At 32.4% G+C, this 72,089-nt stretch overlaps 2 protein-coding genes and 1 long non-coding RNA gene across 5 annotated transcripts in view; 2 read left to right on the top strand and 1 right to left on the bottom strand.

The window, feature by feature from the left end:
• Window positions 1-36,801, top strand: part of ckn (CRK like proto-oncogene, adaptor protein) — a 52,408-nt gene extending 15,607 nt beyond the window's left edge. For both annotated transcript variants that reach the window (XM_015333931.2, XM_015333927.2), the window contains exons 2-7: window positions 30,489-30,776; window positions 30,918-31,241; window positions 31,344-31,681; window positions 31,960-32,346; window positions 32,479-32,949; window positions 33,051-36,801. In XM_015333931.2, coding sequence (XP_015189417.1) covers window positions 30,497-30,776; window positions 30,918-31,241; window positions 31,344-31,681; window positions 31,960-32,346; window positions 32,479-32,949; window positions 33,051-33,329 — 2,079 coding nt within the window. In that variant the 5' untranslated portion in view covers window positions 30,489-30,496 and the 3' untranslated portion in view covers window positions 33,330-36,801. The remainder of the gene's footprint in view (window positions 1-30,488; window positions 30,777-30,917; window positions 31,242-31,343; window positions 31,682-31,959; window positions 32,347-32,478; window positions 32,950-33,050) is intronic.
• Window positions 36,802-39,563: 2,762 nt separating this feature from the next.
• LOC107073313 (uncharacterized) lies at window positions 39,564-70,968 on the top strand. 2 transcript variants are annotated; one of them, XM_089171156.1, is made up of 6 exons: window positions 39,564-39,894; window positions 46,242-46,518; window positions 52,938-53,446; window positions 55,596-55,759; window positions 65,112-65,296; window positions 66,237-70,968. In XM_089171156.1, the coding sequence occupies exons 2-6, from the start codon at window positions 46,420-46,422 to the stop codon at window positions 66,567-66,569; spliced, it is 1,290 nt and encodes a 429-aa protein (XP_089027282.1). In that variant the 5' UTR covers window positions 39,564-39,894; window positions 46,242-46,419; the 3' UTR covers window positions 66,570-70,968. The 2 variants fall into 2 exon arrangements, with proteins under 2 accessions (XP_089027282.1, XP_089027281.1); XM_089171155.1 differs by having other exon boundaries at window positions 46,031-46,518.
• Window positions 49,073-51,890, bottom strand: LOC149033022 (uncharacterized). Its single transcript, XR_016176116.1, has 2 exons — window positions 50,276-51,890; window positions 49,073-49,745 (listed from the first exon to the last, which is right to left on the bottom strand). It is a non-coding gene; the product is annotated as an uncharacterized LOC149033022 (long non-coding RNA).
• Window positions 70,969-72,089: the final 1,121 nt, after the last annotated feature.

The following is a 72,089-nucleotide window of genomic DNA, read 5'->3' as shown; positions in this document are numbered from 1 at the left end:
TAAATTACAATTTTTTATTCATTCAAATGAATTTTTATTCACATTATGATAGGAAATTATAATTATGATCATGTTATTAATAAACCATTGTAAAACGTTAGATAAGTATTATTGATTTAAGCTCTTATTACCGTTTTTCTCCATTGTTTATTATGGTCGTATTTTAAATCCTTCCTCCCCATTAGTTATGGGAAGGGAAGAGGGGCAGAAAAAGCAAATTCGTACGATTTTATTGAAAGGGTTTCAATTTGAATGTACAATAATAGCCAGAGATTGTGTATCTCGAAACATAAACCACGCTTTTAGCCAAGAGACGTGTTTAACATTGATTCGAAAAATTTCAAAATGGAAACTGTTGACATACACATTGTACAATTCTGACAACAATAATTTATAAGGACTATCATTTAAATTAATCCACTTGAAACAATTCAAGAAGGTTGTGGGAATAAATTGTGAAAATCATTTATTATTTAAAACCATGTATAATTGAAAAATCTATAATTATTTTAACATCAATTTAAATATTTACACAAGACAGCATGTAAATCTATTTGTTTTTTTTTTTATTAGATAATATCTTATAAAAGTCTTAAGATATTTCTTTTTATACGAAGATGGATTAGGATCAAATGATAGGTATGCAAAGCGTTAAGGGTGTCAACTTTCATTCTGCAAGATAATTTGCGCCGTGTACTACTCAGAGGCTCAAAAGGAAACGATCGATTTGATGTAATTGAATAACTCATACTTTAGGTGTGCTTGTTTATGACGCACATGTATGCTAAAGTAGCTGGTTAGTCGTTTAAAGCAATTCGTAGTCTTACGCTTTTCGAGATCGGTTCACGGGTGTCCAGTTACAACCCCACACAACCCCTTTTCCTACTTGATGAATGTTACTCATGTTAGTGGTGGTGTGAGAACACATTTTGCTGTATTAGCTACTTTCTGATCACGCGAACTTTATTTTCTTATCTTATTGTTAGCAGAATATCCGTTGTTGGAATCTAACAGTAAGTCTATCATAAAACAATCGAAAAAGAAGAAGCTTACCTTAGCGTGTAAAGTAAAATTGAGCTACGCCATTGGTGTGTTCTTCCATCAGCATCGATAGAGAAGTAGTAGTAGTAGTAGTACCGCAATGGTCGCCATCGATGCTGATAGACGGTGGTTTGGTGAACGGTTACAACACGTAGAATATAATAGTAGTAACACGACTAGGGTGGTAGGATTCGTAACGCCATTGGGCTTCGGTAGGGTTTATTATTCTTCTTCTTATACTCTTTTACCTATCCTTTTTTGAGAAATTCGTTGAGAAAGAAATTCTATGGAAAAAACTCACACCTATATAGCGGAAGCGAAATACCAATGTCAGCACAACAGTAAAACACTAACAACAACAACAACAACGACAACAACAACAACAACAACAACAACAACAACAACAACAACAACAACAACAACAACAACAACAACAACAACAACAACAACAACAACAACAACAACAACAACAACAACAACAACAACAAAAATAACAACAACAACAACAACAACAACAAAAATAACAACAACAATAACAACAACAATAACAACAACAACAAAAATAATAACAACAACAACAAAAATAACAACAACAACAAAAACAACAACAACACGATAAAAAGAAAGAAAGAAAGAAAGATGAAAAGAGAGGGAAAAAAATAGCCGGATGGGTGGGTGGTGCATGGAGGGGGACAGGAGTTTAGCGTGGGTTGGTCCAGGTAATCCGAGAATTCGCCACGTTACCCGAAACGTGTTCGCGACGTTGCCACGTTCTCTCTTGTTTACACGAAAGCCGGTCCGCGTGAGTGGCAACGTTGAACTTCCCTCTCGACCTCGCCCTCCGCCCTTCCTTCCATTCCTCCTCGTCCTCCTCTTCTTCCTCGTTACACCCTCCGCCCTTCGTCTCGTTTAGCTCGAGGCTACAAACCGTTCGAAGAGCGTTGCCCCTCTTACCTCTTCTCTTTCCCCCTAATCCTCCCACCTACCACCACCCTTCGTGTATTTCCCTCCCCTCACTCGACCCTATCCCCACCACCCTTTTTCTACGCCTGTACTACGCGTTCCTTCTCTTTATCCACGTGTCTCTCTGCGTCTACCCCCTTCACCCTCTCACCTCTCTAAGCTGACTCCTTTCCCACTGTGGGGCGAATAAAGAAATGGCCGACGAAAAAAGATAAGACGTTGACTCTCTTTGCTTACTACGATTACTACTATTACTACTACTAATATTACTACGAAGTAGTAGTCAATTTTTTTAGTTATGTTCTTTTCTGTTTCACAGTCACTGAATCAACTTATATATATTTTATGAATCACATTGGGGTTGGAGGAGGAGGGTTCATCCTAAAAACTTTAACAACGATTTATTATTTTATATATTTGATTTAATAGATTTTTTTCTCTTTATAATTCAACACGTATATTTTAAATTACAAATTAATTGTAATTAATGTGTTAATTCATGGCTAAATATTTGTTAAAATTTTAACAACGTTTAATTGAAATTATATTCATCCTTAACTTTGTTCGTTGTTATTTTGGTATGTTATTTTTTGCCTTGTTGTTTTTCAAATTCAACCTGTTTCGAACAGTGGAGGAGGTGGAGGTTGTTAGACTTGAAAAGAATCGACGCATCGTTTTTAGAGATAACAGACAGCAAAATCCTGTATAATAATGCAGCTTCCGAGGATTTCGTGGCTCAGGTAGAAGAAGAAGAAAAAAAGATTTTCTTCCTTTTCGTAGAATCTAGATTCTATTTCTATCTCTCTCTTATTTTTTTTTCTCAGGTATATATTTCGAAAGACTTGACCAACCGAAGGAATGAACGGCCGTTCTTCTTGGGAGATTGAATCGGCCGAGTAACAGCCAGCGCACGTTCCCCCGTTTTGTTTTATTGTCGATAGCGAATCATTGCGAATGGCGGCGGAAGGATAGTAATTAAGCGTCGCCGCTACTCTAGTGGCCGTTAATTAGTTGTTTGATGGACCCTCTCTTTTTCTTTCTCTTTCTCTTTCTCTCGAGTAAATGTGGATTAGTAATTAAGAGGGCTGATTAACGCGAATTATTTGTTGTTGATGTTCCTTGATAAGTTTGCATTTTGCACACGAGCTTTTTCCTTACTCATAGGATAGATAATTAAGAATTATCATATAGTATGCAAGATTTAAATAAAAATAAAAACGATTAACGGATACACTTAATTAATCCTTACGGTTTAAATTCTTTAAAAAGGATTTCTTATAAATTTGTAAATTATTTTATTTATATACACTTTGAATATGAACTGTTGTTCAAAAATTTGATATCACTTATTTTAAATAAAAATTTATAAAGGAAACAGAATGAATACACCTTATCCTAAAAATTACCTGAGTTAAATATTTTTTGATCCTTTTATTGAAGAAACGAATATTTATCTACGAATTATTTTTTCATTTATAAGAAAACCTAGCATTAATTTTTAACAACAGTTTAACTTATTTAAAATCTCAATAACAATTAATTTTACGTTGTATTTTTAATTAAATATTTTTTGTTATATTTACAAAACGCATTGAAAAATGAACTTTTATTTTATTTTAATTTTAATTCCTTAAAATTATTTCCAGATATTTTCAATCATTCTCTATATATATTTACATACACACGTAAGTAAAATATTTACGCGCAATAGCTAGATGATAATAATAATAATAATAATAATAATAATAATAATAATAATAATAATAATAATAATAATAATAATAATAATAATAATAATAGTAATTATCGGAGATTAAACTTGTTATTGTTAATCATATCTTCACGTATATAAATAAGAAGATATAAAATCGATGTGTCTAATTACGATGTCACCGCTAGATTTTACCTCGTATACTCGAGATGTTTAATAGTTGCCATGGAACACGTTAAAGGGATAGAAAGAGAGAAAAAGAAAGAAAAAAAGAAAGAAAAAGAGAAAGAGAGAAGGCGGTGTCATATTTCTCTCACGCCACCGTAGTCTTTCGCGGGTTAAAACGCATCGCATAGAGTAAAGAGAAGCTCGGCAAATTATTCCTTCAAGCGGCTTCCTTCTTTTCGACTAAACTGGTCAATTAAATGCATATATACTTATATATATATATTGAAAGTGTTAAGGGGTTAAAACTTAGACTCGCAATAAAATTCTTTAGGTTCGTTCGATGTAAAGAAACTTATCGTTAATTAAAGTTTTTCTCTTTCATCCGTTAGGAAAAGAAGAAGAGATATTTAGTAAGATATCCATTAGCGTGATTATCTTCTCTCTCTCTCTCTCTCTCTCTCTCTCTCTCTCTCTCTCTCTCTCTCTAGAAAAATTTTCTCTTTATAGTGGAATCGAAACGTCGTTCATGCCGATAAGCGTCGATGCATCTCCTCGTCTCTGACGTAATCGCTCGATGTATTTCCAACGTTGCTGTTATCGAGAAGGTGAGGATACGAATGAGTGAAACAGAAATAGACAGAGAAAGAGAGAGAGAGAAAGAGAGAGAGAGAGAGAGAGAGAGGGAGGAGAGATAGAGGCTAATCCGTCGATCCGTTGAAAGATTCGCGTGGCAGTAATTCTCTCGCCATTGTGCTCGTTCGTCATGGTTCATTTTCTGCAGTATACCGAGCAAAGCCAAGGGATATGCCAGTAATATGTATAGCTATCATCCAGCTTGCCATAGAGAGAATATGCACGCTTGCCAATGCCAGCTGTGCACCAATAGATATATCGATTTTCACGTTGGCCCAACGTTTCTCCACCTATTCCCTTTCCTTCCTTCTCCTCCTACGTGTATTTGTAATATTTACGTTTTTTTTCCATTCCTAATTACACGGAAATATTTTGTCTACCATTCCGTATATTATGGATTTTTCTGATTAGAAATGGTAAACGTCTTCTATTTTTTTTTATTGGTTTGGTATTATTTATCTATTATGGAGGGGGACCAAAAAGTAATCAAAATTTTTCTTTACTGGTGAAAAGCATTTATTTATTAAAGAAATTTTAAATGTTAATCAAGACAAAATTTGTTCATCATTTTGTAATATTTTTTACCTTAACGTAAAGGAAATTGTTTAATTGCCTTTTTAACCCTTAGAGTACTATGGACGTATATTTGCGTTTGATAAAAATTACCAGAGTGGTCTATCGACGCATATACGTGTTTGTTAATATTATTAATATAAAATAATGTAATTTTTATATTAATTAATTAAATTATATTCAGAAAAAAAACTTTAATTATTAAATATAATTTATTATTAGAATCTAATTAATAATAAATTATTCTGTTCTTACAAAACATTTTAGTTAAAAGTATTCAGCACTCAAAGGATTAAAAAGTCCTTCGATTTTTCATCGACACAAACTTATTTACTTATTTATATTATAAAACTATTTTACAATGATTTAAATTGATGATTTGCATATGAGAAATATTTTGTTCTATATAGAACGTGTATATAGATAGATCTATAATTGAGATTTTTCATTATTATTAATAGAAATTATTATAAACTGATATTATTAGGCAATTTTGTTAGGATTTTACCTGACGATGAAAATGTATGATTTGTGAGAACATTTTCTTTCTTTATTTCTTTCGATATAGATATGAACGAATGATGATAAATCGATGGTTCGTGTAAACGACCGTTCAATTCCTACGCTTGTCGTGCCTCTTGTCGTCGCCTGTGTCGATAAAAATCAGATCAGAGTGCAATACGAGCTTTTTCTCTAAAGCGTGTACGATCGGTTTAACGCAATCACGATGAAGGTGACGAGTTAACAACTGATATACTTTATTTTTTTTATTTCTTTTTCCTTACGTCTCGTTTAAAAGTCTTTCCCTTTGCGTTAAGTTTTACGTTTAGTTAAAGCAAGGCCGTCATTCTTTTCAATTATTTTTTCTTTCTCTCCGTTACTAACGATCTTTATGAGGTTATCGTTATTTCTTATGTTTAAAAATTGAAATATGATGCATCACGGAGTTGCTCACCTTCCAATTCCACGTGGAACACAATTACATTTTTTTTTATTGGTAATCGTATATTTAAATATTTGAGATTGTTAACGTAGTTTCAAAAGTTGTTATCATTTTAAAATCAACACCTAAATGTATATTTAATTTGGATTGATTTATAATTATTCCGTTATTATTATTATTGATGATAATAATCTCTAATTCAATGTATTTTTAAATATTTTTATTAACACGATATAAAATCTTGTCACGTTACAAGAAGGGTTGTATTTAGTTATTAGAATCTGCTGACTGAGATGTCAGTGGTAGCTACCATTTAAGAGCCAGGTCCTTCAAGGTTGTTGTCAATCGGCTCATCGAACGGAACCTAAACCGGAAACCGAAAAAAACGAAATTCCTTCTCGAGCTGGACCTCGAACCGGTTTTCTGCAATAATGCAAAAGCCGGACTCTTGCCGATATTATTATTGTGCTCGTTATACGGTCACTGCGACGAATCGACTGGATTACTCTATTATTCGGTTAATTATCGTAATCGTTGAATTGAATTAAGAAATAAAACTGCATATATATAAACGAGAGAGAAAAAAAAGAGATCATGATCTTATCTGTTACATCAAAGAGCAAATCTAAATATCTTTAATCCAAGGTTGTTGTTTCAAACCAACGATGCAAATGCAACTCAATATAAATTGTAAAAGAAATACATAATTATTGTATAAATTAAATTTCCTAATTTTTGTAAAGTAAGAATAATCATAAAATTAAATTAATGTTTGTCAAATGTTGCCTGAGAGACATAATGTTTCTTTATCAAATATTATATCCCTAAAGGAATCTCTGAAGAAGTTGAGAATCCCTGCTTCACTTTATAGGCATGTGCAAAATTAATTTATCGTATCAAAAATATTTAGTATAGTTTGCTAGTACGAGTTAAATCTTTGGTAATCTGTTAACCGTGAAGACTTTTGCTTCCCAGAGGAAGGAAGGGTGGATGAAAGGGGGAAGAGGAGTGGAGAGGAGAAGGGAAGGGAAATTATCGATCATAATTGCAGAGGAGAAGGATAGGAGAGAAGAGAAGAGGAGTAGAGAAGAAGGAGGAGAAAGAGGAGAAGAAGCAGAGAGGGGAAGTAAATTCTCGTGGTTCGTCCTTGACGAGGATCTACCTCGACGATCGTCCACCCCGATGCATTATGCAAATTTCTCTGGTCCGGCTCCGAGAGAGCTCCGTTTCTCTTCTTTTTGTTTTGATTTTTTTTTTCTTATTCTTTGCTTCACCGAGAGAACCAACCGTAGTCGTCTTTTTCGTAGTTGGTTAGTGTAGTTGCTCACCTCTACCACAAGAAGGGACTGCTGCAGCAGTTTTAAAAACAAAAACCCCGTATACCCACTTCTCACGAGGGCACGTGCTCATCCCTCATTTTCTATCTCTTTTTTTCTGTCTGTCTGTCTGTAAGTCTGTTTGTTTGTTTATCTGTATCTCTGTCTGTTGTGTGTGTGTTTCTTTTCTAAACAAAAACACAGCTTCTTTCTCACTCTTTCATATCTTTACCAGGTTTATTACCTTTCTGTTTCTAATCCACCCACATCCAGTAGTATACAAGAGTCATTAAAAAATTAGAATTCAGGATTTTTATTTGTTAATCAATATTAATTCTATATTAATCAATTTTATTATTAAATTTACAGCTGGGGCTTTTTAATGAATGAAGATTGATTTTTAGGAATTTGTTGACCTTTTATTTATATTACAATATAATAATAATTATAATAATATAATATCGTAATATATTTATATATAATAACATTATAAATTAATATTATTTATAATAATAATTTATTTATATTTATATTTAATAAAATAAAATAAAAAATATTACATTAATATTATTTATAATAAATTAATATTATTATAAAGTATATATATATATATATATATATATATATATATATATATATATATATATATTAGTTTATATGAAATTATATGAAATTATATAAAATTTATATAATTTATATAATTTTATATAAATACAATAATAATAATAATATAATATCAAAATATGATTCTTCCTTTCGTTTTGGTTTCACTGTTATAATATATCGGTCAACATTCGTACAAATTTCATATTTTCATGGTAAAATTTCTTTTAACTAGAAGAGTGGGAAGTTCGAAATATCATAAAAAGAAAAAAAAGAAAATAATAATAAAAATATAATATATAACTCGAAAAACTTTCGACGCTTTACTTTATTTAGTAACACCAACGGAGAACAAGGTTTCGAACGTTTTGTCGAATAAATTGCTTGGGCGTATCAAGGTTTGGTTTTACATGTTCTCCGAGTGCACAGACAGAGGTTCTTCTTCTTCTTCTTCCTCCTCGTTGCTCCTTGTAAACGAGTTTCTCAAAGCGTCGTCGTTGAGGACGTAGACGTCGTAGACGTCGTTGGGCGTCGTAGGCGTTCGATTTTCTCTTCTTCATCGTGTATTAGTATTACATGTGTAACAAGGAAGAACATATATATATATATATATATATAAAATACGTTCCGCATGAACGCGGTTAACAGAATTTCTGATAGTTTCAAGTTGGAATAATTATTTTCTTCCTTTCTTTTTCTTTTCTCCTTTCGATTGTAAATTATACCTTTTATTTGATTTTGCAATGAATTTTGAGAAACAATTTAAAGAAGATGGAGTATAGTAAGATGAAGGTGTATGTTAAGGTATATGTTAAAGGTTCACGTACACGTGAATATTAACTTAAAGCAAAGTGCTCAACGTGAACGATATTCCAACATTTTGATTCGCCTATACCACGAATTTCATTATACAAATTTCACGCGTCACTTCCTCCCTTCATCCTTTTCTTCTTCTTCTTTTTTCTTCTTTCTTCTTCATCCTGGTGCAATCTCACGATGACAAAATTAATAACGACGGCGTTCTTATTATTATTAACTGACTATTACCTTTTCTCTTCTTTTTGATCAATTTCACGTTTCGTAAGATATTTATCGTACTTTATATATTTAAAGTAATCGTAGCAAGTGTTAAATTTGTCATTTTTCTTGACACCGTTGGGTAAAGGAAGAGATAGGAAAGTTAAAGATTAATAGACACGCGATTTCCACATGGATAGAAAACCATTGAAAGTTTACTATAATTAAAAAAAAAAAAAATACAACGTAAAGATAATTATTCTTGGTCATTTTGAAAAGACGAACTAACGACAAGGTATACAGGTACATCAATGAGGAGAGGCGGAAGAGGTAGGTGGACACACAAGAAGAAGGAACTTAGAGTAGTTTGCGTGAACGCGATAATGGAAAATAATTTCGAAGAAAAGAAAAGAAATGAAAGAAAAAAGGGGGCTGTAGGGATGAGGTGAGGGTGGTGGGTGGTAGAAGGAAGTCCTTGGAAAAAAGGAAAAAAAGGGAATGGGGTAAAAAGCAGCATATGCGATATTTAACTCTAGCAAGCAATAAGAGTGCATGAGTGTACGTAAACTATGATTGACTTCATTCTCTCTCTCTCTCTCTCTCTCTTTCTTTCTTTTACACAGGTTTTTTTTCTCCCTCAATTTTTGCCGCAAACAGAATTCAACCATCATTTACATAAGAGACTCGTAGTCAGAAAAGAGTGGAGGTTAAAGATAGTCTCGTATCGTGACGGTTTATATATTTATTTTTTAATTTTATTTTATCTTGGTACTTTCTTTCTTTCTTTATCAAAAAACGAAGTAAACCTGTTGTTTTTTCTCTTTTATTTGGTAATAATTTTTCACGAAGTTTGGTATCACGATTAACCCTTTGGGTACATTTGACGAGTGAGACTCGTCATTTGAATAATTTAAGAAGCTTATATAAAAATATAAATATTTGTATTTCGTTTAATTCATATATTTATATTTTATATTTTGTTGCAAAATTTTTATATTGAAATTGTTTTATATTGAAATTTATAATTATAATTATATATAATATATTATTTAGAATTATAATTGTATTTATATTGAAATGTTGTTGCAAAAATATATTTATATCACCAATATAAATATATTCCAAATAAAATGTATTACATTTACATATTAATCCATATGGCAACAAATTAAATCTGTTATATATGTATATATATGCATAAAAATTATTCAAATAATTCAATACTCAAAGGGTTAACAAAGTAATTCGTTATTTTATACATATAACGATTGGTTATCAAAAAACGTCAGGGTGTTGTCGTCATAGTCATCGGGTCGAAGGTTTGTTTTACGATTTGGTCGATTTAAAAATACATATATATATATATATATATATATATATATACACGTATGATAGGGAACGAATAAACGTTTCGACGAATGGAAAAGTAAATTGCAAGAGAGAGAGAAAGAGAAAGAGAAAGAGATGCAGGCAATTGAATCGGCCTCGTGTACGTAGAAATAGAAAAAGAAAAAAAAGTAGAAAAAGTGATTCAAAGAATAAAAGAGAAAAAGGGATAGACTTAAAGCAGACATAGAGAAAATGAAAGATGGAGAGACAGAGATAAAAAGATAGATAGATAGATAAAGAAAGAAAGAAAGAAAGAGAGAGATATAAAAAAAGAAGGACTGTAACTGGTTGGAAAAAGTTCATTTAAAAAGAAGATGATAGCTCGTGCTAATTTCTTCGATACGACGAATCGTTCTAATTCTCCACTTAGCTTCTTCTTCTTCCTTTGCCAACTTTTTTCTTCATTTTATTTCTTCTTCTTCTTCTGCTTCTTCTCAGACCCTAACCTTTTCTGAAGGATCATAAAGTCGATGATGTTAACTTCTCGCGTAATGAGGAGGATGATCGCGCGGTGTGCTTTAATTGGCCAAGCAAAGTTCGTTCTCATTCTCGCATTTTCCTTGCTTATCATACCTGTACCAAGAGTGTCGCCTTAGGGCTATTTTGTTGTTGTTTTTTTTTCTTTTTCTTTCAGAACATCCTACACTCTTTTCCCCTCTACCCCTTTTAACCTCGACTAGCGATCTTATCTTCTCTCACCTTGTGCGCATATTTTTCATTCTTTTTCTTTTTTCTTCTTGTTTGTCCCTTTTTTTCTTTTCTTTTCTTTCGCAACCGTGACAAAGGCCACGTGAGACAATAATACGGGAAAAATGCCTGAAGGGCCCGCAGGGCCTACCATCTCTCTCTCTCTCTCTCTCTCTCTCTCTCTCTCTTTTCTTTCTTTCTCTTTCTCTTTTGACTATAATTCTTAACAAACTCTTAAACGGGCGTATTTCTTCTTCCTACATTCTCTTTTTATCTTCTTTTTTCTTTTTCTCTCTCGATGATAAGGAAAAATAGCGAAAGAGAGTAATAGTAGTAGTAAAAGGGGGATGGAAAACAGCAGTCCACTCGACTTACACAGTTTCTTTCTTTCTATCTGTCTGTTTTTTATTTTCTTTTTATCTTGTTATCCGTTTCAGTATACCGGCGAAACAATTATAAGCACCCGCAGAGGGTAGATTCAAATTTAATGAACATTTTAAAACCTTTGAACTATGATGTCATCTCCAAAACTATTTTTTTTTCTTAAAAATCCTGGAACGAAAAGATTCGTACGAAATGGTTTCATTTAACAAATGCATATATGACACTTATTTTTCATAGTACTATTCAATGTAATTAAAAATAGTATCGTATTTAAAAAAAAAATAATAATAAAGTAAATATTATAATTTTGATATGAGATATCAAAACTAAAAAAAATATTAATTTTCTTTAAATTAAAAATTAATTATAATATAATATAATTAATATATATAATAAATGATAATATAATATATGAAATATATTATTTATTCATATAATATTATATTATTTATATATATAATATATTATATAATATAATAACTTTTTATATAATATTTATAATATATTATATAATATATTTATTATAAAATATATTATATTGTTATATAATTAATATAATATAATAATAAAAATATTAATAATAATAATTAATTTAAATATTAAATAATATTATATAATTATATAATAATATAATAATATAATTATATTAATATAATAATATAATAAAATATATATTATATAATATAATTTATCTATATATTATATATAGATATAGATATAATTATTATAATGTAGTGAAAAAAATAATTGTAATATAATCAGATAATGTCCTATAAATTAATTCACATCGTTAATATTAATTTTACCTATTAATAAATACCAGACAATTTCTCGTATTTTAATTAATTCGAACTAACGATCGTACCTATATTTTTAACATAATATTATTAATAATTTCTGATAGAATTTAAACACAAACAGCAAATGATGATGAATAAACGTGAATCATTATAACATGAATAAATGAAATGAAATGAAATATGATAAATGTTATAGAAAATATGACAAATTATCTATTCATTGTAAGATAATAGGAATAAATAAGATAATATTGTAATTAAGCATTAGGAAGTGTTTTATACGCATTCACGTATACATTTATAGATCAGGTTCGCGGTATTGAGTCAAAGTATATTTGAAAAAGGAAGTAGTATTAAAAGGATTGCATTGTTAATTGACGATATGCAACATCTCGGACAATTAATCAAAGGAAAAGCATCGAAACCATTTCACGAACGTGCTTTATTATGATTGGTCACGCATGTTCTCTATATTAGTCCGGATTAACATTTGCATCGCGTAATTGTCTTACAAGCGTGACGCGCTTCTTGGACGAATAATACATAGATAATATATATACCGGGTGATTCGACATTTATCACAAACCTTTACGTTTTTATTTTTTGACAAATTCAATATAGTAACATTTGTATAAATATTATAGAAATAAAAATTATACTTTAACGAAATTAAACGAACGTTTCTATGAAATTATTTGATATCTTAATTTAAAACTGTATTTCATTTTGAAACATTCTTAAAGTATATTACGTGGGTAAATATTTCATCTCGTAGGTTAACGATTCTCTCGCGAATAAGGAAATAGAATATTTCATGAGATTCTCTACAAAAACGTAGGTAAAAAGCGAAGAAAATAGAATTTTCCATTTATAACGTCTAACCAAATTTTTCTACTAGATCAAAGAAAGGAAAAATAATTAAAAAAAAAAAAAAAGAACTGGTATTATAATTCTTTCATCTCTTTCACATTTAAATATTTATTATATTTTAATATATTATGGTTAATATGTCTTTAACGTGTATGACTTATATTAAAATTTGCGAAATATATTACGTAATATACTCTTTTTTTAGCTTTAAAATCGTAGGTATACTTTCGCACGGTTTGTCAAACGCGCATCGTGGGAAAGTGAAAAAGAAGTAGTAATAGTCGTAGTAGGTAGTAGTAGTAGTAGTAGTAAAGTTCCCCCCCCCCCCAATGTTGGATGTTACACGCTAAGAAAATTTGTAGCATCAGCAATAGCAGCAGCAACGTTAAACGAGTACCGAGTGATCTCTGCACTCAGGAAGATAAAACGGAAAAGTCTTTGCCTAAGAGTAGTAAAGAAGAAAGAGAAAAAATAGCAAGCGAGAAAGAAAGGAAGAAAGCGTCAAAACTATATGTCGTTCTTTGTCCGTGTCCGTATTCGTTCGATATGGGAAGTCACCGCAGAGAAGTCGCATCCGCGAAAGAGAGAGAGAAAGAGAGAGAAAGAGCAGAGCTTACAAGGTAATTTCGTGTTTTAGCGCAGGGACAAAGGCTCTGCAGGTCGTAATAATGCAGAAATAGCCGCGGGTGTCTCTCTCGCGTGTAACTCTTAACGAACGTACGTGTGTCACGAGCAAGCAAGCAAGCAAGCAACCAACCAACCAACCAACCAACCAACCAACCAAGAGAGAGAGAGAGAGTAAGAAAATGTGCGAAAGAGTCAGAAAGTGAAAGATAGAAAGAAAGAAAGAGAGAGAAAGCATATGTACGATGCTTAGGTGTAGATACACATGTACTTATACACACACATATGTAATACCTACGATACCGCGTGCCCTCGTGTACGAGATCGTTACTGCTTCGTTCCGCGAGAATCCTAGCTGGCAGAGAGAGACTCTGCTTGCTTTAGCTTGTGTGTACGTGCGTGCGAGGGCGGAGGTGAAAGCAGGAGGGCAAGAGGAAGAATGAAAAGAGAGAGAGAGAAGAGAGGAGAGGGCTAGGCAGTTGGAAGAGAGAGGAGGAGTGGAAACTGAAAAGGGGGACAGGGCAGACAATGCATATCGAGCGGGAACATCCCTTGGCAGACTAATCCCCCGTTCCCCCTTTTCCCTCCCATTCCCCATGCATCTCCTCCCTTTACCTTTCTTCGCTCCTCTCCTTTCCTCTTCTCTTCTCTCTCATCGTTTTCTACCAGATTCTTCTTTCCTTTATTCGTAGCCGCGTTGCGTTTCTTTATTTCTTCTTCTTCTTCTTCTTCTTCTTTTTCGTTCTTTTCTCTTTGATTCCTCGCGAAAGAGAGAGAGAACTCTCTTTTCGATTTTTTTTACTTTTTTTTTTTTAAAGAGACCCTACCCATACATACACGCATACATATATACATACACGTTGTCCTAGCCCTACATACTCGTCGTAGTTTTATTTGTGACCCTCTCCTCATCCAACTTTCTCTCTTCTTCTTCTTCTTTTTTTATATCTTTTTTTTATTGGCAACTTGCTTATTCGCGAGGCAAAAGTTCTTTCCATGAATTTCTTTCGTTTAGGACGGAAATTGAACCGAGCTACGACTTCAGTTTGGAATGGTTGTGAGATGATGGTCTTTAGAGACGTCGTCGAGGATCTACGGATAGCCTGCGGAGAATGAAATTCTTACAATACACGAGATCTCGCGAATATTTCAGAAACACAATACCGTATTCGATATAGATATTTGTATGTATGTATATGTGTGTGGGGGAGGGAGGAAGGGGTATTATTGGGGAGGAGACGTTCCTCTTCTTGTAGCTCTCAACCGGTTAGCTTCTACCGCCCATAGCCTTTGGAAATGGGAACGAGAGACTCTTCAAATTGGAGAATAGTATTAATCGAGACTAGTCCCTTTTTCCTCTCTCTTTCTCTTTCTTCCTCTCTCCTTTTATATGTATGAAAGCAGCAAGAAAGAACATAGTACTTGGATGAAAATCCTACCTATTCTTTCTTTCTTTTTTTTCCAAAGTCGTCCTCGATCTTTTGTAAATTAGCGTGATAAAGCCATCAGGTAAAATACTCTGAATAGTAAATTTTAATCCTTTCTTTTATTATTACCGTAATGTTAATTAATAATCCTTACGTCATTCGAAAAAATAGGAGATTGAAATTAATTCGAGATTATTACATTATCCTTTTATTTTTATTACTTATCGAAGATTTAGAATAAAACAAAAAAATACCCTAGTAGCACAAAATATTGAATACATGTGTATTTAATATTAAAAAGAGATTTAATGTCTTTTTAATATTAAATACACATTTATTGAATATTTTTCAATATTTTATGCTACTAGGATAAGTGGACTTATGTCATTAAAAAAAAAAATAAAAAAAATATTACTCGAATATAGAAAGTAAATATGAATTAGCAAAGAGAGCAATACGATGATGAAAAAACAAGAAGAGAAAGAAAAAAATAACTTCAACGACGTGAAAATATATACATATATAATATATTCGTAACGTTTAACAACGTATGAACGCGAGAATGATCGTTTAACATATTCGAGTAAACATGTGCGCCACCAGCGAAGTGTGTGTGTGTGCGTGCGTGCGTGCGTGCGTGCGTGCGTGCGTGCTGGCAATGTAGAAAGGAGGCGCTTAAATCGTATCGATGACCTTTATTTAAAATGACGAAAACGTCAGGGCAGTTTTCTATATAAACGACTTTCTTGCGAAATCGTTGAACACCATTATATATACTCGTTCCGATCAATGAAATCTCGTCGTCTGGACTTTTCCTGCTACATAACGTTCTCTCTCTTTCTTTCACTTTTTCCCCATTCCTCTTTGGGGCCCGCCTTTTTCCGTCCTCTTCTCTTCTCGATATTTTTATACGTTGTTGTTGCTGTTACTCCTGCTGCTGTTGCTGTTACTACTGCTGTTGCTGTTACTATACTGCGAGAGAGTTTCGATTCACATGTCGCGCTTTTTGAAACCCACGCGACCAAATGCAGGGGCGGCCCACGCCACCGGTCTCTGTCCGGGAACTCGTTCACCCACCTTCGACCTCGCCCCTTTGCATTCGCCACCACTATCACCACCGCCATTACCTCTTTCTCCATCACTTGGTTTAAAACCTCGAATAGAACGAGAAAGAGAGAGAAATCTGAAAGGAAGAAAGAAAGAAAAGAAAAAAGAGAGAGAGAGATAGTTGTGGCTATTCGGCGAACATTTCTGACAGTCTTTTCTTATCCGTTTACCAGAAACGTTTCCAAAGATTCGTGCAAAAGTTTCTCTTTCACGATCTATTGAAAAAAAAAAAAAAGAAAGTGTTCTTATAGAAGTATCGTTACGTTTTTGTAATATATTTTTCGTCAGATCTCACGTTTAGATATTTAATCAAGAACGGAACTTGGCAGTGAGCGTGAATTTCTGGTGTATTCGTGAATCATTAGCGATGACTTCATCCTCCTAACCTAAGACTTCTTCTGCTACTACTATTATACGATCTATCTTTGTACGGTGATTTAGTATACAGAAGAAAGTACTATGCATTACATCTGTTACTTGCGGATAACTTATACAATATTTTTCGATTCTCACGAGTTAAATCTTTTAAAAGGTGTTAAAAGTTACGGAGTATTAAATCTTATGTATATAAGGTTGTGTGCATCTGTTAAAGATTTTTGTTTCTTCTTCTTCTTCCTCTTTTTCTTCCGTATGCCTCTCGGAAACTGGTTGGTGAATCATTAGGTGTCGCGTTAACTGCTGCATCGGCCAATAATAAACTTAAACTCCCTTAAGTCGTCCCAGTGGCAGCTACGGGTAAAGAGAAACTTATTGACTCTTGGAAGTTAGCCTTTGAGATTGTATCACGCAAGGATAGACAGGTTTCCGGTCTATCTTGCTGATAGTGCTTTGCAAAGATTTCCTTGTCTCCCTTAGAAGGAGATTGCTGTGTTTAATCAGGAAATGACGTACAAAGACGATCAATTCATCTGCTCATTATCGAACTGATTAACTCAAGATCATTACAAAAAAGTGCTGTAATAAAATTACAAAAAATAAATAAATTTGAAATATGGCGATAACAGCGGTTACCAGTTGTCTTGGTCCACCGCCTTTGCCGCCTGGCAAACGTTTTCTTCAAAAATCATCAAAAAAACTTTCATCGACCTATCGTAGTTTTCGCGATCCAGCTATGGAATCTTGGTTACCAAACGGAATAATTGAAAAATCTGAAACTAAATTGTATCCGTGTGAATCTCGAACACCCACGATTGGAACGTTCATTCCTAGCGGTACACTCTTCAGGAGTCGTTCCGAAGGGAATCTTGGTACGCGTAAAACCGGCACAAATCTGTTCGCTGCTACTCCACTCGACAAGTGCATCAAAGCGATTTATGGCAGCTGGCGGAACCTCATGCACCGTAAGTGTCTCTCTCTCTCTCTCTCTCTCTACCTCATGTCTCCTTTTTTCTTAGGAATAAGTAAGTAAGTAAGTAAGTAAGTAAGTAAGTAAGCAAGTAAGTACTTACTTACATATGGCACGTGTCTAGTGATCTTGGTAAAATCAAAGCCTAGTTGGTTGGCTAGCTGTAGAATATCCGTTTGCTTGACTCGAGATCGATGGAAAGCTGTTCGACGAGAGCCTGTTTATGGTTATGGTAAGAGAAGAGATGACGAACCCTGACCCGCCTTGTCCCGATAGCTGTCTCGATACGCAATACACTCAAAGAACGTTCAACGAATTAAAAACGACAGACGGAGATGGATAGTCGGTTCTTTATTATTTTCCTTTGCGCGACTAATTGCTCACTGTTCGTTGGTCTATCGTCGATAAAAGAGTACTCACTTACTCTTACGACCTAAGAGAAAGATTATGCTTTCTTTGTGGAACCCCTCCTTCAAGTGGTAGAGAATGAAATATTAGGAAAAAAAAGATAAAATATTAAAAGAAAGTGAATATTTTTTTTTGCTTTTATTCAATACTTCCGGATACACGAGAGTGGGTTGAAAAGTATTGAAATTCGAGAAATAAAACCTGAGTATTTTTTGTTTTAACTAAAAGTGAGTTTTACCTGAAAAAGAATTGTTTCTACGTTAGGCTCAGAACTTTTCAACCTATGTAATAGGTCGAAATTTGCTTTTTAGTAAAATCCTCAAAAATATAAAAAATAAAAAATGTTAGAACTAGCTTATATTTGCATGAATAAAATTCTACATATATTCGATTCTTTTATTATTATATTTGTCTAGAACGTTAATGTATTTGTCGGTATCAAAGTTCTGTTATAAAATTGCAAAAAAAAAAAAAGAAGAAAGGAATGGGAAACTGATCAAAGTAAAATAATCAAGGTCGCATTTGACGTTACATACCATACTGTGTGTCGTGTTTTAACAAGAGAGAAATTGTTTCGATCGAAAACCGTATCAGCGTATTGGTTGATCGTGCTTCGTCATTCGTCGATAAACCATTAAAACATGTTATTCAAAATATATACATTTATAACATGTATGCATATTTCTGATTTGCGTACATACTACCAAAGCGAGAGTAGGCAAAAGCTGAAAGGTTGCGTTTAACGGCTTTTACAGAATGGGGAAATAAAAATATGAATTGGCGACTCGGGGTAAAGACTCGCTTTTAATCGACGGGAAAAACGGCCAGGGGAGTTGGGGTAGGGGGAGTATAGGTAATAGCGAAAACAGATAATAATCCTCGAGGTCTTCGTACGAATCGATGTTCGTTTTATCGGGCTATCCTTTTTCATTTATCGTCACATTTTATGCATCGTTCAACGTCGAAGAGTAGTAGTACGACGGTGGGCGTCGACGAGGAACGCGATTGCGCTCTCTCTCTCTCTCTCTCTCTCTCTCTTTCTCTCTTTCTCTCTTTCTCTCTTGTGACCGTATATATCTCGCGGTACACGTATGCATGTATGTATATACGCGCGAACGGAACGGAACGGAACCTGAACTCTCTGCTGATCGAAAGAGAATGAGAAAGAGAAAGAGAAAAGGATAGCCAATGAAAAGGCAGAACGAGGAGGGCATCGTTACGTCGTCGAGAGGACGGCGTTACTTGCCGGCAGCGGCTTCCAAGCTGGCTTTGCTTGGTTACTTGCTTGCTAGCTGGTTGCTCTCGGTGGCATTACTCGATAAGGCGCATTTTCTCGCGAACCTTATACCACATATTTACACATACACATATATATGGATATGTATATATGTATTGGTAAAGGCAGCTGCCTGCCAGCGGGAGAGACAGGCCTGAGTTAACTTAGATCAACCGATGACTATGACGATGACGACGAGGATGAGGATGAGGATGTTGGATGAGGATGATGACAACAACGTGATGAAAACAGACACTTGAGTTCTGTTCTCTACGAGGAGGGATGTAAAACGACTTTGTCGATTATCATTCGATCCAATTCATTTTTCCTAACAACGTTTAAAGATCGGAGAGAAGTTGGTAGAGGAAAGTTAAATATCTTAAGTGTAGAGAGTAAAAAAAGAGGAGTTAGGGAAGATTATTTATTTATTTTTTTTTATTTTTGTTAGGTATCGGAGTTCTAGAAAATTATTGACACGATCTCTAAACAATTTCACGGTAAAAAAAAAGTAAAAGATATAGGGAAAGTTTATTTATGGTAATAAAATAATCATGTTTTGTATATTATAATATAAAAAAGTAAAATTATTGATACCATTCGAAATCACGCTAAAAAAAGAGAGTGTATGCGTGTATGAGAGAAAGATCATATATCGTAATAAAATATATCGACATTTCTACACGTATTAGAAAATTATTAATAGAGAGAGAGAGAGAGAAAGAGAGAGAGAAAGAATCTATTTTATATTATTATTTATATGAAGAAATTAAGATAATATTTTTCATATATATAAATATCACTTAAATGTTAGAAAATGACTGTAATATTCTAACATTCCATTAGTTAAGAGTTTAACAACTTTTAGTTTTCTATTCTTTACGAAGGAGAATATTTTAGTAGGTATTTGTTCTGCATTATACCGAGATAACCAAGAAAGAAAACAAAAATGTAAGAGATAATAAGAGAGAGAGAGAGAGAGAGAGAGAGTAATAAAGGCGGAGGAGGAGAGTTGAAGTAGGAGGAAGAGGAAGAGGAAAAGGAAAAAGATGGTGAGAAGGAGGGGAAGGGAAGGGTGGTCAAGGGGTGGGGAAGAAAGATGGAGAAGTAATGAAATCGGCCGACTTTGGTTAGCGAAACGACGACAACGATGACGATCATTTTCTCCGAGTCCGTTCGAATCGAGTTTACGAACTCGTTCCAAGTGCAGTCCCTTCTCTATTCGTGCCACCTCCTCCCCCTCCCCCTCTTCCTTCACCTCCTTCTCCGCCTTCGCTTGTTCGTCCTTCTCTCTTCGACTCTCTTCTTGCATTACCTTCTTTTCAGATTTCGTAACCGAGCTTGACCGATCTCAACGACGAACGAAACGAGAGCGTCCTCCTCTCCCATCGTCACCCTCTCCTCAATCCTTCTTCTGATCTTTTTCTTCCTCCTCCTCATTCAGCACCTCCTTTTACTTCTTCTTCTTTTTTTTTTTTTCATTACTTCGTTCACCATTTTTGGATCGCAAGATATCCGATTGCGGAAAATCGATCTACCATATATAGGTTGTTTCATTTCGATTGATCCATTTAAAACGTAATCGTTAAACGAATGCTCGTTAATTTAATGCAAGAAAGATAGTCGAGGTCACGGACATGTGAGTATTTAAGTATATGTGTATAGATACCATTACTACTTGTCAAGAATTCGGAATTTTATACGTTAGTTATTAGATTGTCCCAAAAATATCTTCCTTTTTTTTGGTGATAAATTGCATAATATTGTATGCGTAATATTTTTTATGTTAATTTATTAAATAATTTCACAATTCTAACTTTATATTACCTTTTTTTTACTGTGTATTATTCAACATAAAAAATATTGTGCATATAAAATTATATTATAATTTAAATATATAATATAAATATATAATATAAATATATAATATAAAATTATATTTAAAATATATATTAAATATTAAATAATAAAATTAAAAAATATAAAATTATATTATATATAAAATTATTTAAAAAAAGAAAAAGAAGAGAAACTTTTGGAGCGACCTAATTTAAAAAAATTTATTAAAAAATATTATAAATTAAACCAAGATTAGATTTATATTTTAAATACAATTTACGAGTGGTATGTGTATGTGTGTGTAAAAATTAATTAAGACTAATCGGTATTTATTTTTGTTAGTTTTTCTTTGCTTGCTATGATAATTGAATAATGTTCTAGTTGATAGGAAAGCTCTCGTGTAAAACAACGATGAATCGTATCAAAATTTATCAATATACCTATTATTAACGATAAGCTGTATTAAACTTTTTAGTTTGTAGCTGTTTTCTTTCTAAGTTTTTTTTTCTTTCTATTCTTTGTAGAGAGAAGTAGGAAGTACCTTATGGTTCCTCTCTCGCAACGTGTGTCCGAGTACAGTACCAGCATGTCCTTTTTCTTCATTCTTGCTCAAGCTCGTCTGCCCAATTCTAAGAATCGAGAGAAACCCGTTCGTTCGAGCTATGTCGGTTTTATCGTTTCTTTTCTATACACAAACACACACACGTATACATTGGTTATGTACGTACGATAAAAGGAGGAAGAAAATTGCATAAAATAAGAGAAATAAAGAAAGAGTTAAAATGTTGGTTAGAAAAAGGAACGAGAAGTCCCTTCGTTACTGTTATATATATATATATATATATCTTTCTTTGTCTCTCTTTTTTATTTTGTCTTTTTCTATCCACTCTTCTTCGATAATAATAGGGAGCAATATCCGTCCGGAGTTACACTAAACTGGCATGGCTGGGCCGAGTGTGTTCCTGTTGCAGAACACCGGCTGTTGTTTCTCTCGCTAAATTGACATTCAAGTAGTATATTGGTTCTTATCGTGGTTAATGACGTTTGCCATGACTCGATCGACTGACCACTACTATTACACTAAATAACAATAACAACAACTCTTATTATTCAAAGTAGCCTGGCTGCATTTTGCCATTTATTCGATTATGAATTTATTTCGTTTATATTTTTCCTCCCCCCTCTATAACGCGTATGAACATCGTTCATACGATTTTTTTTCTTCAACGATTATCTCTCCCCGAATTAATTAGCGAGTGAGTCGGAGAAAGTTCTTAGAAAAGGGTCGATCAAAGCCAACTTGTGTTATACATATCTTTCTTTGTGTATAATACGTGCACGAGCGCGCGTATGTATATATATATATATATATATATATATATATATATATATTTGTGTGTGTGTGTGTGTGTGTGTGTGTGTGCGCGTGTGTGTGCGTATCGTATAATAATTATCGTATGTTTTATTTTAAATAAACTGGGCATCGTAATTTAGATAAAAAGCTAAGGCTTTAGATAAGCAACTTATTACGATTATCTATCGGACGTATTATTATCTATCTTCTATTAATATCTGTATAAAATATATTGATCTAAGCGTTGATAGGATATACGAAAAAAGAAAAGAGAAAAAAAAGGTAGTATGTTCCTTCTATCTTTTTCTCTATCTCTTTTTCTCTCATGTTCTTTTTATTCGTGTTAATTAAACGGTGTGTGGTGCACTCCCCACACGTCATGTTGTTTGTTACACGCGTTAGGACTGCGAACGCGATAAAAAGTCATGTCTTGTGTGTATGTGTGTTGTATCAAAGTGACGTATATACGATGTATCGAACTAGGAATGACACATGTGTCACGTTGACACGTGCTAACACGCCTACGCCGTAATTCTCTAATGATAGCTTTTGAATTGTCATAATAACTATTTCCAGTTGGCGTTTTACCGTCTTTGACCGTTCTTCTTCCATCTAACTCGAACTAAGAAAAGAAATGAAAAGAAAGAAAAGGAAAAAAATGATGATTATGATTATGATGATGATGAAGAAAAAGAAGAAGAAGAAAGAAAATAGACGATTCAATATTTGAAGTAGAGCCTAGTCATTTGCATGACGACTTTAACTCTTCAACGACATCGTTAGTTCGATATTAATTTATGAAAAGTGACTTAAGAAGAGTATAGTACTTTTCTGTTCTTAAAGAATTCTTTTCTGTATTGTATTTTCTTCAAAAAGTTTGAGATAGAAAGTATATTGGTACGGGTAAGCATACACAGTGAGTAATTTTTTTTATTCTTGAATGTTAAACAATTTTTATTTTGTGTGTGAACAAATGATGTAATAAATATTTATTTATATATTATTTTAATTTATTTATTAATTAATTTATTTATATATTTTATACTTATATATTATCTAAGGTATAATTTATTCAGTTACTAATCAATATTCAAATCACGCCAATTTAAAATTTTCTATAATATTATTTAATCATTAAAAAATGTTTAAAAATAAAATTGTAAACTATTATCAAATTAAATACAATGCCACTAAATTTTACAATTTTTTTCTTGATGAAAAAAATTAAAGTCGATCATTGTATAAGAATTGAGAAAAGGAACTTGCTGTACAACAAATTCCAGTTGACTATAAAAGAGACGAATGAACAATTTAATTTGGTTTTATCGAGATCAATCGTTTTCTTATTTTCTTCTTCTTCTCCTTCTAAAAAAAATTAAACACAAAAGGAAAAAAAAAGAATCGTGTCGCAATCGATTCTAATCGTTTTCGTTTAGAAACTAGTCGGGTCCAATTGGTGGGAAGAAACGTCGTCTTCGTCCTCGTCGTGAAGTAAAGTAAAGTAAAGTGAAACGCAGGATCGAAATAACGAGAAAAGAGAGACTTTCGTTCTCGATCGATCGATCGTACATACCCGTCGTACGTTCTTTCCGTACCGTAATTCCGCGTCCCTAGCTAAGGTTGTGCTCGTAAATTACCCTCGGTCCATCGGCCGAGCATCGCAAGGAAGAAAAGAAGCAAAGCTGATCGTTCGTTGGCCAGGCAGGCACACACAGTACGTGCATTGTAAGTAAGCCTTCGTTAAGTTGTGTGCCACGTATCATCGATATATACACACTCACACGTGTCCTTGCATACGTGTGCATACGTTTGCATATGTATATGTATATACAACCAGTGAATATAGGTGCACACCCGTGTGTTTACGCGTAGAGTATAGGTATATGTTGTGTTTACGTATTTTTATGCGAATACCGGGTGTGTACGGGTGTATTTGATGGTGATGGTAATGGTGATGGCAATGGTGTAGTGTCTATGTGAAGTTTGTAGAAGGTAGGATATGTGAGCTCACGTAAGCAGTAGCAAGGAGGGACCTTCGCAGAAACGATCTGGAAACTGGCACGTTCGATGCCGAGCGTACGAGGACTCGAATGAACTTTGTGAACTAGATCGTACGTTGCACACCACACCACCCCCTCCTTCCTCCCTCGTCGCGTATCCCATCGTAAACGGAGAGGCAGAATATAAACCAAGCGACTTTTCGATTAACTTTCAAGTCTCTAAGTATATTGCTTTTAGGGGGAGTTACCTTTAACTTTGCTTATAGACTATCGAAGAAATAAAACTAATTCTCACATAGTCGTTTGAACTTTTCTAATTGTAAGTTTATTCGTTTCTTTTTTTTCTTTTCTTCTTTTTCCCTAGAGAAATAGAAAAAGAATATCTTGAAAAAAAGTATTTATTGAGTTATTAGTTTTGTTAATCGATTCTAAGTTCTATTGTTTTTTCAACAGGAGGGAAGAGGATAAGATGGTAATTTTTTTTTGAAGATTGTCGAAGAAATAAAATTAATTCCTATGCTAATTTAAACTTTCCCAAGTTTTTTCATTCGTTTTAATTAGAGAGAGAGAGAGAGAGAGAGAGAGAGAGAGAATATGAATGTGTGTGTATACGTGTTAAACGAAAAAGTATTTAATGTTTTTAGTTTAGTTTCGATCGTACTGATTGGCATTCATTTCAATAGTTTATTTATGCAAAAGTTATTTGGGGAAAGTAAAATAAATGGGCAGAAGAAAGAAAGAAAAGAGAGGTGTTGATAAAAATAAAAAAAGAAAAAAAATGCAACAACCAAAAAACCTTTGGAAAGTTTGGATTCAACTTACTCCCTGGTATACTTTAATTAGCAAGTTTATTTTCGAGGAATAGTAATCATCATCATCATCATCGTTCGAGGAAGTTCGAGAAGGATGATGATGTGTACGTGTGGAATTATTTACGAACACTTATCGTATTTCTTCTTAAAGTAAGTCGAGCAGAGATCTATACACCGCGTATCTATATTTACGTGCCTTAAGGATCTTCTCTCAATGTGGATACAAAACGTGCTGCTGTCTTTAAAAGCCTTTTCAAAATAACATTTCAACGTTCCTATCTTATATATACGTATTTAGTTACGTGGGCGTGTATACACGCGTCTTGCATACAGTAATAAATAAAATTATATTTACACTAATTCAATTTTATTATTTATCAAACAACATTCTTGATATGCATCATCCGGTTCTTCGTTTATTTTTTTCTTATTAAATATAAGGTGGTGTTTCATATTACAGTGGAACATTACAATAACCTATTTTCAAAAATTTGTAATAATTAAATTATAATTAAATACAATTACAAAATAATAATTTAACCTGTTTACAATAACCTATCATTTTCTTATTACTCATACATATTTGCAAAAACTAAATATATTTTTCCTCCACCCAAAAATTATTAATTATACAAATATTATATATTTGCAAAATCTAAATATATTTTTGTCCCACCCAAAAATTATTAAATTACAATTTGATTTATTTATATTATATTTTGGGTTGTATGGGGTGGAAGTAGGTGTAGAAGGAAATATTTCTTGGATACTTTTGTTAGGTACTGTATCGTTATGGTGAAGATAGCATAATAGTATTTACGGAAGGACCATATCGAAAACACATGACACATTTTAAAATTCTAAAGTAAAAAGAATATAGTTTATGTACGCGTTAGAAGAACGTAGTTGTTAAGACTTTTGGAAGATGATCTTTCATCCAAAGATTCCAAAGACTCCAAAGACGATGGACGACGAAAAGTCCAACAGAGTAATACATTAAAAGACATAAGAGGAGCATGTCGAAACGAGCGCGGTTTCTCTATCCTACTTTTGTAAACGCTCATGTTCGTACTTACCTCGACAACGACGACAACGACGAACGATCCGTTCTTCACGTTCGACTTTGTACGTAAGCATACACCGTACACACTTACTCACGTGTGTATACTAAAGGTATCTTGCATTTAGCGAGAATATGTGCTTCGACTTCAACTTTATCTTACTTTCGAGTCTTCGTTCGAGTTTCTTTTCTCCCCCGTCCGTCCGCCATCCGCCCCCTCTTTTTTATTTTTTTTATTTTTTTTTATCAAGGTTATTTTTTTATTTGAAATATATATATATGAATATTTTTCATTCATTTATTAACACCTGGAATCTATAATAATAATAACCATGTCGATAAGGTTGTTTATTTATCGGTATTTTTTAAATATTTTTCATTTTTTTTCTTTAATATTTATAATAAAGAGTTTTTTGTTATAAGTGTGTTTGGTATTTTATTAATATATAAAATTAATATTAAAACATCAACGAGAAAGCAACCTTATCGTCATCTTATACCTATTATAATATATATATATATACTGATGATCTATTTAAAATGCTATATAATGTTATTATTTATAACAATTATAATATTTATATTTTTCTATTAATAATTAATTTTTTATAAAAGAAAATGTTTCAAGATACTGAACTTTAACAGATTACAAAAAAATGTTATAATAATAATAATGATAATAATTATAAATTGTATCGCGTTCTTTATGTAGAATAAACATTCCAGTAAACCGGCAAGATCGTTAAGAAGAAATAAAGCGCGCTAGAAGATTAATGCAATTTTGCAAGAGATGCACGAGTTAGATGTGGGTCGTGTTCTCTCTTTCTCTCTCTCTCTCTCTCTCTCACACACACACACACAATGCAACGAAGTACATAGCACGCCCATCATCGTCTCGCATACCACGTCTATTTATGCCAAAGATAGTACGACTGCTCGGATTTTATTTCGTTTTGTTTCTACGTTCTAACTATATCAAACGTGCTTAGTGGACATTTTAAAAAAGAATCTACTTTTTAGATCTCTTTTTTATCTTTGCCTTTGTCGTCACATTTGATAAAAAAAATAAAAAAAACTATTGTATCATCCGTTAATTGAGTCGCATATGATAATCTTTTCGATAAGAATAAAAAAAAAGAAAAATAATTTAAAAAAAATATGATTCCTTAACGATTTGTCAGGAAATGTAACCCATCGTCATTTGACAAGGTAAAATTAAAAAAAGGAAAAAGAAAATACAAAAGGAATAGAAAGGATGGTGGTAGTGGGTCGAACTGCCATTTCCAGTCGAGTTCTTTCAATCCCCATCAAAAGAGGACACGATGTCGGAAGAGAAGTGCGAAGTAAAGAAGAAGTAGAAGAAGTAAAAGTTGAAGTAGAAGTAGAAGATTCTTTTTCAAGAGACACAAGAGGCAAAGTATTTAAATTTTGTAAGCAAGCTCAGTGGTTCCTTGGGGTGTCCCCAAAGTCCTCTATCTTTTTCTTCCTTCTCTCTATCATCATCATTCTAGTCTCTTCTTCATTATTCCGCTACGTAGCAGCTATACTCAGCGAGATAGATATAAAAAAAGAAAAAGATAGTTCTCGGAAAGAAGAGTACCAAAGAGACACGAGATGACGACTCCTCCTTGTCTCTTTGTCCCGTCGAAAGACATCAGTTTTTCTGTGTTTGCGCAACCAATTGACACAGCCCGTTGACTTTGACCTCCTCCTCCTCTTCTTCTTCTTCTTCTTCTTTTTTCTTCTTTAACTCCACCTTCTACTCCTTCTACTTCTTCTTCCTTGTCCTATATATCCCCTCAAGTCGCGTCAAGTTCTCCTCTCTCTCCTTTCGCACCTACGCCAGATAAAGGAAACCTTCCTCGTCCACCTACGAGCATTGAAATCTTGTGAAAGAATAATGTTAATTATCACGTGTCAAGTAGTCAAAAAAGCTACTACTACCTTTTCTTACTTTTCACAAAACTCGCTTTTATTGTCGGATCATTTCTTTTCTTTTTGTTTATTATTTCATTCAACTAACTATTGGATTGTCCTGAAAGTTCATGCCGATTTTGACGGAAGATTAAAATGCAACGCATTTAAGTTTCTTCTTTTTTGGTATATATTTATTAAATTATATATAAGTGTCATTCTGTTTTACAACCTTTCTAGGGGGGGGGGGGTAACATACAAATTTTCTCCCTCCAGAACTTTTTAGGTTTTTCAGCAAAAAGAACTTTATGCCACCTATCGAAAATCAGCACGAACTTTCCGAACAACCCAATACTTAACATTGATTTATATTTCTGTATTTCTAACTATTTTCTAATAATACTTTTGAAGAATGAAATAAAATAAAGATGAAGAAGAAAAAGAAAATGGTCTTGTTTGATCTTGCAAAATATTTTTTTGACTTTTACACCATTTCTTTTCCTTTCTTTCTCACGTTTCTCAGAAAGATGAAGAAAGGTCCGTGGGGGATATTTGGCATTGTAAACTTTTACGTCGTCTTTCCGTTCGTTCTCTTATCGTGAGTGACGTAAGGCAACGAGTTTGGTCAGCCAAGAAACGCTTGGGGCAATAAACCTTCGAGTTTCCGGAATATACTTTCAGGTTGAGAGTAGTAGTAGAGAAATAGAAAGAAAGAATGAAAGAAAGAGAGAGAGAGGAAGAAACAAGTCTGAATTTAGACGCTGTCGGTGGTGCTTTAGCATCTTTCTTTTTCTCTTTTTTTTCTTCCTTTTATTTTTTCCCCTTCTTCTTTCTTTTTTTGTACAAAACCACCCTCAACATCATCCTCGTCTTTGGAGAAACGAGAAAGGTAGTCATTGTCGTTGAGTAGAACCCGCGACTGTTGTAGGTTATATATCCGCGAAAAGAAATGATTAGGGGAAAGAGAAAAAAGAGAGAGTGAGAGAGATATATATGAAGTGTGCGTGTTGGTAGTGTTCGTTCATACTTCGGTCTCTTTCGTCGTCGGCACGGCGACGAACGACGACTACTACATTCTGGTATTGAGATAATTAGAACGGCTGGTGTCGTCCTCCTCGTCATAGTCATCATAGTTGTCGTCGTCGTCGTCAACGTTGCGTTACATCAAGAGTGACGTAAAGGAGAGAAAAGAAGAGAAAAAGAGTGAAAGGGGGAGAAAGAGAGAAAAAAAAGGGGGAGCCTGTTGTAACGATTCAAAGAGGCGAAATATTTTCTTGACGCTTTCTGCTGCTACTGCTGTTACTATACTTGAGGATACAACACTGTGTTGTAGTAGTCTTCTTCTTCTTCTTCTGCGGCAGCATCTCGTGGTTTGCTGCTGTTGACGGCTGCCAATAGTTATGTTGTTGTTGTTGTTATTGTCGTTTGTTTCTTTGAATTTTATATTACGCGCTTTACGAGTACGCAACATCGGTAAAACACAATGGAAGACGTGATTCATCGGGATTGCATCTCTCTTTCCTACCCATTCTTTTTCTTTCTTATATTTTCCATCACTGTAAGAGAGAGAGAGAAGAGTCGCGTTAATCAACGAACTGCAACGAATCGTTGCCTCGTTATCTTTATAGAAAAAGAGAGGAGGGTAGGTGGATAGGAGGAGGAGGGAAGGAAAGAACGAGGAGTAGGTAGTATATGCACATATGCATTGGCGGTGATCCAATGGGCTGCAGTAAAAACTTTTATCGATTTTCTCATTACGTCGCATTCTTAAACGACTTAACGTAATGTGCTATTGCTGGTGAAAATGATGCACCATTCTTGGAACGGGGTCTTTACCGATCCTGCCCAATAATCGACTTTAATTCACAACGAGCGCACAATCATTAAAAGGCTCTCGTTTCTTTCTCGAATCTTCGTCGAGAATATCTTTCTCTTTTTTTTGTCAGGCCTCGTCGTCGTCCATCGATCACGCTAATTTTAAAATAAATGCTTGTTCGGTGATAAGAAGACGAGAACAATTTTTCTGACTTTCCACATAAATATTTATTTCCAATATTATTTTATTTTGCATCATGTTCCAATGTTTCATCTGTTTCAAAATAATATAATAAATTTAATGAAGAATATATGACCTGTAAATATGAAATATATTATTTATTTTTTGTTTGCTTATGGCGAATGTAATGATTTTAAATGTTATTTATGAATTTTTTTTTGAATGTTCCAGTTGGCGGTATGAGCCGGCCGTCGAAAGCCGTCACTCAGGCGAAGAAAGTAGCGCCGCCGGCCGTACCTGATGTATTTCGACATTCTGGTTCTTCGTTTGGTTCGGCCGGATATGCGAGCAGCGAAGATAGCTGCTTCCTCCCTGGAAGTGGCGGGGGTGGTGGTGGCCCGGCCACCGACGATGCTTCTTATGGGATGCCATCTGGAAAAAGTCCGGGTCCTATTTTTACGCACCCTGGATTTGCCTTTCCACCGGTTGTTGGCAAATACGCCCACGCGGAGGATCAAGGTACTGAGAAAACGTATTTGAACAATTTTCCCTTCCTTTTATTTTCTTTCCCTTTCTTTTCTTCAATCCGTGACCGTATGCGAACAATCTCAATTGACATGGTCTTGGAAAAACGATCAAATGTATCTATTCAATTTGAAGGTATCGACATGACCCAAAGTCCCGGAAGAGATAGCCCTGGTAGTTCGGGATCGGGTTCGGGTTCGAGACATTCAACTGCGTCTTTGGATTCTGGAAGAGCGTCTGGATATCATTTGGGTCCGCGCGGACCTGGTGCTCTCGCATCATCGCCGAGGTGTTCCATCAGCTCCCTTGGGAGCCATCCCGACAGACCGGCGGATCTCGACGTCGTTCACGCTTGGCTGACCGAGCTACAATTCGAGGAATACTTTCCCCTCTTTGCTTCGGCGGGTTACGATCTTGCTACTATAACGCGCATGACGCCGGAGGATCTCACGGCTATAGGTATATATATATATATATATTTACACATGTTGTATATTTTTGCTATTGCATGAAATATTTGTCTTCATCACGTTTATAATATCGTATCATTTGTTTTCACAGGTATTAAGAAACCCAATCACAGGAAGCGTTTAAAAGCGGAGATAGACAATTTGAATATAGGAGACGGATTACCTGAGCACGTACCTGGTTCGCTTGAGGAATGGCTCAGACTTTTAAGACTCGAGGAATATCTCGGTGCTCTTCATCAACAGGGTATGCGTTCGGTCGAAGACGTTACGACACTTACTTGGGAGGATCTTGAAGACATTGGTATTGTGCGTTTGGGTCATCAAAAGAAATTGCTATTAGCTATCAAAAGAGTTAAAGATATTCGAGCAGGCAAACGCATACAACCTTTGGATCTCGCACGTCTCCCACCTCATCCTGGACACACGCAGGTGATTAAACAATATCAATGCTAATTTTATTCTAATCCATTTCGCCAGAAATGTATGATCTTTTTTAACGAGTTTTTTCTTATACAAAAAAAAAAACAAAAATATATTCAAAATGGGAATAATACGAGAAAAACATTGTAAGAGATGTTAAGGATCTTTACGATTCAGCGAGCTTATACAGAGAGATCAAGTCACAACAACCCCTTAATTTTATTCAAGGCAACAGTTTGCCTTCGACGGAACCAAGAGGTAAAATTTGCATTTTGATCGGTTCTCAGGACGTCGTTATTCAACGAGGCGGTCCCGACTTGCCGTCGCCCGACGAGGACTGTTCCTCGCCTGTTTTAAGATCCTTCCAAAGGGGTGGAAACGAAGGAAATACCGGTGGTGCTTGGAGGAGCATGTACGCTGCTCTACCGAGTGATTACAATACGGTGGGAAGAGGTGGGTCTAGAGGAAAGTCTTTGGAAAGCTTGGAAGACGCACCGCTTGGTTATCCACCCTCGCCGGCGCCACAATCGCATCCACAACCTTTAGATTGGCGCCCGCGAAGCTTTGAGGATGGTGATCTCACTCCTACGAACGATGCTTCAGCAGTAGATGCGGGTGGAGGAACTCTTCCACGTCCGAGACATTGTTTGGTTCGTCCGCGGCCTGTTGCAAAGGTATAATAACAATCAAGTTGATTGTCATCGATTCATTACAGTGTTCGTTAAAAAAAAAAGAATTTAAGAATTTAATGATAGAGGAACGAATGTATATGAATAGATCTGACGTCATGACGTTTCAAAATGTAGGTCACCGCGACACCAGGGCAGTTCAAATCGCTGCCCCGAGATTTCGACAACAAGTATCAATTGACGTATGGATTGGAAAGTAGTCCGCATCTTCCAAAACGTTGTCCACCATCCCCACCTAGACGACAAAGTTCGAGAGACACAAGTGGGCCAACAGTCGTAACTGTTGGTGGTTCGACCGTTGGTGACGTCGTTATAGATTGCAGCGGTCCCGTGCCTACTGCTTCCTGCGAGGATCATCATCACCAACATCAAACGCATCATCATCTTCAACATCATCATCATTTACATCATACTCCGCCTCCCCCACCAGCACCAGCGCCAGCATCTTCCACTTCTCAACCAACTAATCGACCACCGTCCTCGATGTCACGTTCCTGGGGCAGTGTCAGCGTCAATGTTAACGAGGAACACGAATTAATTGCCTCGCTTGCTCTGCAACATCGGAATGGATCCGATGCTAGCTTTAAGGTATTATTTTTCAATCAAATTTCTTACATAAGAGAAAATTCATTGGTGTGTTATGATTATTGGATATTAACGTGAACATCTGTTTAAATGTTTTTTTGTAGTCGAGTTCAAGTACAGAATCAGACTCGTTACCATTTGCTAACGAGAATGCTGGTACAATAAAGCAGAGAGCTGCTCGGGCCCAAGAATACGCGACGAGTGGTGGTGGTGGTAGTGGTGGTATCGGTAGTCACATCGTTGGACATCATTCAAGCAGCGGTGGTGGTGGCCTTGGCGAACCTGCCGATGTTCTCAATGATATTGGAAATATGCTTGCTACATTGACCGACGAATTAGATGCGATGCTCGAAGAGGAAAAACGTCAGGGCCTGAATTCATAATCGTCACTGCCTTTAATTTTGCACTTTTTCAATTACTTGCTATTAAACTTCCTACTAGCGTTGCCATAATTGACGGCGAGTTCACACGGAATCGCAACAATTATTACCTAGGAGATAATACTACACTACACGTGAACTTAGAAACTTGACAAAGATGGTGTAAACAACAAAACATTTGTTATAGTAGTAGTCACCGTGAAAAGACACGGGGGCTGATACACGGATAATTGAGAACGACCTGAGATAATACGAAAAAAAAGAAAATGAAAATAAAAAAAAAGTATTAGAAAAAGATAGAAAAACTAATGATACAAGGTGACCGAATTGATAAATGAGTCCTTTACGCCTTCGAAATTTTGTCGCGGATGGCAAAAAGAAAATAAATGAAAAATCGTTAATTTTCAATATGGCGATAGATGGCTCAGTTTAAATGCGTTTGCGCTACGTCGATTTAACGACAAATGTAGTCAAATTATGTCACGGAATATAAGAGGATATTTATATGCGCTAAAAAATGCGTCAAAAATCGTCGATACGACGAAATATTACGAATATGCCTTTTTCTCCGCGCGTTTGTATTTTTCGATTGGGTTTTTTAATCTGTTTCTTTTTGTTTTTTTGTTTGTTCGTTTGTTTGTTAATAATTAGGGAGGGGAAGATCTTTATTTTTCTATGGGAAATATTACGAACTTCCATTGAAGTTTCCAGAGATATATATATAAGCTGATTTTGCAGCACAGTTGCACAAGTTTTATTTTTATTTTGAAATAAATTTTTTTTTTATCACCACACACACGGAAGTAAAGTAATTGTATCGTATTTCTATTTTTCTTTTCATTTTATATTTTGAAACATTATGGTGTCATTAAAAATGACACACGATCGGGATGTATATTAAATTGATTGATTAATACGATACGTTTCTTCGCGACATGTATTATATATTTTTCACGAAAGCAATTTTGTTAAAAAAAAAAGAAAAAAAAAAGAATAAAGAAGAAACATAAATATTTGCATACGTACAAGAAATCGTGGGATAGGGGTGAGGGTTCGCGAATAATAATAACGGATTTTGATTCCTTGCGAATAATTCTTACAAAGCGTAATAGTTGGAGCCTTTTGAAACGTTTAGAAACAAAAAAAAATGAAATCTTACCAAAAAAAAAGACTGAAGCATCATTTTCTCTGGGAATTTCATAGCAGCAGATATTATATCACGTACATGCATACTTACATACATACATACAACATACATGCATACATTCCAACTATCGACTTTTCCTTTTTCACTTCCGTCCTTCCGTAGAGACTATATTATAATGTGACCGGGACCTTCGATGACCGTTATGACAACTTAAATACTTATTGTGTAAGGAAAAAAAAGTTTCGCGTTCCGTACTCGGATTTATACCATATAAATCATTCACTCTCGTTATAGGCTACGCGATACGACAAAAAAAAAGAAAAGAAATGAAAAAAAAAAAAAGAAAAGAAATGAAATGAAATGAAATGTAGTTACCAACTATTTCAAAGTTAGGCGACAATACATACACATATTCACGATCGTCACATACACAATAAAATTTTAGCAAGGAAAGAGGAGAACTTGAAATTCAAATAAACGTCTTCAATTCGTCTCGAATTCCTTCGACGAAGTTCCAACGTGACTTTATTATAAAAATAATAATAATAATAATAATAATAATAATAATAATAATATTAATAATAATAACAATAATAATAATATAAATAAATAATAATAATAATAATAATAATAATAATAATAATAAATATTAATAATAATAATAATAATAATAATTGAGAGAAAATAAAGCCGACCGAGAGTAAGATAGAAGGAAAGGAAATTATGAGAATGAAAGAAAGAAAGAAGGTTCTTTGCCAGCGATCGAATTTTTCAAGGCAATACGGTTTTAGCGGTGAGACATTATTACTGTATGCCAATTAACATTTTGTATTTATTGTCTGTACTAATAAACATAGTGACGTACGCGTAATTCACTATTACTGTGTGTGGTGCGACCGTATGGTGCGGATAGTATCCATACGTATCAAATCAAATCGTAATCGTAACAATGAAACGTTATGTAATAACACACAGTGTCCAGGTGCTTATTGCTCCGAATACTGGTGCGTACTGAGACTTCTATGTAGGATTGTAAGAAGCATGAAATTTAATAAGGAAAGAATATAAAATAAAATAAAATATTAAGTTAAATAAAATAAAATAAATAACAAGTTAAAGGAATAAACGTATTATAGAACGTGAGTTTTTAGTGAGAATAAAAAAAAGAAAAAACTGTCAACTAGGTATTCATTGTCATGATTGAAATATGGAACGTTGATCAAAATATAAGATACGAAAAAAAACTGATTGGTCTATTTTACCAATATCTGAAGAAATGCCCGTCGAGGTCTCCGTATGGACCAGTTTCTTTGATTAAAGAAAAAAAGATAGAAAAATAGAACAAAAGTAAACGAAAAAAAATAGCGTGAATTGCGAATGGAACACGTTGGATGTATTTACTTATTGTAATCGCTCCTCTGATGCACTTTATTATATTTTTTTTGCCTCGACATGGGTCATTGCTCTTAATTGGATTCAATTATACGTTCCACCGACATGACAAAATAAAACACACGCTGTAGAACACGTAAATACACACAGAAACATGAGATACACTTATAAACTTAGAATTAATGGATTTAAAAAGGAAAGAAAAAGAAAAGTAAAAGAAAACGAAAAAATCGGGCACCGCCAACAAAGCGCAGTGCGCAGATTTGTCTTGTTAACTACTGTAGTTATATAGTTCTATACATACATATTTATATATATATATACCATCGGCGAGCAGTGAATTTTGGGGGAGGGGGTCGTGTTTTGCGGTGCTAGAGGATTGAATATATTTTATTTTTGCTGTTTTGTTTTGTTTTAATTTCTTTTCATTTTGTCAAGTTTTAAAAATGATGTTTATTAAATTATAAAATTTAACATAAATCATTGCTTGCGTTTATCATGATATATATATGTATATATAGAATATATATTACGATATACATAGAAGAAGAAAAAGAAGAAGAAGAAGAAAAAAAGACATCTTGAAGTGCTGAGTGACGGATCGAGAGGATCTCTGCGAACGACAACAAATACTCGTGCGATCGTCGTTTTCTTTTTTCTTCTTCTTCTTCTTTCTTTTTTCCGGACACCTCTGACAAATTCTTACCGATTATGATTTCGGTCGAGTAAGTTTGCTGTTGTATACTATGATCGAGAGGTGTTCATCTTCTTCTATCGAAAAAAACCCGAAAAAGACATACGAGAAGAATATTCTTCGAAGATGGGAAAACGACGATAGAATGATGATCCACTACCCCTCTCCTCCTCTTCCTCCTGTCCATTCCCTTGTTCCCCCATACCCATCTCCTTTTCCACTCCATCCTCATCCCATATATATATATATATATATATATATATATATATATATAGCAAATGGATATCGACGATAAAGATGAACGTGACTCGTGTGTTTGAATTTCAAATATTGATTAATAATAATATTTCCTCCCCTTAATTTATATCATTCGTTCCTCTCGTTAGAAATATTATATTAGTAGAGATTCTTCCTTAAAAGAAATAACGCATCTTCCATATCGTATACTTTATAAATGCGATCAGTCGTACTTCCTCGTAGGTAGTTTAATCATTATTGGAAAAAAGAACGAGAAAGGTAATTAACATCTGCGATGTTTTTTTTCTGTTTTGTTTCTTTTCTTTCTTGTTTTATTAATTTTTTTTTTAATAGATTTATAACACCATTTTTTTGAGAAGCGATTTTTGTAGAACAGTGTTTTGACTATTATGGAAACACGTAGGCAGCTAACGAATAGTTTCCTGAAAGCATTGCTTCTGCATGGTGTATACATATTATAAATATATATATATATTATATTATATTATATTATATTATATTATATTATATTATGTTATATTATTATATTATATTATTATATCATATTATTATATTATATTATTATATTATATTATATTATATTATATTATATTATATTATATTATATTATATTATATTATATTATATTATATTATATTATATTATATTATATTAGAAATTAGAGTTATAGATTTTGTACAAACGTATATATGCGTTGCCACGGTCTCGCTCGAGCGAGCACTCAGATGCCCGCCTAAGTTGCATTGTACAACCCCCTCTCCCTTCCATGTTGGTTTAAATGCGCGTTAAATATATTATTTGATTTAATAATTACGAACGAAGGTGATTGCTCTTTAAATAAAGCCAATTGACGCACCTACTTGCTGATATTTGCCGGATCTATTCTCCGCAATCATTCCAATATTCCTTGCATCTACTGCACTATAGAAGATAAATAGTGCAACGATGAATCATCGTTTACGAGGGGTGGTGTGTATGCCTTCAAATAAAATACTACTGGGGTGTTACGTCAAGGGTATAAGAAAATTATTGGTTCACTTTTTCACTAAGTTATATTTATACTCGTCTTGATAGAGCAAATTTCTATCGGTTTTATTACGCGAGTGTGCCTCTGTATGTATGTTTATTATTACGACGTTGGAGTTTTTGTTCTATCGATAAAAAATTTAATCTCGCATGCAATGGCCTTGCACGGTGTGCTGCATCTTACTTTTAGAGAAAGTGACGCGTAGTAGATAAAGTAAATATGTATGTACAAATGTACTTACTTGTTTGCTTACTGTACATATATACTTAACGTGGGTTAAGGAAAAAGTTAATGATAGAGTATATCGCGTGGAATTTCGTAGATCTTTTCTATTATAAAGTTAAATGTTAAATCATAAAATAACTCTAGTCTCTCGATAGTTTAACAAAGAGAATTTCAAACGTTTTCTTTTTTAATTCCGCTTAATTTCTTTTTTTTATTTTTGTGACGCACGACTTCATTTAAAGAGTTTTCATTTTTCAACTTTCAATAATTTCAAATAAATGAAATCTATATTATAGAAAATAATTCGATATCGATACGAATGATTGAGAATAAATGGAAAAGAAAAAAAAATTAACTAACTAATGTTAGAGTTACAATTCGTAAAATACAATTTGCGTTTTAGAGCGAAGCGGGATCGATTTTTGATCCAATTCTATTACTGGTGCTGCTGCTGGAACGAAAATTAAATGTCACTCGTAAATAGGATCTCTAAAAAAAGAAACGACAACGGTGACGACTTTCAATCGCAGTTTTGCTTTTCTCAGCGTTTTCAAAGGAAACCATACCGTATTCGTGAATGAGTACGTCTGTTTGAAAAAGAAAAAAAACAGAGGAAGATAAAAAACCGAGCCATCGGATATTTTTTCTTCTTTTTAATACTCGTATTACCTCTGTTGTAAAGCTGTTACCACCCTTATCCTACCCCAGCTCTTTCTTACTCACCCCCTTCTTTTTGTTGGTTCTTCTTATTCTCATACATATTTTGTCGTAACATTGTATTGCAACATACTCTCTAAAGTTTTTGACACGGCTTGTTGAAAACGTTGTATTTAATATATATATCTCTAAGTTTTTTTCTATTCTCATCTACAGTCCAACGCAAATTTTCCCTTTGTTTTATGACAACGTTGTTCTCTTTGAAACAGTTTCTCGTAGACACACAGTGAGTCAATCTCTACCAAACGGAGAATTTTAACATACTTCTTTATACATATACAACGTAGCATGATGCTCTCCTTCGTTTGCTGGAATTCGGTAAGCCCTTTTATCTCTTTGACTCTTTTTATATTTACTACTTCTTTTCTATTTCATTCTTGTTTTTTTATTTTCAGTCATTTTTTATTACGTCGGACAATTTTTAAAAGACTTTTAATAATAGCAATTTAACGAAAAACATTTTATAATTCTTTATTAACATATCGATGAAATTAAAATACGGGTTTTAATCTCAAATAGAAAGATGTAAAGAAAAAAAAGCAAAAGTATTTTTCTTTTCGTTCTAATCTACGTACGTCATCTTTCCTTAGGGTCTTTCTCTCTCTCTCTCTCTCTCTCTCCCTCCCTCTTTCATTATTTCTCTCTTTCACTCACTCGAAGAACGTGATGTCTTTCGAAGCGCGCTGCTATTGGTTCTCGCGCGTCACTTGGTTCCGCGGTCGGTCGCAAGATGACGTCGTTGAGTGTTTGCACGGCGCGCTATGTCGCTACGAATTAGTCGACTTATAACCCTGGTACGGTTTGTGTCGTATCTAACTTTCTGTGTTATTTTTTTTTTAAACGGCTCGCGTCGCGCGTATGGCTCGCGCGCGCGCATGCCACTCGCCTGTCCCATTACGTTCTTTTTTATTATTTCCTTCTTTCTTTTATATATTTTTCTTTTCTTTTGTTTATCTTCGTCTCAACTTCGTGTGGTGCTTTAACAATAATATCTCGCGAGTGTGTTTTAAGGAAGAAGAAGAAGAAGAAAAAGAAACTTAAGGAAAAGTGTTGGAACGTTATTTTTACTACAGGAGAGTGTTGCTGCTGATGCTGCGAGAAAGCTAAGGTACAAATACATTTGCAACCATCGACTATTACGGTTCTCTTTATTTCTCTCACTTTCAATGTATTTCTCTCTTTCTTTCTCATCTTTCATATTTTCTTGATATCACGGAATGTCGGAACTCGTATTCGTTCTTATTCTAGTGTTCATAGAAGCCTAACAACCATTGCCGATAAAACTTCAGGTGGTTTTTATTTTTTAATTATAGCAATCTCTTATATTTTATCTCATTTACTTTTTATTTATATATTTATTTTTTTGTTATATCTAAAATCGTTTAGTTACTTTTAACAATTACAATTTCACGTAAATGTAAATTTCGGACGTATTTAGGAATTTTAATATACACAAATTTAAATATCCAGTTGTATAGTGCAGTTTAAAGGGTTATCAGGAACGAATTCATTTATTCTTTCTTCTGCCATCGTATTCGCGGGCGAATCCAAAGTAACAATCGATTATATACAGTAGCGCGACTTGGTCATTGAAAAAGTTCAATTCATTCGATCTTTTTTATTAACACTTTTGAACAACATTTTCAAGAATAATATTCTATTATTAATATTACCCTTTTTCCTTATAAATCTTTCATGTTCATTTTTTATTTTTGAAATTCTTTTACTTATATTATCATCAATGTGAAAGTGCCAATATAGTAATAGCAATGTATACACTTTGATGATTCGAAAGCGCGTGATGTATCTTTTTGTTATTGACGATGAATCGTCGTATCTTTAACATGAAGAAGATTTGTTCGATTTTCAATTGGAAAGAAATAAAAGAGCAAAGTAGATAGACGAATAGATAAATAGAGAAAGAGAAATGATGTTGGCGGCGGGGGTGGCAGGGGTGATGGTGGTAATGGTAGTGTTGGTGGAGTAGGAGTAGGAGGATGAGGTTGAGGATGATGATTTTCGGTTCGAAACTCGCACGCTTTCCCTCGAAACGATGAGGACGTTGCGCGCCGTGGATTTCTGTGCTTTCAGACGTTTCATGCTCGTTCCTCTGTGAAAAGAAAATAATAGTGTAGTAGTAGTAGTAGTAGTAGCAGTGGTAGTGGTTTTCCCTTCCGAAATTCTCTGCCGCTCTCTTTTTTATTCTTTCTTTCCATTTCTCTTTTATTTTTATTTTTTTTTTCAATTTCTCTTTCTCTCTTTCTTTCTCGTTCTCGTCTATATATCTCTTTTTACGAGTGCACTCCGATCTTTCGAGGATAGGCTCGTCCGAAAAAGTAGTACGGCAGCAGGCATTTATGCTTTAGGCGCGACTTCCTGTGAAATTCGAACGGTTCAATTCAAAGTGTTTGGAAAATTATTCAACGTTATATATCAGTATTATAATATTCATTATCTAAAAATGAATTTAATTATAATATTTAACAGATATATTTAGCATTTATCATTTATCATTTATTTTGGTTAATATTAATGTGTGATTCTTATTCTATCAAACTAATTAATATTTATTATAATTAGCATTAAATATATATTGTCGTTTTTAAATATAAAATTTTCGATACTTTTAATATTTAATCATGATTTATTTGTTGAATAATCATTCCAAATGTAATAGATTACATTATTTCCAGACGTAAATAATATCTGATTAATTGGTACCTCTGGAAATATATAATAATACGTTTTTATATTCATTCAAAAAATAAAAGAAAATAATGTCCTTCATTCCGCAACTTTTAAATTCATTGAAGCCGATCGTACAAGTACCATCGACGTAATATTAAATTTTAAAAGAGTACATGAAGTTCATAGAAAGCAAATTTAACAATAATAATACTGTAAGTACAATGTTTAATGTTTAATCGTAGTGTCGTGTCAAAAAAAGGGTTTTGTAGATAAATTTGGAAAATGTATTTGTTTATTGTCAAATTTATATTTTTACTATGGGAATAATTATATTTACTAGGAACCGTTAGCCGAGAAATTGTTGGTGCGATTATTCAAGCCGAACGATCGTTCGCGTCGATGGTCGCGCGGACGCGATCTCTTACGAATCTGGGCCGAGTGAATGTTGTTGTGAAAACTGTTATATCGTCGTTATTTTTCAAACGAGCTGCTAATAATCTCGGGAATGTCTTTCACCGTTCCAAAAACGATCCAAACATACCATTTTTATCGATTATATTATCGAGAGATAATGGTATTTAAATAAAGATGCTATTTATATATTGATCTCATTTTTCACTTATCATTTTTCAACATTATTTTTATCCAGTATATATCAACATTATATCATCGTATTATATTCTATCCAATATATATTACCATAATGTAAATAACTTTGATTTTTGTTATAAATACGATACGTAATTTTTATTATATAATTTACAATTATATATTTTTATTTATATATTTATTTATTATTTTTAATTATTATTATTATTATTATTTTTATTTATATATTTATATATTGTTTTACTTATAATTACAATTATATAATTTTTTATTTATATAATTTACAAATTACGATACGTAATTTGTAATAAATACGTTTTGTTATATACACGATCGTGTCGTTTCTTAATTAAAATATTGACTAATTTATAAAATTGATTTAATATTGAGTAATAATGTTTGACAAATTATTAAGCATATTAATTAATGAGCATATTAATATATGTTTTTGAATGATGTTTTAAATGCATTATAGATTCATACGATAAAATTGAATTGATTTACATATTAGACTTTTATACGGTTTTATTTCTTTCTTTTGCATTTACAACATTTTACGAACAACTGTTTAAATTTGTGGTAGCCAAAATTTGGTTAGGAAAGGAACAATCGCGTGTCATAGTTGGTTGTTAGTTGTGTTGTAGACGAGACGTAGAGTGGCAAGCGCGAGAAGTACCGTTTCTCAAAACGGTTGTGAACGAGCGCGACTGTAATTTGCAACGTAAACGTACAACAGTCATACATACAGTTAGTCTCGTAACAGGCGTATACGTATACACTTGTGCCAACCAAGCGTTGCTTTGCTTTGCTTTGCTTTACTTTGCCGGACGCCATAGGTCACATGAGAAAATACCAAATCGTATCGTTGTCACCACCCCAGAACGACAGGAAGAGAAAGAGAAAGACAGGAATCAAAAAGAAAAAAAAAAGATAGAAATAGCAAAAGTAGGGAGAGGTCATTTTTATGGGACATATACTTGACAGACAAGTACATCGGGATCTACAGTGGACACCTTCTCGTGGTTTAGTTTACTACTTTCTAAATAAAACGTATAACATAAAAAATAAAAAAATAAAAAAACCTCATGTGTTATTACGTCTTTGTGGTCGATATATTATATTTGACGTAATTCCCTTATGTATTTGTTAATTAATTTTCTTAGCGGTATCCCGCATCATTATGATCGTACTCACTTGATATTTTTCTTTTCTTTTTCTTTTTTCTTTCTTTTTACCTTTTTCTTACAAAAAGAAAGACACAAAACAGTTACCACCGTAGTTGTCGTGCCCGTAATAATGAGATTTCTAAACTCTAGTGGAAGATGTAGGATTTTTAAAAAATAATTTCCTTTATTTTGATAATTCATTATCATCGTTATTATCTTAATAACCGGTCGCGTATTTTATTGTTACGGTAAAATCATTAGATTAAAAAAAATAAATAAAAAGAAGAGACAGAAATACACAACTCGATTCTTTCTTTTACGTTTATTATTTTTGGTTTATTTTTGGTATGTTAAATTAGTGCGTTAAATGTTCGATAAAATACTCGGAATATTCGTAGAAGAGAGGGATGATTTTTATTGAGAATAATCGAAGCGCGTGTTTTTCGTTTTATGGATTTATTTAAACGTACGGGATCATATATTTGCGTTTCTTTTTTTTATTTAAACATTACTCTTCTATTTCAATATCTAAAATATCAATATAAAGATTAAAAAACAAATTGAGCAACGGATTAAATATCAATACACTGACTTTTATTCGAAATCGTTCAGGGACTAGTAGCAAAGCTGCTGTGTAGTAGCACCGATTGATTTTCAGCATTGCCGATGGCGCCCGAACATAGCCGAGTGCTTAATAAACCGATCCCTCAGTACAGAGTTTTGTTCCAATTGAAAAGATGGAAGAGAAACAGATGGTACATAGAATATGTGTGAATGGTACTATGTAGACGATTAAAAGGTACCTTTGGAAATTGGATGGGGGTGTTCGATTTTCTCTTAAACAGTAGCTGTCTAACATTTGGCTCCTAAAACTGGGAGATTCGATGAATCATAAAAGATCATTCTTCTTTTCTTTGTTTCTTTTTTATTTAAAAAAATAGTAGTATGTAGATTGATTTAAAGTTAGCGTTGGAATTTGTACGAGGGTGCCTAATCATTAAATCATTCATCTAACATGTGGTCCAAAACTGGACTAGTAAATGAGTTGCTTTGGAAATAGGATAAGGGTGTCAGGTTTCTTTTTTTACCAGTTATGTCTAACACGTGACCAAAAAACTGGAAGAGTCGATAGAATATGAAAGATTATTTTCTTAGAACATCTGAATAGCATTATACGGATGATTTACAGGCAACTTTGGGTATTATATAAGGATGTTGTTTCTTTTTATTTTTTTATTTAAACCAATTAAATCAAACATAAAAAAATAAAAGTTTAAATAAGTAGACTACTATTCAGTTTATTTTTATCTAAAGAAAAAAGAGTAATATATAATAGCTGACATTGTTAAACTAAATTTGGTGGCATGTATTCAGATACTAGTACGACAGTAGTGTTCTAAAGGAAGGTACGGACAAGGTCTTATCGCTGTGAACAATTCTCTTTGGTCATTAGGAGAGTAGTACTATATAGTAGTATTAGTAGTAAGTGGAGAAGGAAGAATACTAGTAGTAGTAGTAGTAGGGAAGATGAGGAAAACAAGAAGGAGGGTTCGGCTTCCACTTCTGGTTGCTGGTGCTGCTGCTTCTACTTCTGATAGTGGTAGTGGTGGTGGTATGATGGTATGGTGGTAATTCCATGCTCGATTAGATGGCTGCTCGTTAAAGGGATATGCTTGAGTCTCGAAGCCACGACTATGGCCGTCCTACTCTTCAACGATTCGTCCGTAACAAAGGAGTCCGCTTCGCGAGGTTGCACTTCGTGCGAGTGAAAGAGAAACGCGACCGCGTCAAGGAAGAGTGAAAGAGGTCGAGTGCTACGAACTAAAAAGAGAAAGAGATAGAATCGAAAGAAAGAAAGAAAATAAAAAAAAATGAGAAAGAAAGAGAGAGAGAGAGAGTCGTAGGGGGAACGATGCGAGTTTAGTCGGAGAAATGAAAACGGAATAGAATAGAAAGAGGGTGGTAGGAAGGATGGGAGGGTAGATTTCATACAGTGTTGAACAAAAGTATTAATACAGACTATTATTTTTTTCCTATAACCTTCTTCTCTTTGTTTAAATCTTCAAATTACGATTCTTTATTTAACCCTTTTGCGATATTTGGATTTCGAATATTGTTCGACATCCTTAACCTCGTTGGAATATGTAATTATATATCTATAGAATCAGTGATTTCATCTAACCGTGATATTTAATATTTATTAATATTATATATAGTTTTAAGTATTATCAAGTTGATTTTTTTTTATATATTTATAAAAGTGTTCTTGTTCTGACTAATTATCAAGGCTTAAAATATCTAGTTCGCAAAGGGTTAATTTTCTTAAAATATAGGGTGTGGTTTATAATTTGTGTAACACTAGGAGTTATATTAATGGAAATAAAAATTTATATTTTTATAAAATCAAAATTCTTAAGTTAAATCAGTGTATATTAAATAACATTTTAGCCATTTAATTTATGATGAATTCTGCATATATGTCGAATCTAAAATTTAAACCAGGAACTATTAAAAACAATCTCTGTTTTATTGCCCATTTATTCAATCTCCATAACTTATAATATATTCAAGCTCCAGAGACATATTTCATATAAAAAAAATAAAATAAGAAGCGAAGAATCGTACATTTTCGAGGTTTACACAAGATTTAATATAAAAAACTATACCCTGTTTCGATACTTTTGGTCTGTACTGTATATATATATACATATATTCATCGGTCTATTCAATCTCCCTGTATATATATATATATCTTTATCTTCACGTATTTTACTTATACAGAAAAAGGGAGAAAAACAGAGTAAGGGCCACGACTTTAAGAATAAGTGGGAAGGAAAGGGACAGAAAAGAGTAGGAGATAAGAGGGGGGGGGGGACAGGGTGATCTCGAGTAGTTTTGTGTGGAAGAAGAGAATATATATATATATACATATATGTAAAAGAAAAAGAAAGAAAATAAAAGTGAAGGTGGTTGATCGTGTCTGTTGGAAAAGGAGCTTGGATATAAGGTGGTGAAAACGTGGTGAACTCGAGGAATAAAGGATAAAAAGGAGTAGTTGAAGAAGAAGACGACGACGACGAACAAGAAGAAGAAGAAGAAGAAGAAGAAGAAGAAGAAGTGGAGGTGGAAGAAGAAGAGGAGGAGATTTTCAATGTGTGCAGGACCGTACGATGGCCGGGGCCCTGTCTGAGAATGCCCCGAGGCCTGTGAGCGTCGTTGGCGTCGACGGTAGTACCGTGGTAATTGTCAGGAGCAACACGGATGATCAGGTAAGTCTTATCTTTTTTCTTCTTTATTCTTATTATTATTATGATTATTTTTTGTTGTTGTTCTTTCTACGCCTTCCGATGAAAAGATGGGGTGGTAGGGAGGGATGGGTACGATCGAGCGCAATTAAGGTGTTTTTCCGCGACTGAAAACTCGTTTTACCTTGGGAACGCGAAAGAAGAAGATGAGACAGAGAGAGAGAGAAAAGATTCGACGTCCTCGATGAATTCTGGTTTTACGAAAAGATAAAAGAGTATTTCGATTCGTTCGAGCGTTCTTGCTACTTTCCTTCTTATCCTTCTTCTTTCTTTCTCTTCTTTCTTTTTATTCTCTCGTCGTCGTCATCGTCGTCGTCGTCGTTGTCTTTGTCGTCTCCGATGACGAGCTAACTAATGTACTTTAGCAAGGCTCAACTCATCTCGCGTTTCTCGCTAACTTGGGAGGTCATTCTTCTGTTCATTGGCCATATTGTATTATATTATATTCGAGTCGTTAGTCGTAATTCATTATTTAATGAAATGAATAATAATGGAGAAGAAATATTATCTCTGCGGGATATACTACGAAAGATTATTATATATATATATACAATTACAATGTGTGGTCAACGAAATGCAATCAATTTGAATTGTTTGATGCCGGTGGTCCGATTGAAATTTTCTTCTCTTTTTTCTTTGATATAATGCGACACAAAAAGAACTTTAAAATGATTGGTTGTAATAAATTTATTTATTTTATCTCAGAAATTTTACGATTAATAAACAATTTTGTAAAAGATAAATCTTGAATTCAGTCAGGTCTTGATTATCAGATATTTGGATTATTTGTTTTTTTCGAATCGATCAATTTTTGTCATCCGTTTGTAAATAACCGTTCTAATTTACTCGAGATTCACACTAGGGTGCACGATTTATTTGCCTCGTTTTTTTTCCTACAATCACGCTGGTTAAATCAAGCTCTCCTCTGTTATATGTACACTATTTACAGTTCAGAATTATTACGTAAATTTACGAGAAATAGGATATTTATAAATAATAAATATTATATTTATTATTATAAAATATTATAAATATTATTATATATTAATTAATAATAAATTTTATTTTAGATTTTTAATTTTTTTTTCGAGAAAAATTTATCAGCAATAATTTTGGTTTACATTTTATATTGAATAGCACATCCAGAATTATATAAAATAACGATTTATCATTTGAAATAAATTTATCGATATATTAAAATTTCGTAACGAAAATTGGCATAACTATTTTCCAATTTTTTTTAACTCCTTAATTTATATAATGTACGTATGTATAAGTACATAGAAAAGTAACATCACGGATGCATTTTTGTATAATCGGTTGTAAGTTTAACGACGGGACCCTTTTTTTTCTCATTCTTCTTGTTCTTTTTCTTTCAGTTGTACCTTAATTAACCTCGCTAGCGTACGTACATCTATACCTATATACTCATGTACACACATATATACATATATTCCTGAATGCAGAGGCGTACACGCGTTCACGGTTATATGCGCCGACACGAACGTAATTTATTTCCTTGATCAAAGCTGCTCCCCCTTTAAATCGTCGCAACCCTAATAGCTGCACGCACAGAATGGAATGAAGTGTACATCACATGTACATATATATATATATATATATATACACATACATATATATATCGTGCGGGAGGAATTGCGATCGTGCTCGGATGACTCGCTATTAAATTTTCCGCCACCCCTTTTAAAAGGAGAAAGAGGAGGAGTAGGGCAAGGAGGTGAAGGAGGAGTAGGAGAAGGAGGGGGGATATGAATATGAGGTATGAGAGGGTTTATAAGAGAAGAGTCGTCCCGATTTCACGCTGACTTTCTTCATCCACTTGGTTCTTCCTTCGAACGAAAGATACCCAGCATCAGCTCTCTCTCTCTCTCTCTCTCTCTCTCTTTCTTAACTAAACCCTTTCGCTTTAAGGACGACGTAGATATATTTTTATAATACTACTGGCTTTTTTTACCTACTACGGGCCGCGACCTAGTTTTTCCCCTTTTTACGCAAACATTTTTCCTTTTTTTTTATTTTCTTTTCTCCCTCCTCCTCTCGTTTCCCTTCATCTTTTTCTTCTTCTTCTTCGTCTTTTCCTTTAGTTTCTTTTTCTTTTTCATCAGAATCCCTCGTAAAGAGATAAACCGGGAACGGTTTTCCAGCGTGAAAATGATTACGACTTATTTTTTTCTTTTTTTTGCTATTTCGTTCGTTCCAGATTCCAAAGGGAGTTTTATAACTATATATATATATATATATATATATAAATATGTATATATAAATATATATGTATATATAAATGTATGTATATATATAAATATATATGTATATATAAATGTATGTATATATATAAATATATATATATAAATATATATATATATATATATATATATATATATATATATATATATACTAGGGTGCCCCGGCCACGCGTTGCTGTGGCTTTTTTTGAGGTGAAAACTTTTTCAAAATCAGATCGATTTAAAAATCGTTAAATGAAAGAACGTAAAACTGATAAAAAAAAGATAATTTATTAATTAATAAAATTCATTATATAATTTTTTATTCTATATATTAATTACTAAATAAAAGTCTATATATAAAAATCAGTGTCACAATTTATTTGTCTATTAATAATTCTGAAACTGCTTATCTTATCTTATTGAAATTTGTTTTATTACATTCGTTTTTTTCCAACTTAGCACCTAGCATAATTTCAAAACACCAAACATCCATTTCTTTAATTCATTGTATTTAATAACATCAATTAATCTATTATATATTTACATATCGCAATAATATGATAATCACTAATCATAATAACACTAAAAGAAACATTATAAATCTGTAAGTTTTATGGATTGTACGATGTTTTTCCGTTCGTATTTTAGCACGAAAGTCATAGCTTCCTTTTTATATTCTTGCATGTAACGTGGACTGCCTATGTACGATTATGGTAGAATGACTGAATTACCAATTTCTGCGGTTTCGGCGTTGTTTACAATAGTCCCACGCAAGTGATTGTATTCTTCCGCACGCAGTTTCTGTTGATTAAATCGTAAGTATCATAGTCATTCGCTCCCTATCTTCACGTACATGTCTACTATGAATTGTTGGCAAAGTTCACGAAATCGTAGAATGATTTTGTCCTGACCGCGTCTAATCATCAACCGATACGCATAGTAATCCTTCGAGCAAAACATACATAAATAGAATTAATGAAATTATTTAATGATGAAAAATGTTAAAAGTATAATTAGGGCCAGGATTTTTGCCGCAGTTTTGAAATGATTAGTTTTAATTTATGAAATTATAACAAAAATATAAGTTTTATGGAAAAATTTTTCAAACAAAAGTAAAAAATTAAATTTTATGAAAACATTGTCTCTTATAATTTTTTCATACAACCAATATTTCCATTGACATTTCAAAATAAAGATTCATAATGATTGATTTTTTGGAAACTATGAAAATCTTAATTGTTCAATTACATTTTTTTAATAAAATTAAATTAAAATTACATTTTTATAAGATCAACAACATAAATAAAAAAAAGTATACTTACAACACAAAATCCGTTGTTATTGGAAGCTCGTGTCACGTAATCACTTGATTAACTAATCGTGCAAAATACACTCAAAATTGATAATTTAATAAAATTAAATTAAAATTACATTTTTATAAGATCAACAACATAAATAAAAAAAAGTATACTTACAACACAAAATCCGTTGTTATTGGAAGCTCGTGTCACGTGTTGAGTACTTTTGAGGTTATAAAATCACTTGATTAACTAATCGTGCAAAATACACTCAAAATTGATAATTTAATTATTATTGATAAAATAGGAATGATTAAAAGTTAATATAAGAGTTACACTGAGATAGCAAAATAATAATTGTCAACGTTACTACTACACTTGATGCATAAACAATAATGATGGCCGACAACTGTGTAGGGAGTAAAAAAAAAAGGAAACCGGCTTCGTTCTACTCCGTGCTGTTTACTGGGTCAGAAGTGACACCTATAAACATCTGGCGGGGATAATAATAACTAAATAAATGACGATTGATCAGTTATCGACCGGAGAGGAAAAATGATTAAATTACTAAAATGGCTATTAAAAAATAAGGGTTGATCGTAGAAGGGTGAAAATTAAGGATTGTATGTATTTTTGTATGTTGTATCATAAAAAAATAGAAATTAAAAATTTTGTCTAAAAAATGAAAAAAAAAGTTTAGGGGTGGACTACCCCTAACATTTAGGGGGATGAAAAATAGATGTTGGCCGATTCTCATAGATACCGGATAAGCACAAAAAATTTCATCAAAATCGGTTAAGCCGTTTCGGAGGAGTATGGGAACGAAAACTGTGACACGAGATTTTTATATATATATAGATATATATAAATGTGTGTGTTTGAATATGCAGTTTGTATATAAGCTTTCTTTTCGAGTAAACATAGCGAGTATGTATGTATGTGTGTATGAGAGTCCGTCGTCATTGTGTAGATAAGGAAAAGTGTGTTACGCGAAAATTGGATTTTTATTTCATTTAAGTAAGTGTTACGAGAAAAATGTTCAAAGTAAAAAATCTATAATGAAAATATATAATAATATAAACAATTTTTTTTTAATACTTTCATTTAGATATTTTTTATAAATTGAAGAATTAACACGTTCCGTGCCACGTGTACCATCGGTGGTACACGTTAAACTTGTTCTTCAAGCCACGTGTACCATCGGTGGTACATTTACTATTACACATATTTATTTAATGCGCTGAAAATATATGTTTATAAAAAATTTAATTCTGTAAAAAAGTATCCCTATTAAAATATTGATGCATTGTACAAAATGCAGTATAGAATAAAGCACATAAGTTTGTTTAATTGTTATATTTACAATAATTTATAATTACATGTAATGGGTTGATTTTGTTAAAGCAAAATTAAAGGACCTGAATTACAAGTCAGGTAAAAAGGGCTTGCCACGGAATGTGTTAAAAAGGTTGAAATAATATCGAACCTAATTTACTAATACTAATCGATGATGCGTTTTGATATCAAACATAGTAATCTCAATGTAATAGAAACCTGGTGGCGTGTGTGTTAGTTTGATGCAATGGGTTTTGATAACGCTGCGCAGGAGGAACGATAACGTATCATTGATCAGTATGCGTGCAGTAGTTACAATATAAAGCGATGTTACGGGAGATTTCATTTTTTTTGTTTATTTTTTTCTATTTTTTTTGAACCAAGTATCGCTGCCTACATTTCCTTTATATAGTGTGTATATCAATACCTTCATATATATATATATATATATATATATATATATATATATATATATATTGTGTGTGTGTGTGTGTGTGTGTGTGTGTGTGTGTGTGTGTAGGCTTGTTGAAATACGGGACTCGTATAACGCTTCGGGTCTTTAAACTCTTTATCAAGGAATGATCTTCGCGGTTGCGTCGTAAATAACGTAATTGCATCCATAACAATAGCCAGGGTTCGGTCTATCTAACACATCGAAAAGGGAAGAAAGAGAAAAAAATGGAAAAGTCATGAAGAGAAAATGAAAAATAAAGTAAATGAGAAAAAGAGAGAAAGAGTACAATGCTCGTTTCACCAAGGCCCGCTAAGATAATAAAAAAATAGATGAATAGGTGTATATGTGTAAAAAGAGAGAGAGAGAGAGAGAGAGAGAGAGAGAATTTCTCGTTCCTAACTTAATTTTTTTTTCGCATAATTAAGAAAGCAGGTAGAATCGAGTTTCTCGTTAATGCGAGATCGCATAGCACTAATACTCAGTCTCTTATCTCTTCTCATGATTAATTACAACGGTTCTCTTAAGAGTTTTGAATGTTAAACATACTTTCCTTTTTCTATAGAATAAAGAATACACGCGATGAGTTGTTTCATGAATCGTTTTTTATACCTCAAGGCGATATTTCAAATATTTAATTGACTTCATCAAAATTTGTCTACTAAAATTAAAATAACTGTTATTGTATGTAAATAATCTAGAAATAAGATAAATGTAACTTAATTATAGATAGTCAAATATGTAGGTCTTCGAATAAAAATAAAAATAACGAAATAACATAAGATATATGTAAATATAATAAGCTTATCATAGAAACAGGTGTAAAATGTTTGGGAACCACTGTCGGTCGGTGGCTGACGTTCCGTGTGGGAAGCACATGGTACGGAGAAAGGTAGTAGTACACGGGTGGGAAGAAGGGAGGAAGGGAGGGTCTGGTTGGTTGATGGTGACGGCAATGGTCGGGTCAGTAATCGAGAATCCGTGGTATTTCACAAGAATAACGTGCCTCGATCGTTGATCCTCCCCCATATAAATCTTATGGATTTTCTTTAGGAAACGCGTGGGGATAACAACAACAACAATCGGCAAAGTAATAACAACAACAACAATAATCCAAGTAATAATCCCAACAATACGAGTAACAACAACGGGAACAACAGCAGCAGCAGCAATTTTATCAACGGCAACGGCAACAGTAATAACAGCAACAACGTTAGGTCGTTCACCTCGACGGAGGCACAAACGGAGGTGGCGCTTCAGAATGGGCCCGAGGTCCTCGAGGAGCTCGCAAGCGAGTCACGTGGCGCCCGTCGCCGGGAGAGGCGAATGCGGAGACAGCATCGTAGGGCCCTGAGGAGTTGTTCTCTCCCACCGACTTATCCTGGAGCCGCAAATGCGGCCGTAGCGGTCGGTGCATGCCCAGCGTCCGCGACCGCACCCGGAGTGCCTTTGGTGCCACCTACTAGGGGTTTCCTTCACCCTCCGCCACCTCATCTCGGACTCAGGGGACTCAGTTTGGGTTTACCCTTTCCTGTACCTACCAGCGTCTCGGCATTTGGCAGGTTAGTTTTCATATTTTTATTATTTCAATTTTTGTCAAATTGATCAATTGTTGATTTATATATCAAGTGAAAGATTGTAACAAGATAGAATATAGAATAAAGAGCAAAGATTTGGTTCCTCTCATTAAAGATCTGCACTCGTGCGCGTGACCATTTCCGAAAAGAGATTTCTTATCCAATCGTCGAGCCGTAAAGGAATGCGATCAAAAAGGGTCCCCTCGTATTTCCTACCAATGGTATCCAACCTACTACTACACGTGTCGTTCGAGTGAGATAGGATCGATAACTGGCGAGTTTCATCGTAAAATGTTTCCCCTTTTTCGTGGTCCCTTACAATACGACTTTTTTACGCGTATTTGGGCTATTAACGGTAGCCTTTCTCTAGTTGGGAATAGATTGTCAAGTTCATACTCGAGGGGTTCGAAAACGAGCAACCTGGTCTTCGTTCCATACATTTTTCAATCCTATTTTCTGTTCCTGTATTTTGTTCGTATCTCTTAACGTTGATTTTCATATTTAGGCCATGTTACTGAAACCGAGGGTATAATGATTTACCTAATGCAAAAAGAAAATGATGAGACATAATAAATGAGTTATTAGGTTACTTTTGTCTCATTTATTTATTTCTTTTATCTTTTTTTTTCAAATTTATTCAACCAACGGTAGAGTTAGAGTTAATTTCGCGACCACGGCGTCGAAGCGAACCTAATGACGATTATCTTCGGACGGACAAGAGAGCGGAAACGCATGAGAGATAATTGGATTATAGACGGGCAAATGCCCGTTGGGGGTCGAGTTTTAACGTGGAATACCACAGTGGTCCCGTGAAGTTTCAGCCGCAAGAAGGAAAGATAGAGAGAGAGAGAGAGAGAGAGAGAGAGAGAGAGAGAGAAATATGGTAGCGATGTTTAAAGGGGTGGAGGTAGAGGAAGGTAGCGTGTAACGCGCGTTCGTGTGCGTGTAATCCGTGCAACGGACCATGCACCGGCGAATGGCGTCAATTATCCGGCCGAGTAAAGTTCAACGCATGCCGAGAGATCGAGAACCGTTCGTTCGTTCGTTCGTTCTCTGAGTGAGCCAGGCGAAGTAGGGCCGAGCAACCAACTACTCTGGGGCTACGGGTACGGATACGGTACAAGGAGTCTCTGTCTCTCTCACGTAAATCCTACTATCCTGTTTCGCAATAAGTCCATTCGAGCTTTGTGTGATCTTTCAAAGTTAACCCATTCTCTTCCCATCCTATTACAACCTTCCTCCGATTTTCTACCCCACAAGTCGTCTCTTTGAATCGTTCTCATCATCTTCATACGAAATGTATTATATATTACATTTTTTTGGACAAATATTTCAACCATTTAATAGTATGTCTCTCATTGTTTATTGTTAGTTTCTTTTTTTCGAGATGAATCGTTTAATGGTTCTTTCAAAACAGATTATATGTAAGAGATGCAACATTTTGTTGGATATAATTGACTATTAAAAATATGTGAAGGGTATATGTATTATATCGAGTTGCATGATTCATTATATATATATAGGACCAGCCTATTAAAGTAAGTAAGTAAGAAAGAAAGAAAGAAAGAAAGAGAGAGGAAGACCATTAAGACCGTATTACTGCCGATCTCGAAGAAAAACGATGCTTTATCTCATCCTTAGTAAACTGCTTCTTGGATCGTTTTGAAGAGTCGTAAGTTCGTTTTATAGATTTATCAGTAGCAAGGATCAGCATGTCCAGACTCAGATAATTCACTGGATGCAAAAAATTAAGACATGGTGTATATATAGGTAGCTTTTTTTTACTAAACGATTAAATCCAATTTGAAGAGAAGATTGATAGGATGTACTTGCAACAATAACAAAATGAATGAAAAGTGAAATAAGGAAGGAAGGAAGGAAGATGAATATGCGTGCTGATGCTGTTCTGTGTTATCCTTTTGAAGTATTTCTATGTTCAAAGTTGATACTATATTGTGTGTATGTGTGTGTGTGTGTATATAGTGTAATAACGGCTGGCCTCTTGATTCTTCCTTAGTCGTTGTCCGTTGTCGTCGTTTTAGCAGCAACATCCAGTGCACGAGTAGTTGAAAGAAGAGGAAAAGGAGTGTGTGTCAGTGGGTCAGTTCTCTGACGATCGCTTCTTGTCTTTCAGGGACGCAGTACCGAAGCAATGTTGCGGCTTAGGTTCCCCGCCTGTACGTTGGTCCATACTCGGTGTGGGAGTGGTGGGCCTTGTTTGTGCCGGTGCTGGTGCACTTTTGGGTGCACTCAGAGCTTCGGGACGAGATCATATTGCTGTGGCCCTTCTCATGATCGGTAAGTTAGTTCATGACTCTTTTATTTTTTAAGACGAATTCTAATTTCGATATTGCGTTTTATAACAAATTTTTAACTACAATAACATGTAATGAAAAAAATAATATTAGGTTGTTCGGTATGTTTTCGTGTCATATTTTTTAATTTCGAAATATTTTAATGAAATGTTTATTTTAATTTTAATTAGGTATATTTGACTCGAATGAATAAAATTAAAATGAAGATCTGGATTGTTTAGATTTATAAATCGATATACATTTTTTTTCAGACAATCTAATAATACCAAGAATCGTTCGAGATTAGAAAATGTTAGTAATACTGTTCGAAGAACCGTTTCGTTGGAATAACAATGGACACTGGGGTTATTATTTATAGTTCGTAGAAAACGTCGCACGGTATTATCCGACAATAGTTTTTTTTTCTCTTTCTTTCCTCTTCTTGAAAAGAACAAAAGAACCGTTGACTATTATTGCTAATTACGAGGTCATTTTGATGAAAGCTTATTTCAAAGAGTTACGTTTTCGTGGTGAAAAAGAAAGAGAAGTAGAGGGAGGAGGAGGAAGTAAAAGAAAATAGAAAAATATATAAAAATACAGGTAAAAAGGTATCGTTCGAAGTTGAACGAAACGATCGGATTATACTGTTAACAGTTAACAGTTAAACCAGGGATACCTTCGAGCTTCGTTCGACCATTTCCAGGTCGTAATCTCTGACTAAGATGTTAGGTTTGCCTTTGGGGGAAATTTGCCCGCCCGTCCAACAATCTTACCAATTTAAGCGAATAAGTATGATCTTTCCTTCGACAATCTTATTTTATACGAGTATACTCAATCGATTTTATTACGACGATTGAGTTATCAGTGTTTATGTTTAACACCTTTAAGTTGCACGCTCGAATGCATTTCACACGAACTGGCAAGAAGATACGTTTTGTAGTAAATCCAGTTTAAACTCTCGAACATTCTTCTCATATTATATAAATATTTGTATAATTATATGAAAATGGATCGATTTACGTAATGAATAAATAATCTTTCGTGAAAGTTATTTAAATAAAAAAATTCGAATGTTCACGTTATAATTAAAAATAAATTTTCATATAATTTATATAATATAACATTTCTTATTTCTAAAATGTTCATCAAGAAAGATTTTTCATAGATAAAGAAAAAAAGGGATTAATAAAACGTCTAGGATTTAAAATAAAAACGAACGGTTATACCTTATTTAGTATCACAGTTGGTGTTGAGATTTGTAGAAAAACGTGTGGTTTGTCCCATAGAAAATCATGACAATCCATATAATTGCACTTTTATTCTCGGGATTTCTGTTGGTGTATGTTGATTGTTGAGTGTATTTGCTTCAAATGGAGAAACTTGTACGAACTTATGCAACGTTTTTACGCTCCTCCTTCTCCCGTTCCTGTCATTCCCGTGTCTAGCCTTGCGATAATTGAATATTTAAAATATATCTTAAAAGGAAAGAACTCTTGAGTGGATTTCAATTTCACTTGGCCCGACCGGTCTTCGTTGTCGTAGGTCTCTCAACGTTGAAAAAAATAAGAAAACAAGGAAAAAAAGAAAATTAGCTAATACTAAATTACTGTATCGATGAATCATAGCGATAAAGATTAGTTGTTAAGAATCAATCTTTTATTACTTAGAATGCGTAACAGCCTTCGGCGGTTAGGATGTTGCGTAGTTGAGTTTAACAAAAAGATAACCTTGGCAAGAGAGCGAATTATAGGATGCGGATGCAAATGAAAGAGAGAAGACGCCTATGCGCTCGAAATAATCATAACGATAGATCGATTGAGCAAATCGTAATCGTTAGGGACGATCGTATCTCTCTCTCTTTCTCTTTCTACGTATAATAGTTATTCATTTAATTACATCATGCTCTTCTTGCAACGCTTTGCCACGTCTCCAAATATGGCATCGTAGAATACTGGTTAGAAACGTTTCATTCGTTAATTTGTTTCGTTTGGTTCTTTTGTCAGAAAAGGAACCGAAAGAAAATAAATCTAATTAAATTATATATTCAATACTTATATTTTAAAACGATTAACTTGTCAAATATTTTACTAGTTTAAATATCACGGTATAGGATTTGATCGATATGATTTAATTTTTTATATTAAAGTGAAAATTCTTTAGAATGGGTGTGATTTAAAAAAAATGAAACGCGGTGATGTTTTTTTTATTATATCACTATATAAGAACAATTTTATTATATATAATAATAATAATAATAATAATAATAATAATAATGTATAATATTATTTGAATAATTTTTTCTAAACGTTTGTTTAAGGTGGTATATACCTTTAGAGGCTCGAAAAAACGCTTTTTTAACGATATTTTTTTGGAAAACTGGCTATATATTTCTTGTCGAATAATCTTGAGTTCAAAATATACATGTTTGAAGATAATACAGTAATTTTTTTATGTAAAAATATTGAGACACAAGCGAGTTATAACCAATCTGCGTGATGTCCAAAAAAAAAAAGGTGGTTTGCGGTGAGTAAAGAATCTCATTACTGGATCATTTGAAATAAACAAAATCAATGCAATTAATTAATATAGATGTGTCTTAACAGATTGAACGATCGACTTTTCTAAAATATTCATTTTTTACAAAATGGCGCACTTTTGAACATAAAGTTCCTATTTTTCACAAAAAAAGTCTATTTATCGGCTTAAAAAAAAACATATATTAATTAAAAATACTAAACCGATCGTTCAATCTGTTCTCTATTATACTTTTAATAACTGATTAAAATTTGAAAGCAATCGGTTAATCCGTTCGTGAGATTTCTTACTCACCGACTTTGAAAACGTAGTTTCGAGAAAAACGAGTTTAAATAGGAGATAAAATAAAGAAAGGACTACATATTATTTCTTTCGTCTACAATATCTCCATAAATAAAGGTCACATCTTTATGAAATTTTAACAGAATACTTTCGAAATGATATACTTTTAGAAAATGCAATAAAAAATAATTCGATTTTTTTTTTTCAAAATGTATATACGCCCTTAAAAGAGTTTATCAATTTGACAATTTAGGATGGTTCATATATGCATTGATGAGAGATAATAGTTGAGAAATTATGTCGAGGCCGAAAGAAATTGAAGATACTCAAGAATTATTCTACTAGGGAAAAACCATTTCATTTTTATTTCTCTCTCTCTCTTTTTCTTTTCGCTTACTGCAAATTCGATTTATGCAAATGCAAAAATGTCCTTCGTCCTTGTCTCTCTTGGAACTATGGCAAAAAGTAGAATCTCGTAAGAGACGTAAGATCATGAAATATGCAGGATGCCATTCCTCTTGAAATTTAAATCGTTCCTTGCTGCTCCCACGCTCGCTTGGCATTTCATCATATAATATTTGTAGAAAAAAAAAAAAAATAAAATAAAGAAAAAATTCATTGTAAGAAAAATTTACTAACGATTAATTTATTATTATTTATTCCTTTTTAATCGACGATATGTGATATTCTTTTTATATAATAATTAATTTCGATATTATACTATTTTTATTTAATTACAATATTATATATATATATTGTAATAATTATATATTATATTATATATATACGTAATGGAAAATATTAATGATTTTATGTACGGGGTAATTTTATTTATCCCTTTTTTAATTAATTACAATATTATATATTATTACTATATGTAATATTATATATAATTATATTTATATATAATATTTATGTAATAATTTTATATATATTTATTATTTAATTACAATATTACATAATTTTATACATAATATATAAAATATAATATATTTTTTAATAAATTAATAAATTTAATAAATAAATAAATATATATATATAAAATAAAATAATAAGTAATAAATATACTATAATTTAATAAATTATAATATATTTTATATAATGTATAATTATATATAATATATAAAATATATACGTAATGGAATTTATTATATTTGGGGCATTCCACGCCAAATCGGACGGTTTTAAACATTTTTATTTTTGATTTCCGCCATTTTTTGATATCTTTTAGTACCCATCGAAAAACCCTTCCTCCTAAATTTTGGCATTTTTTTGATCATCCGTTCTGAAGTATCGAATTTTCAAAAAAAAAAAAAACAGCTCTTTCAGTGGTTTTTAGTCCGTAACTTTTTTAAAACTCATCCAAATGAAAATTACCATTCTACATAAGAGTTTTGTTTTTCAATTTACTTTTCGAAAAAAATTCAAAAAAATTATTTAAAGTGTCCTAATACGTAATTTCCGATTTTTAAACTTTAAATTGTATTTCTTAAAGTGAGTGCATATTTTGATTTTCTTCAAAATTTTTTACAGCAACCTACTACTAATTCCACAACTTTTTGGGCCGGTCTGGTCGTGGGCCTTCGATAACTACTATTTTTTTCCGATTTTTGAAAATTAAAAAAAAATTTTTTTTTTTTTTAATTTTGTCATTTACTTCTCTCTTTTAATGTATTTTGAATCACTTTATATATTTTTTTTATTATAACAAGCGTAGGAAGGTCTTAATTACTGACTTAGATTAATAATTAACAAAAATCACGAAAATAAATCAAGACTTTTCTTATTTTTAATTTTTTTGAATTTTTTTTTCGAAAAGTACATTGAAAAACAAAACTTTTATGTAGAATGGTAATTTTCATTTGGATGAGTTTTAAAAAAGTTATGGGCTAAAAACCACTGAAAGAGCTGTTATTTTTTGAAAATTCGATACTTTGGAACGGATGATCAGAAAAATGCCAAAATTTAGGAGGAAGGGTTTTTCGATGGGTACTAAAAGATATCAAAAAATGGCGGAAATTAAAAAAATAAAAATTTTTAAAACCGTCCGATTTGTCGTGGAATGCCCCATTTATATATACGTAATAGAAAATATTAATTATTTTATTTACTAATCATTTCAATATTATCCCTTTTTTACTTTTCTTTTCTTTTTATCTTTCTTTTACTTATCTCAATTCTTTTATTGTTAAATTCAAACTTTCCCTATAGTTTATATCGAACGATAAAACGAAACATTAGGAGATGTATTAATTCGCAAGGACGATTGTAAGGCCCCTAGACGTTACCAAATATAACGGAACTTCTCGTACGCTTTTAGAATTCGATAAATGTAATACGAATGTTACCGGATAACAACACAACACATCGCGTAAATGCACCGATGGTTTTACAAAGAACTTACGTAGTCACTTCGGCAGCCATTATTTAACATTCCGAACAAGTTTCGTTTCATCGAATCCTATCTTTGTCCTTTCTTTCTTTTTTTCTTTTATTACTGGCCTCCAATCTACGACACAATTTATTTTTCTTGCGTAATTAAATGATGAAATTAATTCGTAATCTAAACAAAAAAAAAAGAAAACAAACACCGTGTGACATTTTGTAATTGGGTGGTAGGGGAAGGGAGGAGAAGGGGAATAGAAATACCGTGTGAAAAAAAGAACTTATCTATTTTTCTTGTATTATTTTTCTTCTTGGTCGTTTGTACATATATAAATGTAAATAATGTAATATACTTGTTGAAAATGTAAAAAAAAAATTATTTGAACAATCGTAGGAAGAAGAATAAGAATAACAAGATAAAAATAAAGATAAAGATATAAAATGTATAAACTTACACGAGATGTAGTTGAATCAAGAAGATGCACAAAGAAGAAGAAGAAGAAGAAGAAAAACAATACAAAAAAAAAATCAGTAGAACTAGCCTTTAACTCGGGCTTCTTCGTGGTGGCTTTTGCTCGAGGGCTGGGAAAGAGGAAGAGAAGGGAGGGCTGGTGGTGAAAGGGGGAGGGAAGGTAGGAGGGACGAGAGAAGTGGCTGATCGGAAACCTGTTTTTCGTTCGCGAGCATTCACGAGACGACGACTCCTTTGCGTCCGTTTCTTCTTCTTATTCTTCGTCTTCTTTCGCACGAATTAACGAAAGAGTAGGAAAACTTTTCCATAAATGTAGCCGGTGGTTAGATAAAAGCGTAAAGAAAGAGAGATAGAAAAAGAGAGAATGAGGTGGAGAGGTAAAGGGGGAGGGAAGTGTAACAAATGGGTCAATGATAGTTTATCTGATATAACGTTTTATTTATTTGCTACAATCAATCTTGTTTGTTTTATAAATTTTTTCTTTATTGCATAGAGAGTTAGGATTAAAAATACGATATATAAAGAAAATGTGTTATTTAAAAATGAAGGATTAAAAAAAAGGATTAGATAGGATACTTGTTTGTTTTCTAAATTTAAAGGTTTTATTATAGTTTTATTATATAGTTATATTATAGTTATTGTTAATATATTATAATTATTAATATAATATATAATATAATTTATATATTATATACTATATTATATTATAAATTAATATTTTAATATTATATAATATAAATTAATACAATAATATTATATACAATATTATAATTAATATAATATTTTTAATATAACATTATTATTATAATATTATAATTATATATATATATATTAATAAAATATATAATATAATTTAAATATATTATATATTATATTTATATCATATAGTGTTATAGTATATTATAGTATATTGTTAGTTTTATAAAAATAAGAACCTTGTTTGTTTTATAAATTTATTCTTTAGTGTACAGAGTTATGATATATAAAGAAAATGTATTATTTTAAAATTAAGGAATAAAAATATAAAAAGGATTTGGGTAAAGGATTTGATAATACTGCAAGAAAATGGATTTACAAAAATTATTCTTTCGATATTACATTTATTCATTATACATTCATATAATATTACATTTTCATGATTACATTTAATTTTTGTTAAATTATTGTTGATAATTAGGAAATTAGAGATTATACGAAAAAATGATAATTAAAAATTCATGTTACAATAACAATAATAATAATAATATAATAAAGATCGTCGTAGTTCACACGATAGAGTGGGAAATAGATAAGAAATAGATAATAAGAAAGATAAAAATAGTCCAGTGTGGTGACGAAGAATAAAACAGTATTTATCTTTATATTCACTCATTCACTCATTCACTCACATACATCAGTCACTCAAATACTTACTTTAAATACGAATGCACGAGCTTGTAAGGAAAAAAGGAGGAGGGGGGATATGGGGGGGGGGAAGGGAAGGCAGAGCAAGCACTCGCAACAGTTACTTTCTAAACGTGGGCATGTAACCTGCGACCCGTTCAGAATGCCTCTCTCACAATGGGGGAGAACGTTCTAACCTACAGAGATCGATGTCGTACACCGCCTACACACGCGAGCGCACAAGACAGCCACCGTGAGAGATCACTCGAGTAAGACAAAGATAATCGAGATTAGGTTTACATTAGACTAAGAAGAAGAAGAAGACTATGACGATGACGACAAGTAGTAGAACTTTATCTTCTTAATTAATTAATGGAATCTTTCCAATTTTCGATTTCTCTCAGGTATCCACGTAATACTAATATTGTATGATTAATTATAATAAATTATAACAGTTTGTATATAGAATAATGATTGATCATAAGTAGTATAGGTGTGAATTTTTATTGGGATATTATTTTAAATTCTGATGATACATCGATAGTATGTTATAGATAACAACTTAATATATTGATTATTTGATGAAAAAAAATCAGGTTTTTAATGGATATATATTTAATATTATAAATTTTTTTGTAAGTATTTTAAATATATATTTAAATATATAATATTATATTTAAATTAATATTAAATATAATATAATGTTATATTTAAATTATAAATATATAATATATATATATAAAAACTTATAATATTTAATATTAATATATTTAAAATATTGAAAATATAATATATTTAAAATTATTATCTATATACTTATTACCCTATCATATATTTCTAAAAAAATATTAATATTATCGTTAATTAATAAATAATATAAATAAAATTTAATATAGAGATAAAATATTAATGATCTTAATCGTAATGCATTTAATTGGATTCGTGTATTGCTCTACCTCACCCCCTCTCTTTCTCCCCCAACCAAACACATATTTCTATTTTAGTTGTATAATGTCGAAGCTAGTCTATCTAATTACGGAAATGAAATGTTATGCTCGCACGCTCGAAAATTTCCCCTGTTGGAAATATCTCTATGCTAAAATCAATCGAGTTTCTCTTTATCGGACGAGTTTACGTTTAAAAAGAAAGAGAGAGAAACTGTCGAAAGTATTTTCTCATCGAGCCAACAACAACGATCTCTTCGTGAATAATTTGTCGGGCGAGAGAAAAAAAAATAAACAAGAATAACATCATCTTCATAGTATTTTCTCATAGTTCGTTATCTACTTTTGCTCAAAGTAAACGGGAATAGAATAAGATTTCACCGATTTTCATTTTTTTTCAATGCGCGTGCGCGAACGCGAACTCGAACTCGAACTCGAACGCGGAGATTTTAACGAACGTAAAGGACGGAACTAGCGAGAAAATGATACGTTCGTGGAATAATAATAATTTATTCGTCTCGATTAAGAAAGAAACATTTCTTAATATATATATATATATATATATATATATAAATTTTTTTATTTTTTTATTCTTTTATTTCTATCTCTATTTCTCTGTGCAATAATGTAACAACCTAGTAAATATATTTAAGTAGAAAATGTAAAAGTGTTTATCATCGTAAATCATTTTTTTTTTCGTTTTGTCATCACTGTATACACACTTGTATTTGATTTCTCGTCATATATTATATAAGAACAATTATAATTATTTATTTAACTCTGTTTAAGAAAGTTTCTAAAGTATCTTTCTTTTTTTTTATATTTGGTTTTGTTTGTAGAAATATTTTGTACGATCGTTTTACAGACGTAATAAAAATGTTAGATAGAAAGAAAAAAGAAAATTATTTAAATAGAAAATGTTAAAACGTCATCGTCATAAATTTCAAACATTTTTCGCTACTCAGTGTATTTAATAATTTGATGTTTGAAAAAAAAATATAATTTAATGGTTATCGTTGTACACGTTTTATCTAGTGGTTCGATAAATTATATAAAACGATATTAAATATGTAAATATAATAATCATAACATTTTTTACTCTATTATAAAATTTTATTTCTAACTTTTCTTTTCCATTTATTTATTCATTTTACGTGACACGATTTAATAACGTAAATTCATATTTTATAAAAGAGTAGATCAATATATTTATTCAAAAAAAGAAAATGTATTTGAATAGAAAAAATATAGAAATACGTCAACATGTCAATAAATCGTTATTATCATCGTTTCTCACACAATATACAGAATATATATATATATATACCTATATCTGGTTGGTCCGGTGTTTGCAGGAATAGGAGTGGTCCTGGTGAGTGTTAGCGCAGTGGCGTGGCGAGTGACCAGCCGAGAAAATTGCGGTAGCTTCTTCGGTTTCACGGGGATCACCGGTCGGATTCCACCAGCGAGGCCGATACACCCATACGCTGCCATGATTTATCCGGAATTCCAATTTAGAACACCACCACCAAGTTACCAGGTAACTTTTTTTTTACTTACGATGTATGGCTAACATAAGAGAACAAAAAGAAGCAGAAAAAAACAACCAAAAAAGATTATTTTAAAGATCTTTGTATAACCTGTTAAAGTAATTTTTCTTCTTCTTGTAAAACTAGACGAAATCGATACAAACGTGTCACGCCTTTTCTTTTATCTCTTTGTGTATGTTTCTTTACCGATGAAGTTGCGTTAGCGCGTAGTCGATCGTGATTTGCATTGCGAAATAGCAAAACCGCGGTGTTCAGTTGGTCTACTAGTAACAGGTCGATCAATAAATTCGTTCGTATTTAGATCATGTGTTGTGCTGTGTATGATTCACTTTTTCGATTAAGTTATATATTCTCGGTTTGATTGCAACTCTCTTTCTATCTCTATCTTTTTCTCTCAATCATTCAGTTTTTCATTGACCATTGTTTAAACATTGGATTTTAAAAAGAACCGTTTACTTTTTTCCCTTTTTTCTGTTTTTAAACGGATATCCATCGATACACGGTAGATGGGTTTTTTATTTTTTTTTATTTTCGAGTATTGTTGACTTTGATAACGAGGATGAACCCGAGTTACGGGATCAAATTACGAAAGAGCTTAATTCATCCAACGTTACTGGTTATTTTGCGATCTACAAAAAAAAAATTGAAAAAAAATATTTTTTATCAAGCAAAATACGTTTTATTTACAACGCTTGAAAAAGTTTGTTAAATAATATTTGAACTAACTCATGGACACACCTGTGATGCAGTGCAGTTGGGAGGGGGTTCAACATGCTGTTGCTATTTCATGTCACGATTAAAATTGGGTTCGCGTAATTGTCGAGACCTTTGATCCAATTTGAATACACGTTGTTGTTCTTGTTGTAGTTTCAGTTTAGAAAGTTTCCCATCTTTATAAAACGATTCTAAATTTGTATCTGTTGATTTCAGGCGAGCATGCAGGAGTATAGGTTACGGTTGTTGTTGTTAGACCGGCTGCAACCAACTTCGTCTCCGCCACCCACCTACAGGTCGAATGCAAGTAGTATCGTTGCTGGTGGTGGTGCTGTTGGTGTTGGAATTGGTGGTGGTGGTGGTACTGTACGAGAAAGCAGACCACCGAGTTATTGCGCTAGAGGAAATCCAACACCAAACGTTAATCTGGTGCCCTCGAAAAAGGATGCGAATCTCGTCAGGATCGTACAAACCGAAGCCGATCCCGTAATCCTTAGTGGCGATCAAACGCCACCGGTACCTGCTGTTGAGGTCCTTGCGCATCTTTAGCCCCCTTTTTACAAATTTTTTTTCCTTAATTTTTTTTTTTTAAATAAAATTACTCGAAAGCGATCTACTTCACCGTTGTTATATTTGTGAAGATTTGTTTCGATTATACTGTTAAATTGTCGGTGGCATTTCATAAATCATTAAGTATACTGAATGAACTAAAATATTATTTGATGTGTGTCAAACCGATTCATTCTGTTTAAGTTGTATGGGTCCATAAACATCCCACGTTTTAACACGATTTTACTTCTGACGTATATCTCTTAGAATATTTATAATAATCGACAAAAATTATATTTATATTAATATAAAAGTATAAAGTGTTTAAAATGTAATTTATAACATTACTATAAGTTTCTTTTATATATCATTTAAATTTCAATTGGTTTGAACGAAAAGTTGTGCGTGGGACGTACACGATCCACGTGATATACACGGAATATGTTAATTGTCGTTTATAAAGATTCGACATTTTGATCGAATAATATAAAAATAACGGTGCACCGATAATAATAGTATAATCATGGCCTAATAAAGCGATTTATTGCGTTAAGCGAATCCGATTCTAAGCCATAATAATGTCGACGTTTATATTGTTAGCTTTGTAAGATTATTTTGTATTTAAATTTTTATTTTCACGTGTAAGAGAAATTTCTTTTTTATATTTTACCCCGACATACAGTATTCGTTCGCGAGTATATAAGAAGAAAGATGCGTCTTCTTCCCCAAAAATATATCTATATATATATATATATTTTAATTAATAATAATCGTCTTGTGTTGTTCCGCAATGCCGAAATGCATTGAAACGTGTATCGAATCTAACAAGAGTTTATACTCTTGATGTTAATAATAAACACCCTCGATTTTTACTAGCTATAGTTATAATATATTGCGCCATGATGAATTAGGTCGTAAACGTTGACCTATGACGATGATAGAGAATTGTATATTTTGAATACATTATTATACGTATAATTATATACACACTACCGACTAAAAATTTAGGTACACTTACTATAACATTTGCATTATACATTTAAGTACAAAACCATGACGTCTCCATTTTGTTAACCATCATTTATATCAAATTTTATTCAACTTTCTCACTCGATGAATCTTTTAGTTTGAAACAAATATTTTTAAGTTCCTTAAGTATAAAGGAATATAAATTAGGAATATGGAATTAAAACATTTGTCAATAATTATATTGTAAAGGAAATGTTATTCTTCGATATATGTACGAATATATTTTTATTATGTATTAACAATTAAGTTAAATATTCGTATGCGTAACCCTGACTACCCCATAATACGGGGTTCACAGTTTACACGTTGGGAGAATTTTTATATAATTTTGTTATTATTAAAATTGATCAGATTTCTCAAATAAGCTTTGTCAGCAAGAGAGAAACAGTATTGTTTATAAGATATCATATTACAATACTTTAGACACTTTAAGTTTCGTTTATATTTTTTGATTTATTCTTCTACGAATTGAGAGGTGGTGATGTCATAGATTGTTTACCTCTGTTACGGTTGGAAATAAATTGACTAGGTAAGAAACAAAAAATGTTAGTTGACGTTGACCTAAGCTTTTGGTTGGTAGTGTGTATAATACGTAGAAGACTTAGGATTCGTTTTAATCACGTAAGTTTTTCTAACCAGTAAAATTCTATTATTATTCCGACGTTATTTTTTTCCTTCTTTCTTTTTAAATGTCATTTTTAATATGTTTGATAAAAGTATCACGAATACCAGCACATTACGTTTTAATGAATATTACTTTTAATTAAAGTTATATTAAATATATACGCGCCCGGAAAGTATCTTTTATAGGAAAATTGGTTTTAATTAAATCGCATGTTTAATAATATAGAGTAGCATTTCATTAAAAAAAATATATATATATAAAAGGAATATATCGAATTATCTCGTAATAGAATTTTACTTGGGAAACACGTGAACGATATTTGATGTGATGATGATAGTCCAGTGTTGTTTATAGAGATATACAGAGTGTTTCAAAAGTTGCTTATATCGAAAAAAGTCAAACCAAAAAAAAATTCATTTATTTTTATTTATTAATACAATTACTGTACTTTGTTTTTTATTTCAAGATATACATTTTGTTCATTTTATCTGAGTTAATATTTTCAAGATCTTGAGTTAAAAAAAGATTACACTTTCTTATTCTCTTTCATTTTATCGTAAATTCATGGACATACCATACGTGTTGTGTTGCTAAACTAATTTTAAATTACTAATTTAATTAAACTAATTTTAATATTACTTAAATTTTTACAATCGTCAAATTAAGTTAAGCGACTCCATAGGGTGAGGTCATGATCCACTTTTTAGGAAACTGATTTATATAAATCAAATTTTGAACTTTTTATTTCGATAAAATGACTTTTGAAATATCTTGTATATATTTCTGTATATGTATATTATAACATTTGGCAGGATTGAATGTAGTTTTCGTTTGCATTCGAAAGTATGCATTCAAACTACACCCATTTTCTCCCCCATTGATCAAACAAAACGCGTTATTGTGTTATTGTATTATGTATAATATTTATATATTTTACCGATGATATGCGTGAACGTTTTATGAATAATAATTATTATTATATGTCGCTCTCGATATTCGTATAGTCTTTGTATTTTTTTTTCTTTTTTTTGGAAAACTCGAGAGTTTAGATTTAGATGACCGGTGATTAGCGTTAGCAGCGATGATATGTACAATAATTAATTAATTAATTAACGAATTAACGAATTACTTAAACGTATTTTATAGAATTAAATCGATTCGAGAAGACGATTTTTCTCTTCATAGATTTGTTTCATTATACTCGTTGCCTATTTCAAATCGAAACAACAAAATACTCAAACTTTCAATGAACATTTTGAACTCCAGTAGCGAGATTTAAAACAACGATTCTATTATTACTACTACTATTACTACAATTACTACTGTTACTATTACATTTAAAAAATTCATTCAATTTCGTGCGATTCGTATTTGAAATATCGATACGTAGTTTTTACGATAAAAAAAGTTTTACAATTTGTAGATTAATTCTATTTGAAGTATACATTTATGATGTACTAGGAAAACAATTTTACAAAGATTTTTTGTCCAAAATTGACAAATATCAACGTAGCAAAAACACGTTTGTTGTATCGATTGAATTATTCTTTTCAATCGAACGTATACAATTTTAAGAATATTAGAAAGAAAAAATTAGTGATGAACGTAAATGGTAATTTTATATTTATTTAATTTTAAATCTATTTGAACGAGAATTCTTTAAAAACTTAAAAAAATTGTTGTATCATTCGAATAATAGATTTAATTATTTTATCGTCGATTTTCCTATAATAAAATAAAACAAAAAAAAAGAAAATAAAGAAAATAAATTTATGCGCTAGTCGTAATATTTTATAATTAATAAATGTCGTTTTGCATTCATGTATCGCAAAAAAAAGATGAAAATGAGAAAGGAAAATATTTAAATAAATAATCTATTGCTTTTGAAAGTTAAACGAAAGCAAGATAGGAAAGAAAAGTATAAAATAAAGTAAAGAAATGAGGAAATTAAAAAAAAAAAAAAAATGAAATGAAAATATGCTTCGATGTCGCGTGAAAATGCTGAGAAATATAATAATAATAATAATAATAATAATAATAATAATAATAATAATTGCATACGAGAACGTTGATGATAGATAGCTTCGATGAGATAGAACAATATGATTATTGGACGAAAAAAAAAAGAAAAAACTAGTACACATACTCTAGTACAATATACATGAATATTTTTGTAATCGTCTCTCTTTGATTGGTTAGAGAGATACGTGGTATATTCAAGAAAATTAATATTGATATTAATAATAATAATAGTAATAATAATAATAATAATAATAATAATAATAATAATAATAATAATATTAATAATGGTTAAAAAAAAGTAAGCAGCTTCGATTTATACTAGCAGAGAAGTATTATTAGCTACCGCGTGACATGTAGTAATTTTTATTATAAAAAAAAAGTAACAAAAAAATGTAATAATAATATTAATAAAAATAATAATAATGATGATGATGATGATAGTGATGATAAAAACGGGTGGGTTTTTATGCATTCGTTAAAAAGAAAAAAAACTCGCAATGATTCGTGATAAACGAATTTAAAGAAAGTGAATAAGAGAGAGAGAGAGAGAGAGAGAGAGAGAGAGAGAGAGAGAGAGAGAGAGAGAGAGAGATAGAGAAGGATAGTAAAAGAGAGTCATGTAGAAAAAAATCGTACGAGTTCCTTAAATAATACGATATATAGGCCAATTTGTATATCACAAAAGCAACAAAATATATTGAAATATATATTTATCACATCTGACACATTTATTATATTATTAATCATTTGTCTTCTTTTTTTTTATTGTCGTTCAACTTTTTGTACTACGTGTACTTTTAAAAAAATAGAAAAAACGATTTGAAAATTTTACGTACAATTTTATTCTTCGTAGAGTTACGAAAATACAATTTTTTGTTGGCACGATAATAATATCGCAAAAATAATAAACATATAAAAATCTATGTTGAAGGTGTGTGTGTATGTGTGTATACTTATTATAATAGTAACCGTGAAGAACTATAAACTTTGTTTCTTTTGCAGATAAAAAATAATTGCAAGAACGTATTCCATGAGATGATGATGGTAAAATTGCATTTTATGTATTTTTTTTGCACACAACTTCGTATTCATTCGACAACGATGAGAAGGAGGAGAGTGAAATCGTTAAACAATAGAAAACAAAATTTTTTTCTAGGATTTATTTTTTTTTTATTTTTGATTTATAAAAAATAAAAAAATGTATAATCTAGAACAACCCTTCTGGGTTATTATATGCACATTCTGTTTCTGTATTTATTATCAAACTCTTGAAATCTTTACTTTTTACGATTCTTTGTATTACATGCACATTTAAAAAAAGAAAAAAATACAGGAAAGAAAAAATGGTATAATTTTTGACGATATTATTTTTATCTTTTTTTGATCTTGTTTTACAGAAAGAAAGAACACTTTTATTTTATGGTTTTTCGATGAACACGATAAAAAGAAAAATATTCACAGAGAGAGAAAGAGAAATAGAAAGAGAAAGAGTGATCGTGTTCGTATTCATTCATTTATTTTCAAAAGACCTTTCGAGAGGATCCATGAAACGATTCGTTCGTGAGAATTTAATTGGAAAACTTCGTTCTCTCTTCGAGTCATACTTTTCAGACAGACAGACGTACAGAGAGTCAAACAGACAGACAGACGGAAAGCAAAAGAGAAAACGAGAGAGAATGAGAGAGAGAGAGAGAGAGAGATTCGATCAAATAGTTTTGAGTTCAATCCTGTCTACCAACAACTTTACCATGGACGTATAATTGCGGTGATGTTATGCTAACGAAAAGCACAAGATATATAATCCACGATTAAATATATTTTCTACCCGAAGTTACTTGTCGTTT

This window comes from Polistes dominula, unplaced genomic scaffold (assembly GCF_049000335.1).
Source record: "Polistes dominula isolate Pdom_NZ unplaced genomic scaffold, Pdom_raw_medaka contig_31, whole genome shotgun sequence".
NCBI lineage: Eukaryota > Metazoa > Arthropoda > Insecta > Hymenoptera > Vespidae > Polistes > Polistes dominula.
Note: the sequence above shows the minus strand (reverse complement) of the source record. Positions and strands in the feature narration are given on the sequence as shown.

Excerpts from the sequence above, each read along its gene's own strand:
- LOC107073313 (XM_089171156.1), top strand. The coding sequence starts at position 46,420 with ATGGCCGGGGCCCTGTCTGAGAATGCCCCGAGGCCTGTGAGCGTCGTT. Across the intron at positions 46,519-52,937 it reads GGAGCAACACGGATGATCAG|GAAACGCGTGGGGATAACAA; the intron begins GTAAGTCTTATC and ends GATTTTCTTTAG. Across the intron at positions 53,447-55,595 it reads AGCGTCTCGGCATTTGGCAG|GGACGCAGTACCGAAGCAAT; the intron begins GTTAGTTTTCAT and ends CTTGTCTTTCAG.